This window comes from Panthera tigris, chromosome A1 (assembly GCF_018350195.1).
Source record: "Panthera tigris isolate Pti1 chromosome A1, P.tigris_Pti1_mat1.1, whole genome shotgun sequence".
In the NCBI taxonomy this organism is placed as follows: Eukaryota; Metazoa; Chordata; class Mammalia; order Carnivora; family Felidae; genus Panthera; species Panthera tigris.
The window spans coordinates 221,144,283-221,216,371 of record NC_056660.1 but is presented as its reverse complement, the minus strand read 5'-3'; the positions used below and the strand labels follow the sequence as shown (position 1 = coordinate 221,216,371).

Sequence of the window (72,089 nt, the reverse complement as noted above, 5' to 3'; positions counted from 1 at the left end):
AAATTCGAGCTGCCTCTCACTACGAAGAAGAGAGTTTTATAGTTGAACTGTCCATGTAATTGCCTGCTAAAACAGAACAGAAAATATTAGCACTCTTAGGAAGAATATATCAGAACTCAGATTTTCTACATCATAACATTCAAAATATCCAGGATCCAATTTAAAATTTTAAATATATTAAGAAACAGGACAGGATAACCAATTCTCAAGAGAAAAAAAAATATCAGAAGAGTCAAAACTCTAGATGATACAGAACTTGACATAGGAAGATAAGGATCTCAAAACAACTATTTGAATTATTTATTCTTGTAAAACCTTTGTCTTCTCGCAAAGTCAAGTTCTGAGGCGAGCAGAAGAGTCATGAGAAAGAACCCTACACAATTATATGGGTGTGTTAAAAAGAAGGGGGTAAACCATTGCATCAGCTTGTTGGTCACATCTTCCAGTTGGCTTACAATCAGCCTAAGGCTTACTGATATTCACCCAGTCTTTGTATCTTCAGCAGTAATAAGAATAATTCAAGATTTTTATATGCCGTTTCCTTGAAATTCCAAAAGCCTTACACTGAAGGAAATATTTTCTCCCAGAGCTTATAGAGAATAGCTCAACTGGATCATGTGATGACAAATGTCTGCTAAATGGAATAGTTTCTATAGCCATTCTTCACCTTCAAGGCACTTGGCAAAAACTGCTTACTTTTTCTTGTTTATATTCACAGATTTTACCTTTCAGCTCAACACCTGAGTGGACAACTCATCTCTTGGTAACCTAAGGTATTTCTACCAGTGTGTGTGTTTGGGGGGGGTGGATGTGGGGAGGGGGGCGGTTATGTCTTATAGGTGAGATTTTCAGGCTTTTTGTTTTTTGTTTTTTGGTTTTTTCTTAAACATGCTCAGATCAACTAGTATTTGTTTAATAAGCATGAGCCTTTTTGTAGCATCATTCACAATTTTGAAATTTACTCTCCAGGGGCACCTGGGTAGCTCAGGTCACGATCCCGCAATGTGTGAGTTCGAGCTCCGTGTCAGACTCTGTGCTGACAGCTCAGATCCTGGAGTCGGCTTCAGATTCTGTGTCTCCTTCTCTCTCTCTCTCTCTCTCTCTCTCTCTCCCTCCCTCCCCCACTCATGCTTTATGTCCGTCTCTCAAAATAAATAAATATTAAAAATTGAAAAAAAATAAATCTCCAAAGTTTTGGCCACAGCATGCCTCTACAAAGAAATCCATTTGTTGGGAAGATACAAAATTTCTTCATTCTATAGGAGGTGCTATTTTATAGTTTAGTGTACTTTAAATTTTACTGGAGCCATTGCCACATTTACAAGTCGTTCCCCACAACATTACCCTCCAGACTACTTCCAATAGAATTCAAGAATTTGGATTATCAAAACACACATAAGTCTCATTGATAAAAAGATTTCCCTGGAAAGACGAATTGTGGGGGGATTCCTTGATTACGAGGGTAGCAAAATGACTCATAAGTCTGTAATCCTTCATCAGTAAGCACCTCAGATATGTCTGTAGGCCTAGACACAGAAGCCTCCTGTTTACCTAACATCTGACTTTAAATAAGAAAAACTGTATTGTCAGACATGTCTGCAAAAGACGAACACCCACAGAATGTAAAAAAGAAGGGCACAAAAAATAACAAAATTTTTAAGAGTCTCCAAATATGAAGACTTCCCAATGTAATTCACTTTTGATCAATATAACTCATAGACTTGCAGAGTTTGCTACAATAGCAAACTTGTGGGAGAGTGGCCGGTGAGACAGGAGCCAAAGTTAGAGTGCATAAAAATTCCTTCTTTAAAAACAAAATTGTTCCACAATTTTCCATTACACTAATAAAGTCTCTTTGCCCTTGGAACTCAGTGGAAAGTGCATGGTGGAGGTTGGGAGAGGTAATTTGGGAGGGAGAGACCAATCGGCCTCCTATTCTCCCCTCTCAGCAAAACGACCTTCAGAATCTGAGACTATTTCAACCAAGCAGCACAATCTTACCATAAATTGCCCCCTGAGGATGAAATATCTACAAAACATTACTAATGGGGTTGCTTGGTATCTCTCCATTGTTACTCATATTTTCTAATTTTGTGCCTCCATTCCAGAGATCTATATTGTTTGGGTTTCTGATGTCTCCTCCCGCATTCAGGGTCTTAATTGTTCTAAACTGCCTATCAAAATATGTTCCATAAACACAGTTTCCTTCCTAAGATGAATTCTGATTTAGTTGTGAGAGTGATAACACATTCATCGCCCTACCGTACACAAGTTACATTAACTTCTCTATGCTAAGTGGGGCCTGTCAGGGCACATAACTCTGCAATGTCAGTATGGAGGAGAAGGTTTGCTACTAAAAAAGCCAAAATGTGAAACTTCTTGAACTTAACACATGGACCCAATTTTCAGAGATGTTTCTGTTTTCATAAAACCAAGCCAAGCATTTTTCTCTAAATCACAATGATAGAAATACAGGCTGAAGGCAAGCCAGTGTTTATATAAATATATCACTGGAGATAATATTTGGAATGATGGAAATCAGTATATAAAGGCATGTTAATATGTAATACAAACCACGAACAGCTAAAATCCAGGATAATCTCCCATTTTAAGGTTATCTGATTAGCAAACAATTCTGTGTGCACCCTTAGTTTCATTTTGCCATATAACCTTACATATTCACAAATTATGAAGATAAGGATATGGACATCTTTGGAGGGCTAGCTTTTGGATTGCCACGGCACATATTCTACATTCGGGAGATTAAATCTGTTAGTTTTATCTTGTGGACATTCTAAGAACATAGAGAGGAATCCTTGTACAGGATGTTGAAGTTCATCCTCATTCAAGAAAATATTGCCCTAAACCTACATAATATTAAAAGCTAGAGGGGCGCCTGAGTAACTCAGTTGGCTGAGCATCTGACTCTTAATTTCAGTTCAGGTCATGATCCCAGGGTCGTGAGATGGAGCCCTGCATCAAACTCCATGCTGACTGTGGAGCCTGCTTAAGACTCTCTCTCTCTCTCTCTCTCTCTCTCTCTCTCTCTTTCTCTCTCTTTCTCTCTTTCTCTCTCTCTCTCTCTCCCCCTCTACCTCTCTCCAGCTTGTGCTTTCTCTCTAGAAAAAAAAAGAAAAAAGGAAAAAACAAAACTAGAGATAAATTCATTTTATTGAAAGAATATGTGAATTATAAGAAATATCTCTAAAGCTCATGCCAAGCTTAGTACTGTATGTTTATGAGAAGCACTTGTAAACTGTGAAAAATTATCTTTTTAATTCCTTATTCAAATCCTCAAAGTCATATACAAATATACACATATATTTCCAGACACACATATTTAGCCACACATGCACAAACACGCTTACATATGTATTCATAAACATATTTGTATGTGTTTATATATTCTGTATGTGCATTCATATTCAGCGTGTGCGAATACTCCTACTCTATATAATATGTATTCAACCTTCCTTTTTCCTCAGATTCTAAATTTGGTAGTTTACCTGCTTGCTAAAATTGATTTGTAACCGCCAAGTCAACTACAGGACTTTCATGGTCATTCATGAACATGTGCAGAACAACAAAGAAGTTTGAGGGGTCTGATATGCACGGTCTCAGATGAGGTGGCACAAGGCACCACTTGGCCTTCTTATTTCAGCTTTTGAACTGCAAAGAAGTGTGCCTTCTTTTGCAGCCTATTTAATGCCATATTTTTAACATTTCAATGCTGCTTGTTGTTGATTTCCCTATTTAAAATGGCCCCTAGGGAATACAGCTACTGTGAAAAACAGATGGAGATTCCTCAAAAATTAAAAATAGAATTACCATATGATCCAGTAGCTTCATTACTGGGGATTTACCTGAAGAATATTAAAACAGTTGAAAAAGATACACCTATATTTATTGTAGCATTATTTACAATAGCCAAAATACGGAAGCAACCCAAATATCCATCCATAGATAAATAGATAAAGAAGATGTGATACACGCACACTCATACACACACACACACATACACACACACTGGAATATTACTCAATCATTAAAAGAATAAAATCTTGCCCTTTGCAATAATGTGAATGGATCTAGAGGGTATTAACGCTAAGTGAAATAAGTCGAAGACAAATACCATACGACTTGACTCACATGTGGAATTTAAAAAAACAAAACAAATGAAAAAGTTAAAAAAGGGACAAACCAAAATCAAACTCTTAACTATAGAGAATAAACCAGTGGTTACCAGAGGAGAGGTGGATAGGTGGGGGATGGGTGAAATAGGTGATGAGGATTAAGAAGTACACTTACGTGATGAGCACTGAGTAACGGATAGAATTGTTGAAACACTATATTGTACACTTGAAATTAATATACCGCTGTATGGTCATTCTACTGGAATTAAAAGTAAATAAGTAAAGAAAAGAAAAAATAACATGAAATGACCACCAGATGGAAGATTAAATTACTGTCTGGGGTTCCTTTGGGGCACCTTGGTGGCTCAGTCAGTTGAGTGTCTGACTTCAGCTCAGGTCATGATCTCACATCCGTGAGTTCGAGCCCCCCATCAGGCTCTGTGCTGACAGCTCCGAGCCTGGAGCCTGCTTCAGATTCTGTCTCTCTCTCTCTCTCTCTCTCTGCCCCTCCCCTGCTCATGCTCTGTCTCTCTCTGTCTCAAAAATAAACAAAAACATAAAAAAATTGAAAAAGAAAATTAATGTCTGGGGTTCCTAAATGCAAGAAAGCTGTGATGTACCTTATAGAGAAGATAGGTGTGTAAAATAAGCTTTGTTCACTTACATGTTACAGTTTTCCTGGTAGTGAATTCAGTGTTAATGAATAAACAATATATATTGAATAGGGCGTCATTAAACAGAAACATACATAAAACAAGGTTATGTTTTGATAAGTTAACAAAAATATTGCGACTTAAAGCTCATAGAAACCTCATCCTATATTTCCCCAAAGCAATAGTTTAGTGTTGGCTAATTTAATGTTTACAGTGACTTTATAAAACATAATTATTACAAATAATGTGATATGTGTGTGTATATATATATATACACACACACACACATTTTGTCACATTATGTCTATATCTATATATATATATCCATATCTATATCATCTATATAGAATCTATATTGAATCAATAGAATAATTAAAGACTTAAATTTTTCTAACGTGATTAGTACCCTCGATTTCCTAAGACAATTATAAAATGTAGCTAATCACCATGCATATGGAATAGTGAATGTGCTGGAAATTAAGGATGACACCAGTGAGGATATTGTTGACCCCTTTCCTTGACTTTTTTGCGCCACCTAGAGTGAGGAGTTGTGATGGCAAGAGAAGAATGGGCCAAGAGAGCATATGGCAAAATTTTATATCAAATATAACAGAATAAACATTCCACAATACGTATATCCTAAAAGAATAATCCCAGTTTTCCTGGTTTGAATAAAACTTATTTCTTTAAAAAAATAATCCTATGTAGTCATTGTTAATAATATAAAGAAGGAGGGGCACCTGGGTGGCTCAATCATTTGAACTTCTGACTCTTGATTTCAGCTCAGGTCATGATCTCCCAGTTCATGAGTTCTAGCCCCATGTTAAGCTCTGGGCTGACAGTGTGGATGGAGCCTGCTTGGGATTTTCTCTCTCCCTCTGTCTCTTCGTTTCTCTCTGCCCCTCTCCTGCTCTTTCTCTCTCAAAATAAATAAGTAAATAAAAAAGGAGGAGACAGAATCTTCAAAACTTCATGCCCCCTTTTAATTTCAACAATGACTATTTCCGTGATTTGAACAATATACATTTGACAAGGGAAAGCCACAGAAAAAATAAATGTTAACATGTAATTAATCTTGAATCTGTTTAATTTAACCTCATCACTCTAACAGCAACTGCTAAATATGTTTAGAATTCTTATTTATATTTAAATTGCATTGCCATGGTCTTTTGACCAAAGGTATGTTTTCGCAGTGAAAATTGCCTTATTTTGAGAGGAATTCCCTTCCAGGTATGCCACCACTTAAGAAAAAACAAACAACAAACAAAACAATGCTGATTCTCATTATTGAAGATTTCATAAGAAGTAAAAAGAAGCAAATTAAAGAAATAATGTGGACATAAGTTGTTTCATTTTGTTATTTTCTTCCTTGGGTTGCAAATTCCATTTGGGAGTGAGCTTGATGATTTTATTTTAGAAAAAAGAGCTTAAGAACCAATTAAATATCTAGTTTGGGAACTTACTCCAGCCTGAGGAGATACAGCAATTTAAAGTTAATTCAAGTTACTTCTTTAAAAGCACATATCTATCTCCTTAGGGAAAGAATTCATTGTCTTTTTCCTTGGTTAGATTTAATTTTTCTAAAGATGGGATTCACCAAAATTTTAAAAACTTGCATTAATTATTTTTTTTCATAAAAAAATATTGCTAGAGGGAATAGTATTTCCCAGATTTAAAAGTGTCTATACAGTGATGTGACCACACAAAATCATATGATTCTAACTTGGAGGGTATGTTAGCAACAGGAGTGAGGGGGGGGGCCTTCCCTCCACCTTTTGAATAACAGACTGAAAAAAGAATGAAAGAGTGTGGGGTATACAGTCCTTTAGCTGCACATGGCCATATAGAAATTCTCAGATGTGAGAATAAGTGATTTATTTATGAATAACAATGAGCCTTCCCAAACGAAAGCATGCTAAGTAATGATTTTATCGGCAGGCGATTGATAGTACAGTTGTCCAACGTAAGAAGTGATTAATGGAAATTACACTTACAAATAAACATTGTTCCTGAAAAAAAAAAATGCATTAGATTTGGAGGCCTTGGGAAAAGATTAAAGTGAGTATTTTACATTTAAAGTGATTCAGTCCTTGAGTGGAATAATAACAGCACGACACCTAGAGCTGCATAATGTTTTTTGTCTAATTAATTTACTCAGTCCAGTTTTATTGAACACTTGACTCTCTGTTGACCACTGAAAGGCTCCTAAATTGTGATGACACACACTGAACTCTGGGGTAAAGACGGGCAAACGGAACCAGTGAAGCACAATGGGGTAACGTTGATTGACTTCAGGTTTCAGACATGGCTTCATGGAGGTGATGGCGTCCCTTGTGGCTTGACACATGAGCAGAGACAGACTGCTAAGGAAAGTTGAAAAAGATATTCCAGAGAGGAGGGAAACAGGAACAAGGAGACAAGGACTGAAGGGCAACTATTAATTGTCGTTTATATAAAAAAAAAAAAAAAACATAGCATAAGGATGTAGTCAGAAACACTAAAAAAATTAAGAAATTGTTTTCTAGATGAGAATAGAGGCCTTTCCCCGCCCCCCGCCCCCCCACAACGCTTCTTGGCGCATCAAGATGGTAGGTTCATGACAATCAGATTTTTTTCAAAATATGTGATCTTGATATTTAACACGTTAACGGGTTAACCAAGTGAGGCATAACATAGGAAGAGCTGAGAATTGTAATTTGAGAGAGATGAATCTACAAGATAATTGACATGATGAGATCTAATTAGGACTTTAAGAAAAGGAGAAAATATGAATAAATACATAGATCAGGAGAGTGTAAGAAGCAGCCATTATATGCCTCTTACAAAAGCAGGTAGCATTTGGAACTGACAGATTATTTAAATTGAGTTAAAAATGTGAAATGATGTATTTCATTCAAAAGTACACATACCTAATTAATTTTCAGGTTTCATAAACGTTTCTGTGAACTTCTAACTTAAAATCACTCTCCCTCTCTCTCTGCCCCTCCCGTGTTCATGCTCTGTCTCTCTCTGTCTCAAAAATAAATAAACGTTAAAAAAAATTAAAAAAAAATGGGGCGCCTGGGTGGCTCGGTTGGTTAAGCGTCCGACTTCGGCTCAGGTCATGATCTCACGGTCCGTGAGTTCGAACCCCGCGTCGGGCTCTGTGCTGACAGCTCAGAGCCTGGAGCCTGTTTCTGATTCTGTGTCTCCCTCTCTCTCTGCCCCTCCCCTGTTCATGCTCTGTCTCTCTCTGTCTCAAAAATAAATAAACGTTAAAAAAAAAATTAAACAAAATCACTTATTGCATTTTCTACAAGCCTGGAGTACATTAGGTTTTCCATCCATTTCATCACGTAATTCTCATAAAGGAAATATTCTGAATTAATGCAATGAAATATGTGATTCGGATATATTTGAAAAGCAAAGAATCAGACACATTGTCTTCTAATTCCACTTTAATCCATTCTGTCTACCTAAATATCAGAGAAGTGGTTAGAAATCACAGAGGTCACAGCAATAAAGTAATGAAAAAAGAGAAATGAAAGTAATCGAATCCCAATTTTTGCACAGAACAATTCCTAAAGGTAATTAGTTCCAGCAAATTGCTCTCCTGTTTCTTTACGGTCAATAGTCATAACCTTGATTCTACCAAACCTTAAAATGTATGCAGTATTTTAGAAAAGGTTTTTGATATGCAATTTGTCATCTAATTAAATAAACTGGTCCTGCTCATTGTATTATTTTGAACCATTCTTTGATAATTTGGAAAACATATCATAATCCTCATTTGTATATAACAAATCAGTATTTTCTCAAATACAGCAAAATTGTAAAAAAAAACATTATTTAATGGCAAGGTGTTTTATTTTGTGATACAAATATTGAGGGTGTCACCATTATTGTCTTATATCTATATTTCTTTACCATTTAAAACAATTTTTTTAACGTTTATTTATTTTTGAGACAGAGAGAGACAGAGCAAGACAGAGCATGAACGGGGGAGGGTCGGAGAGAGAAGGAGACACAGAATCCCAAACAGGCTCCAGGCTCTGAGCGGTCAGCAGAGAGCCGGACGCAGGGCTCCAACACATGGACTACGAGATCATGACCTGAGCTGAAGTCGGATGCTCAACCAACTGAGCCACTCAGATGCCCCCCTTTTTTTTAAGGTTTATTTATTTTTGAGACAGAGAGAGACACAACATGAATGGGTGAGGGTCAGAGAGAGAGGGAGACACAGAATCTGAAACAGGCTCCAGGCTCTGAGCTGTCAGCACAGAGCCCAACGCGGGGCTCGAACTAATGGACCCCGAGATCATGACCTGAGCTAAAGTCGGACACTTAACCAACTGAGCCACTCAGGCGCCCCTATATTTCTTTACCTTTTAATTTAATTTGCTCTTGGTTGCATTTCACTTGTTTGGTAAGATTTGACATTTGGAGGCTTTGTGTTTATTTGATTTATTTTTTTAGGGGGACATAAATAATGTCAATACAAATCATATTAATTTACTAAAAACAGACAATTCAGAAGGCATTCCACAATTCTAGTGGCTCTGTATCTTTATTTTTCCACAAATATAACTCATCTAATCAGCAAAAGCCTGTCAACATTCTTACATGTACCATGTTAAATTATATAGTACACATTAAAATCAGCAATCTGTCATTATAATTAAGTTATATTTTATCACATTTTTGAAATAAAATTCTCACATTCTTCAGCTATATCAGGATAGCTACACATATATATTAATATGTAAATATATGTAAATAAATCAGAAAACAAGAGATGTGTGCTTTTGAAACAAAAAATATATGTTTAAAGACTTTTCTGAACCCAAGTATCCTTTTCACTTTATGATCTCATTCACTGAGAAAATCGTTTTTAGTTGTTTTGTTTTCATCCATCCATAATGCTTTAAAGTAAGTGTTACTTTCTTTGAGCACATTTTTTATGCTGTCTTCCAATAATGTGATTTTTATAAAAACTTTCTTTGTTCTTCTGGGGCACCTAAACTAGTATATTCATTTGACATTCTTCAACATCGATGTCTTTATTTGCCTAACAGAAAATCTAGAACAGTTTAGTTGACAGTGAAGTTTTTAGTAATAGATGGATTCAATGCCACTGTATATTCAGTTGTTCAAATTTTGCTCTATAAAGTTATTAGGAAAGAGAACATGGTTAAATAGGTGGATAATACAAAAAGTAATGCACAGAATAATAGGAACTGTGTTAATTAAAATACATAATCAGAATGTGAACCAAAGCAAAAATAGTCTAAGCCTAGCCTGAGTGATTCCAGCAAAATTTATGTCATTAAGAAATAATATCAAATATGGTGTTGTCTGGAAATATACAATGCCAATTTAACATCTTTGGTTACTAATTTGATCAAATTTCAAAAACTCTCCTTAATTTTGGGAAAAAAATACTTTTTACTTAAATTATGAGGAATATGACTCTTAAAACATGGAGCTAAAGGCCAATATTTAGGTCAATTTATGTGTTCCTTTGATTAATACTTTCCTGAGATTGGCCTACTGTTATTTCCTGAACATGCATAGATTGTTTCATATACACACGCGTGTGCGCCCACGTGCATGCATACACCCCCCACCCCCCCACACACAATCTCTTCATTTTCATTTACCTTGATGAAAAGAAATTTATATTTGCACCAAGTTATACTCTGAATCGAATATAAAATAGGCCCTTAGTCTTAGTTTTCTTCTTTCGTGTTATAGATTTAAATAGAGTAAAATAAGAACATTGCTGTCTCAATGTTCATGGTTCTTATAGCTAGTTTTAAGGAAATATTTGTGTTTTTTATTTACAGTACTAGTCTATCTGAAAAAAAACCAAAAGAACTATTATCAGAGATATTTAAAAATACATACAGATGATCGTTGACTTAAATATGTTTTGATTTACAACTTTTCAACTTAATGATGGTGCAAAAGCAATACACCTTCAGTGGAAACAGTACTTTGATTTGGAATCTTTTCCTGGGCTGGGGATATGTGGTCAATGCTCTCTAATGATGCTGGACAAGGGCAGGGAGCCACAGCCCCCAGTCAGTCATGTGACAATGAGGGGAAGTAACCCTAACATTTATAACTATTCTATATGCATACAACCATTCTTTTTTCCATTTTCAGTACAGTATTCAATAAGTTACATGAGATAGTCAAAACTTGATTCCAAAATAGGTTTCATGTTAGAAGATTTTGCCGAACCTAGTCTAGTGTTCTGAGCATGTTTAACGTAAGCTAGGCTAAGCTATAACGTTTGGTTGGTTAGGTATATTAAATGTATTTCTGACTTAGGACATTTTTCATTTACAGCTGATGTATTGGACATAACCCGTTGTAAGTCAAGGAAGATATATACCTTAAAAACTTAATATATATTTCTTACATATAAGACAGGTACATACAGATTTCATAAGCCAATTGTGACCACATTTCTTACATTATCTTTTAAGCAAATATTTTAACGCTAGCTCCATTAGTTTTGTTGAATTTCGCATTATCTCTATAACATAAGATGAATAAAATCTGAATCCTCAATGGGTTAAAATGTTTGCAATGATTTAGCATTTTAGTTTGATTCAAGCTTGTAATAAATAGAGATTGTAATAACTAATGTTTACATCAGAATTTACAGATATTTTATACTGACAATTCAAAGGAAAAAAATGGAAAAACAAAACTTGGGTTTACTGGGATGTCTATGATAAATAGGTTTTATTTTTTTATGTCATCTTCTATGCGAGCCAGATTTTATGACATCCTACTTTTGACTGAAAGATTTTTTCATAAGGATTTACATTAATACAAGTAAAAGTGATTTTTTTTTAAATTTCAGATTATTAGGGTAAAAGGTTTTAGTAAATTACAAGTAACTAAGACTTATACGATACTTTGTACATAGTACTGTTGCATTCACTCTATTTAATCCTCAAAATAATTATTTGAGTTAGGTAATGTCACTACACCATTTTACAGATGGGAAAACTGAGGTCCAGTTAGGATATTTTTCCAAGGTCACAAAACTCACAAGTGATAAGCATAGGATCTCAATCTGGATACTCTGGGCCAAAGATTTTGCTTTTAGTCAGTACATAATGTGGCAAATTTGATGGTAAGATTTTTTTTTTTATACTTCATGGATGTCAACAATCCAAATAAGATATGTGATTAATTAATAATACACTGATGAATATTGTTAATTATAATTGTTTTGAGACTTTTTCACAATCTGTTAAGCACTCATGTACTTTTACTTGATTTTCAGTGATTGTATTTTATTTTTTTCACTTATTAAGCTAGTTCTTTTCATCACAGAGGCAGGTTTTTGTACATTTTCCTTTTTAAGAATGGACTCTATATTTCTGTCATAACCTAGGAACTCTCAAGCACTATTTGCATTGCAGAACATATTCTGACCTTGGTTAAATAGACCTGCGTGGAAATATTTAGTCACAAATGATAATCTTTATGATGTCAAGAGAATCAAGAGTAAATTTTATATGAAACAATGTAAATATTTGTTGTACAATTATCTCTGATTTTAGATCCCCATGGTATCACAATGCTTTTTGTTGGCATTTAGAAACATCTTTTGTTTTCAGTTAAGTGTTTCTTTAAGGACATAGTGTTTTGTTTTGTTTTGTTTTTTAATGGAAACTAAATCTTTATTTATGTCTGGAACATATTGATGGGATATAATATACTGAAAGATGGTTATTTTTACATAGTAAACAAGTAAACAGTCCCTGCAAGTTTAAATAGTAAACTTAATTATGAACTAGACTTACCTACCCAAAAATGGTTTTCTCTTACTATGCAAAATTTTACTAATATTGTCACATATACATTTTAAAAAGAAGGATAAAACAAGCAAAAAGCATTCACTAGATGGCATGCTACTCTTACAATTTTATATTCACTGTCTGTGTAGTAAAGGGAGTGAGGGAGGGATGAAAAGACCATGTAAAACTACAAGTTTTTAAAATTTAGTTTTTATATATATAATACAAATTATATTTATATAAAACATATAACTACACATATAATTTAACAACATACAAGTTAGTAGCAAGTCAATTTATTTACTATAACCAACTGCTTTGTATTTTGTACATATAAACGCAAGCTAAAACATGAAAAGCTGTAGCAAAAAATTAAAAGCAAAATACATTAAAATAACTTAATAAACCTGGATGTCCCTTCCAAACTGAGGCCATAATTAGTTATTACAATGATTATATCACAACCTCAGAGAAATTATTTCAGTGGCCCATATTTTGAGAGAGCTTTAAACATGGAATGGGTTACTAGAAGAAAATGTAAAACATGGCTTAATGATCCGATCATTCAGGAGGAATTGCAGAAACAATTCACAAATGGGGAAAAGGCATATGGGTCTACCAAACAATTTAACGTTTCTTTCAGCCTAGAGTATTTAGAATTTAAAGATAAAATAAGTACTTTGTAAATGATTGTCAGTAAAGTAACATAACATGCAATCCAATTGTATGATAGATCAAAAGTAAAATAAAACCCAACAAGACAAACAAAGATAAATGCCTCGTGTCTCCTTTTTCCCTAGTAAAAATGATTTAAGTTGGATCCATGGTTCTACATAGTACAGGGTTAGACTTTTGAATAAATTCCAGAGATTACGGAACAATACAAACAGAAGTGCCAATCTTAGAGCAATAATTTTCTAAGTGTATGGGAAAGATCCAGAGGGGGTGTTATGGGCTGGGAAAGAGTTGGAAAATTTTCTTTACCATGTTTTCCCTATACCAATACTTCAGAGAATAAAGACTAAAGTAGGTCAAATTCTCTCCTTTCCACCATAGCAATCACACTTGTGATCAAAGGCACAGTCTTTAAATAGAATGGAATTGAAAACATGCAAAATTTTATGTTTTACTGACGTATTATTCAATCCATAAGATGGACATTGACGAATGGTTTTGGTATTCCATCTGTGGTATCATAAATGATTTAATTAATATTTTTGACAGAAAGTAAAGAACATAGAAATGGAAACAGTACTGTCCAACAAGGGCAAATCTAATAGACAAGAAAGCAAAAATTATTACATATGTTAATATGGATTTCTATTGCTTACTATGAAAATCTTTTACTGTCATCAGAGCCATGATAAGCAGTGCTATCAAAATAATGATAATTAAGCTTTGATATTCTGTACGTATGAAGTCAATATGCCGAAGAAGTGCTTCACTTAAGCTTTTCAATTATTTTCTTCTTGAAATTTCTAGACAACTTTTAACATTGGGAATTTGGTTTCACTGAATTGCAATCAGAGTTGAAAGGATAAATTAAAATTATTGAGAATATATGCATTTTGTTTATTTATACAAAACTTTAAGGGGAAAGTGATGCTTGTCAACAAAATTAGACAATAAATATTGTAACCTTGAATCAGACACTGCATTTTTAAAATATTACCTCACAAAAAAATGAAATCCTTTTTCTTGGTTTTTGCAGAGGTATATCTTGTACTTCAAGTTCCACAGAAATAAACCATTTAATGAGTATCCACTATCTAACAAGCACATTTTCTATAAATAGAAATACTAATAATGTGCAAAAAGGTCACTATCTGTTTTTATCCCTTTTTTGGTTTGAGAGGTAGACTTGTAATTAAAAATATAAAAATAAACAATGCTTAGGTTTTCCAGATATAATGTAAAAATGTACATGATGAAGAATTAGGGAGAAGAAAGGAGAGTTTCTAACTCTTCGGAAAATTCAAGTGAGGATTTATTAAAGAGGTGAAACCTACTAAGTGGTTGTTGTAATGTTAGTGTGCTTATTTGAGAAGAAAAGAAAAAGAACTCTCCAGGATATACCAAAGGGAAAGAAAAAGTGTAGGCACAGAGCAGAAAATTGGGATTTATATGAAAAAATAAAGTTATGAAAATCATGAATGAAGAAAAAAAAACTTGCGTATAATATTCAGAAACTTAAGTCATTTTTGGAAGCATTGAATGACATTAAATAGGGGAAAATGGATAGAATAGACAATACATTTTGTAGAAGATTCATTTTGGAGCCAGTGACCTGTAAGGATAAGATTAAAATATAATAAGACATTTTATTTATATCTATATCAAAGATTATATACAATATTGTCTATGTTAAAGATTATATTAAAATCCATGTTAGGACAATATAGATTTACATAAAAGTATTGAGTCTCTTAAAGCTAATGGATTTGGTTGTTTTGTTTGTTTTGCTTTTTCTCAACATTAAATATTTTATTTTGCTTACATGGTTTCTGAGGAGAATTCTTATCATTGTTCATCAATAGGAAAGGTGTTTGTTTTTCCCTCTGAATTCTTTCAAGATTTTTGAACTTTGATCGTAACTTGAAAATAATGTGGCAAGCTGAAGGTTTTATGTTTGTTTGTTTGTTTGTTTGTTTTGACATTTATCCTTCTTGGTGTTCTCTGAGATTCCTGGATTTGTGGTTTGGGGCGTGATATCAATTTGGGGAATTCTTAGGCACGTTGTTTCAAATATGTCTTCTGTTCCTTTCTTCTAATTCAGAAATTCCTATTACATGTATGTTACACCTTTTGTAATTGTCTCACAATTCGTACATATTATGTCGCTTTTTTCTACTCTTTTTTTTCTTTTTGCTCAACAGAGAGAAGCTCAGAGATTTCTTCAGCTGTATCTAGTCTAAAATATTACCATTAAAGACATTCATTTCTATTATAGTGTTTCTGATGTCCTGCATTTATTTTGCTTCTTAGAATTTCCATCTCTCTGCCTATATTGCCCACCTATTCTTGCATGCTGTTTACTTGATCCAATAGAACCCTTAGCACATTCATCTAATTACTGTAAATTCCTGTTTTGGTTATTCCAATATCCCTGTCATATCTGAGTCTGGTTCTGATGATTTCTCTATGCTTTTTGCCTTTAGTATGTCTTGTAATTTTCTCTTGATAGTCTGACATGATGTACGAGGCAAAGGAACTACTGTAAATAATCCTTTAGTAATGTAGTAGTAATATGTGGGGAGTGGGGAAGCATTCTTTACTCCCTATGATTGGAGTAAACTTGTGCCTCTGGATTCTGCACTTCACCAGTGCATCTCGGTATTACTTCCCACCTCCGTCCCCCCCCCCCCCACCACACACACACAAATTATTTGGGACAATAGTGGGCTGGAGTCATTTATTTCTCTTCTTTCACATAGAAAGCCAGAAAAAAGCCAAGGTTGAGCATTTTACTGCCCCTGAGTCAATTAGGTTGTGATACAATGCCAGCAGGTTAAGCTCTGGTGAAATAGTTCCTCCTGAAAGGAACCCTTGTTTTGAACAATACTGTGTCTTATTTCACAATGGTTTCTTTCTCCTACTTCTGCCAGAAGGTGGGTTTGACACCTTCCAAGTTCTCCTCACTCAGCTTGTCCTCTAAACTCCCACTAAGCTCTTAGAGACCTTCACTGTTCTGCATCATGCAGATATCTGCCTACCTTTCTCAACTGCAAAGGGTAGTTTTTGGATTGAATTGTTTCAGAAGGGAAGGAAAGGGAACAATAGAGAGGGAAAGATAAAAGTCAAGATTTTTATGTTGTTGCTGCTTCAAAATGATTCTGACATTTTATTTTTAATTTATTTTTAATTTTTTTAAAATTTTTTTTATGTTTATTTATTTTTGAGAGAGAGGGAGCCAGAGTGTCAGCTGGGGAGGGGCAGAGAGAGATGGAGACACCGAATCCGAAGCAGGCTCCAGACTCTGAGCTGTCAGCACAGAGACCGATGAGAGGTTCAAACCCACGAACTGAGAGACCATGACCTGAGCCGAAGTTGGCCACTTAACCAACTGAGCCCCCGACGCCTCTAACTTACTTTTTTATTTATAAACATCCTGCAGTCATATGTCTGCTTCTGCCCGGTTGAATAATCTTGGCTTCCATTAGGGACTTCCTGCTCTTCTCCACTCCCTGTAAGGAACTAAATTCTAACCAAACTTGCTTCCCTGGCTGTTAATACCCATTGTAGATGGTGCAAGGTCCTCTCCCAGCAACAATGCACCTATATATGAGGAGGGGGCAGGGTCCCTTACTGCTTTCCCAGGAGAACAGGCCTCTGGTATGTTTCAAGATCATATCCCACTCATGACACTGCCGAGCAAGGGCAAACATGTCTCAGAGTACTATATCAATGTTGAGAAATTAAAGAAACCTCCATACAGGAAAAATTTGAGAGCTAAAAACTTTCAGTTAAGAAAAAAAAATGGTTTCTCAATACTTTCAGTAGAACAGAATAATAACCTTTTAAAAGCCCTTCTCAATAAGCTGCTATGCAACATTGCACAAACTCAACCTAGGAAGACTCAGGGTCACTACTTTTGTCTTACCATCTATCTCATCTTTATCACTTTATTGACTTTCTCCTTTCAAATGTCTTAAATATTGAATTCCAATTTCCTCCTTAAAGACGAATTTCTCATAAAGATGTGCAAACAGCTACACAATGGTTGTTTGGGAAGAATTCATTATTGTCCATTATTGAATTCACAATGTGGGTACAAACACTTTGGGATCAGCCAAGAAGGTCTGTTAAGTTGCTGCCATAGTTCCCATGTGGGAAGTTTCTAAATGCAAGGTATATTTCTGGGTAGTGTGTTTTGGTATGATATCATTAAAAGTTTCCCACTATTTTCGAACAATATCTTTGTAGTTTATCATGTGTATATGAACTGTATTTTTTACAGGACACATAATGCTCGCATCAGAAAAACAGGATCGCATGGCTTTGAGTAGGAAAAATGCAAGTAGGTACGTTTTCTTTCAATTTTAAAAAAGTCTGTGTTCAGCTCTATTGAAAAATGCACATTACATAGTGCATGACATTTATGCTGAAATCAGGTCTGAGTAATGTAAGAGCAAAGATTGAGTTTTGACAGAAGATTTTGCATTTATTACCTCTTTCTAAAGAAAAGTAATGAAGCAAGAAATAGTCACAAATAATAAGAAGCAGTTGAATACACAACAATCTCCACTATTCTCTAAACTTTCAACCTCGATAGAGAAATATGCAGTTCTTTCAATTTTGTGTAAATATATGTAAAGCAGTCTCTATTTTTTCGAAGACTCTTTCTTACATGACCTTCAAATGTCAGACATTTTCTATAACTTCAGATAATGAATATAATGTGAGCTTTGACTTAGCACTTGATGTTCATTCAGACTCACCTCTCATAAATGACTTACTCATTTTTAGATTTACCTAAAAATCTAGTTTCTTTAATTCAGAAACTACATTGTAATAAGCTAATGGGAAATTCAATCCCAGTTATGATTAGAACTGTCTGCTTAAGGACTGTACAACCATATTGGATTCTTATAAATATCTCCAAAGTACTTTGGTGTTTCTTTGATCATGGTGATTAGTTCCTATAAATTACCACCAAGAAACACATTGGGCTATCTGGAAAGTTCCCATCAGGTTTCTGGAAATCTTCCATTTGGGGCCAACTCATGGGGCAAGGGAAACTTTGATGATTCTAGGGAACACCTACGGTCCTGTTATCTATATATTCACCATCTGGTAGAAAGACATGCAGATCTCTATCCCCTTCCCAGTCAGGTAAGAAAAAGATCTCATTTCATATTGTCCTGAAAGCCCTTAACACTCTCCCCATCCCTCCATCCCTAGTCAAACCTACTGCATTCTATTTGTTATACTTGAAACTTTTAAAAGGTAGCAGCTGCTAATCTAATCAAGTTTGTTTGCTTTCTATATGGCGAATATCCCTGCAGTGAAGATTATGAAGTCTGGAAACTGCTTAGGATAGAAGTGGAATAATAGGGAGAGAGAAAAACAAGATGCATCACTCAACTAATGAGATTAAATTAATAAAAAATCTGATAGCACGTAGTTCAAAGAATTTTCATTACGTGAACAACAATATCAATGGTTGCTTATGTGAATTTACTACAAAAACAAATAAGACATGATGGTAATTAAAGAAATGCATAATTATGTTATTCTTCACAGAAGAAATTTAAAACTTCATTAATGCTGCAGAAGGCAGTGCATATAATTGCTTCTTATTTATTTTTTTCTTAAATCAGTCCTTAGTGGCAATAATTGGAAGAGTTAAGTGGGGTGGGAAATATACAATCACAAAATATTCATAGCAACGTTCCCATAACAAATGTGATGGAGCATAGCCAAACTTTAGGGGAAAGATAGAAAACAGACATGGTTTCAGTGAACCTAGTTTTATTCATTATTCAATAACTTATTCTGAGGACAATGTTTCAGAAAGTAGAATTAACTGATCTTAAGACAATTTGAAAGGTAAAACTGTACGCCACAAGGGTCTTACCTTCTTGTGGGGGAAGACAGACATTGAAGGCACGGTGGATAAGGCACACTCTGAGTGAAAGGCACATTTCTAAGAAAGGAAAGGGAGCGCCTAGTGATTCCTATAATTGAAGGTGTTTGGGAGACAGGTGTTATTTACCCAGGGTGTCTAGGAAAAGCTGTTTTGAAAGGAAACTTTTGAGCTGTGACCTAATTGATGAGAAGGAGCCATCTATGTAAAGACCTCAGTTAACTTTCAGAATCAAAGTAATAAATGCAAACTACTTGCATAGAAGAAGGTAAGGGTACAATTTCTGAAGGATGCTGTTACAAATTACTATAAACGTAGTCTTTTGAAACAACAGAAATGTATTCTTACACAGTTCTGGGCACTAGGAATCTAAAGTCACTGGGCTAAAATAAAGGTGTCACCTGGGTCGCACTCTCTCCAGGGGCTCTAAGCAAGATCCCATTTATTGGCATTGGCCTTGCCTCTTCCAGCTCTGGTGGCTGCCAGTATTCTTTGGTTTATAGCCACAGCACTCAAGATTCTGTCTCATGGTCATACTACCTTCTCTTCTGTGGTCTAATCTATATCTGCCTCCCTATTGTAAGGACATTTGAGATTGACCTAATGGCTCATTCAGAGAATCCAGAATAATCACCCATCTCAAGATCTTTAATTATTGCTGCAACATCTATTTTCCCTGTAAGGTAACATTCAAAGGTTGTAGGAATTAGGACAAACACAAATTTGGGGTCCATTACTTATATTACCACAGCACGTGTGGCTGAGGCAGAGAAACAGAAAGGACAGGATTGGAAGGTCCAATAAATAGTGATGAATGAGATTATTATGTTTTTTAAGTCAAGGTGAGAAATTTGCATTCTTTTAAATTCTTTTTATTTTTAATATTTACTTTTGAGAGAGAAAGAAGAGAGACAGAGGGTGAGCAGGGGAGGGACAGAGAGGGAGACACAGCAGGCTCTGAGCTGTCAGCACAGAGCCCAACGTGGTCTTGAACTCATGAACAGCAGGATCATGACCTGAGCAGAAGTCGGACTCATAACTGACTGAGCCACCCAGGCATCCCTGAATTGTATTCTGATATCAAACGTAAGCTACTAGAGGATCAGTGATGTCAGTAGATACTAATCAAAGAGTGACATAGTCACATGTGTTATTTGGAAAACTCAATCTCAACTATAAATGACCAGATACAAGTTTACTGTGGCTCAGGCTAGATTTTAGCAGTAGAGATGGTGCCATGTCCTCAGATCTGGAAGGCAATGTAGATGTGCTTAGAGGATTCATTGAATGACTAGACGTTGGGCATGAAGAAACAAAACAAGTAACACAAATCAACGCATTGCATTTCAATTTGTAGTTTGAGCAACCGAGCGGATGGTGAAGCTATCAACTAAATAGAAGACTGGTGAGAAATAGGTGGGTTTGTGGAGGACGATTACAAGTACTGACTGGGTGTTTTAAGTTTGATTTGATTATTATACATCCAGGTAGATATCATAAAAAATACAGTTAAGTGTTCAACTTCCAACCACAGAAGAGGCCACAGGGTGCAGATGTAGCTATGGAAGCATCTATAGGGATACAGAGAGAGGAGACTAAAAAAAAAAAAAAAAAAATGAGTGATAGGGCATAAAAAGAATGGGAAAGGGACATGGGAAAAGAACCTCAAACTTTCTGCCTTGGAACTTGGATTTGGCTACAATTTATTAAAATAGAGCCTATTGGGGCACCTGGGTGGCTCAGTCAGTTGAGCATCCAGCTACATCTCGGATCATAATCTTGCACTTCGTGGGTTTGAGCCTCGCATCAGGCTCTGTGCTGACAGCTCAGAGCCTGGATCCTGCTTCGGATTCTGTGTCTCCCTCTCTCTCTGCGCCTCCGCCCCCCCCCCGCCCCCACCATGCTCTGTCTCACTCTATCTCTCAAAGATGAATAAATGTTTAAAAAATTAAAATTAATTAATAAAAATAGAGACTATTGGGACAGGTCATGAACTGACAGCAAAAACAGAGGCTCACTATGGACAGGTGAGGTTTCGCATGCCTCTGAGATATTTCCAAAAGATAGAGTAAAAATGAGGAAAAACGTCCTTAAAAGTGGAATCAGGGCTGAAAACACATATTTGAAGTTCATTTCTCCATTTTTTCTGCATCATAAATATTTTAAATGGCAAAACAAGAGGCTGGAGAATGATTACATGTGATTAGATATGAATAATTAAATGTGAAGACTGTAGGAAGGAAACATAAAAGAAGATCGTAAGTCCCATTAAGGACACACACTTACTCATTATTAGTCATAAACACATTATATTCTTACATAACAAACCTAGTAAGATCTCGATGAGACATAGAAGAGAATAGAAAAAAAGAAAGTTTTGTGGAAAAATGCTAAGTATTTCCTAAAGCTGTCATAATTCATTCTTATTCAAATATAATTTTCTGATTTTATCAAATTATCCATCATAATTTTAACAGAAATTTTCTTGTCTGCTCCTCCCTATTAGTCTCAGAATTTTCTCTTGTTCTGTCTTTTTGCCTTTTTTTTTCCTTTTCAACTTTTCAGAGCATTGTATTAATAATGTGATATATAATAATTTAATAATTTGAACATATATAGTCAATTTAGTCAATATGCTTCTTTACTAAATCCAGGTATATTTAATCAATGCCAAAGCAAAAGGGAAACAGTATTTCATAAACCATTAAATTTGAGCATTTTTTTAAATCCTAAAATATCTGATATAGTTGATTTAAAGTGATTAAAATATATTTAATACAGGTAAGTGGTAACTATGTTCTAATATAACAGCTTATATTAAGACAAGTTAACACATTTAGACTTCTTATTGAACTAAACGTTGGTTTGTTTCTGAAATCATCGACCCTAACTGTTACTTTAGAGGCCATTTTATTCAATGTACCAAGCAATACATAATCCTTGGCTACTCTAGCAATTTCCTCTACTTTACAATTAACTCACTGTATGCAGTTCTGGTGATTTCATCTAAGATTGATATTCTTTATTTTCTACCTTCTGTCTATAATGTTCTGATTCTAGTGAATGAGGGCGCAGGAGATACTCTGCATCGATTACTTCTTTCACTTTTTAGTGCCGAGTAGACTCTCAGATGACCCTACTGGTCTCTGCATCCTGATATTCATGCCCTTGTGTAATCCCGTATTTGAGCAGGGGTGAGACCTTTCACTTATTACTCCCAGAAATACATGTTAAATGTGATGAGATGCCACTCTATATTTGTTAGGTTATAAAAATGGTAACATGTTTAGCAGAACATGTCTACTGCCTTCTTGGTTTACAAGGTCTCATGAAACAAGCAGCCATCTTGCAGAGAGTCAAGGGCAAGAATCTGAGGTCAGCCTCCTCCCAAAAGGAGGCTAGGGATTAAGAGTGGCCTCCAGCTGAAGGCCCTCGGAAGCTGAAGCCCTCAAGCCAAAAAACCCACAAAGAACGGAATTTAGCCAACAACAGTATGGGCTTAGAAGCAAATTCTTTTCCAGTTGAGCCTCAAATAAGACCCACAGGCAAAACCTTCAATGCAACATTATGAAGACCCGGAAGCAGTGGACCAGGTGAGCTGTTTCCACCCCTGACCCACAGAAACTGAGACAGCTTTTAGCTGCTAACTTTTCTAGAATGTGTTATGCAGCAATAGGTAACTAATGGATTTCAGAACATAGTTTCTGTTCAGACAAATTTTGTAAATAGCCTTGATTTTGTGTTGGTTGTGTATACATAAATCTCCTTAACTCTCTTCTTCAATCCCAGCGCTCGTTCTTTTAGAATTACAGATATGTAAACCTTTAAGACAGCAATCTTATCCCCAAAATTTCTTGACTCCAAGCATATAATTCTTACAAAAAGGCAGTCTTCTTGTATGTTTAATGAGTAACAGGGTCCTCAAATTTTTAAATGTGTGGAACAGGCACTACTGACCTTTGAGTCAAATTTCCTTGTTGTTGGGGCTGTCCTCCACATACACATATGTGCATATATATTTATGTGGAAATAATATATAATGCAGGCATATACAGTGTATATAATACACAATACATACATATATTTGTGTACACACACTTGAGTTGTGTATATATATTTTATACATGAACACATACATATTTATATATACATGTATATATGTATGTTTATATCTAATTCTACCTAGATAAAATTATCCATTCATGATAAATGCATGCTAAAATTATGCTGTATTAAAAATGAAAACCAGGGGCCCCTGGGTGGCTCAGTCAGTTGAGCGTCCGACTTTGGCTCAGGTCATGATCTCACGGTTTGTGAGTTCGAGCTCTGCGTCAGGCTTTGTGCTGACGGCTCGGAGCCTGGAGCCTGCTTCAATTCTGTGTCTCCCTCTCTCTCTCTGCCCCTTCCCCGCTCATGATCTGTCTCTCTCTGTCTCTCAAAAATGAATAAATGTTAAAAAATATTTTTTTAAAAAGTGAAAACCAGAGCCATGATAATTTTCTTAGAATTATTTAGCATTGCAAATGCTAACAAAAGTCACTATTACTGGACATTTTGTCATCCATGCCCAAAAAGAAAATTATGTTTCTATTTTAAGTCTGACATATGGCACTAGCCTTTGTGTGACAATCTTGCTCACATTCAGCATTTGTGACACCAGATTGTCGCTTTCTCTGGAATGTGAGATGACGGGAATAGTAATTTTGAATTAAATATAAGTCAGTGGACTGTCAATCCTGGGTAGGCCTTCTATTCACCTGCTTGAAAGTCCAGATGTCAATGCCATGATGTTTAATCCTTTTTTGTAGACTAGGATGGAAACTATTTTTTTTTATTTTTCTTTTCCCTTCTCTCCTTTTCAAATTTTAATAACTCTATGGAAGCACAGAGGCTGTAATTCATGAGTTTCATGGAGTGTTTCAGCAAAAAGCTCTGTCATTTTCAAGCTTCTAAAATACCTTCTTTCCCCATTAAAGGCTAAAATAGGTATGTGTATGGTTTGGCCCTTCCTTTCTGATTTGAAATATTAAAAGCAAGTAATGTTTGATTGTAATATATGTGGGGTGTGTGTGTGTGCGTGTGAATATTTTTTGTTCAGATTTTAAGTTTGAGAATTTGAGAAAATTAGAAAAGCTCTTTGTTGGAATATTGCAAATATATACTTTATATTTTGACCAAAGATATCAAAACGCAAGATTTTTCAGTAAACATCAGGATGCTCAAAATAACTATCTTAAAAGCACTATGAACAATCAGAAATCTATAAAGCTGGCATGTGTTTCTACAAAGCTTTGGGTGGGAAATTTTCCCCAAAAATTGTAATGGCATTTCCAAAGGTTGAAAACTAATACAATAAGCAACTCATATTGGGGGTGGGGGAGAGGGGAAAGTGGGTGATTGGTACTGAGGAGGGCCTGTGTTGGAATGAGCACTGGGTGTTGTATGGAAGCCAATTTGACAACAAATTATATTTAAAAAATAATAAGCACTCACGTTATCCTCCAGCTACGTTAAAGAATTTTAACAATTTTCTGCATAGTTAATTTTTTTTAATCTACATATCATTTGTTTTGCTATACCATCTGAAAATAAATAATAGCTAGCCAGAGGGGAGGGAGTGGGGGGGATACACAAATGGGTGACAGGGAGTGAAGGATACAAGCTTCCAGTAATGGAATGAACAAGTCACGGAAATAAAAGGTACAGCATAGGGAATAGGGTCAATGGTATTGTAATAGCGTTTCATGGTGACATATGGGAACTCCATCTGTGGTGAGCACAGCATGATGTATAAAGTTGTTGAATCATTATGCTGTATACCTGAAACTAATGTAATATCATGTGCCAACTGGTTTCAAAAAGATAGATATAATAAATAAACTGTACATAACCACAGTTAAAAAAATAAGAGTTTTTCAAAAAATATTTTCGCACATCCTAAATAAAAACAATTTTCCACATAATTTATGAATCTATGTAACACCAATTAAACAAAAATTCCATCATGTCATATCCATATGATATTTGATATCCACAAAATTTCCATATAATATTTAAATTTTACTGGTACGACAAAGAATTTTATTTTTCTCTGCATTAAGATCTAGTTAAGATTTATGCATTATATTTAGTGATTGTGTCCTAACGTAATGAACCAGCTATGAGAAATGTTAACTGCCAGTTCTTCAAACTAACTATCAAAAAACCACTTATTAAAGCAAAGATAATTTGTTAGATTTATTGCAGTAATAAGGCACCTTGATAGATTTTGGTATTGTTTTAAAAAGAGAAAATTAGGGGAAGTTATTTATGGGTTTTTAGGACCTCATTGAAAAATCAAGATATTGGATGGGAGTTTTCCGTTTATGACTTGAATGCTTTATTTTTGATTGAAGAATAATTGACATACGGTATCCTACTAGTTTCAGGTGTACAACATAGTGATGCAATATTTATATACATTAAAAAATGGTCAGCACAATAAATCTAGTTATGTGTCATCCCATAAAATGGTTAGCATATTATTCACTATATTCCATAAACTGTACATTACATCCCCGTGTCTTATTTCTTTTATAACTGAAAGGTTCTGGGGCGCCTGAGTGGCTCAGTCGGTTAAGCGTCTGACTTCAGCTCAGGTCGTGATCTCACGGTCTGTGAGTTTGAGCTCCACGTTGGGCTCTGTGCTGACAGCTCAGAGCCTGGAGCCTGCTTCGGATTCTGTCTCCCTCTTCTCTCTCTCTCCTTCTCCCCCACTCGTGCTCTGTCTCTCTTTCTCTCAAAAATAAATAAATGTAAAAAATATTTTTTTAACTGAACGTTTCTATTTCTTAATCCCCTTCACCTATTTCACCCATCTCCCTACCTGCTTTTCCTTTCGCAACCATCTGTTTGTTCTCTGTATCTGTGACTCTATTTCTGTTGTATTTGTTTTGTTTTGTTTAGATTCCACATATAAGTGAATCGTGTGGTATGTGTCTTTTCCGTCAGGCTTATTCTACTTAGCATGATATTCTCTAAGCCCGTCCATGTTGTCACAAATGGCAAGATTTCATTCTTTTTCATGACTAATGTCTCATTTTATATATGGGGGTGGGGGGAAGCCTGTGTGTGTACACACACACACACACACACACACACACACATGCACATCTTTATCTATTCTTTTGTTGATAGACATTTGGATTGTTTCCAGACTTGGGCTATTATAAATAATTCTGCAATTAACATAGAGATGCATATATATATATATTTTTTTTCAAATTAGTGTTTTTCTTTTCTTCAGTTAAATACCTAGAAATGGCATTGCTGAATTCTGTGGCAGTCCTATTTTTAATATGTTGAGGAATCTTCATATAGTCATATGTTTCCCTCGTGGCTGCACCAATTTATACATCCACCAACAGTGTGCAAATATTCACTTCTCTCCACATCTGCCAGCACGTTTTTATTTCTTATCTTTGTCAATAATAGCCATCCTGACAGGTATAAGGTGATATCTCATTGTGGTTTTGATTTCCATTTCCCGCGACTGGTTAGGTACAATGAGATGAGGGTCTTGAAGTGAACCTTGATGGGGAACTGGATACTCCTAAAAAGTGAGCTGGTTTAGTTTGTTCATAGTCCTGTCTTCCAAGAGCTAGTAGTTGCTAGAGCTGTTTTTCTTTTTCTTTCTGTTGTTATTGACTGGACCTAGAATTCTCTAACATAGACACAGGAAAATGTTTTGGTTTCAATTTTTAGAAGCTGTTGAGAGACCAGAGGACAATGAATCTGGTATGCAAATCAAAAAATTCCTCCTAGAAAGTTTTCACCAAATCTTTTTCATTAGACATATTTTCAAGCATGTAAAAATATGGAATGGTGCAATTATCACTCATTACTCACCATATAAATTCAACATTTTAAATAGTGTTATATTTATATATTTTTACCAACCTCTCCATGTCCTAAGAAAAGCACCTCTCAATATATCACAGTTAATATCAAATCTAAGAAAATCAACATAACCTACAATATCATTCATTATTCAGCATAAATTCACACTTTCTCAATAGTGTAAAAGTGACTCTAAAGCTTTGTCAATATTCTCCCAAAGTAGGATCTGATTTTAGTTCTTACATCTATCAGTGGTTTCACCTTATATTCTTTTATTCTAAAACATTCTGTCAACTTGTATGCACAATTTGCTATAATTGTTACACTGATGAATCATTTGAGCATGCCCTATATACTGATATTTACATGTAATTCTATGTAATATTAATTTCTTCTAAGAATATTTCTGGAATAAGGGTTAAAAATGTATTTTTGAATTCAGGTAGCATTATTGGACACTCTGAAGGGTCATTTGAGACTGCCAAAACCGGAATTTAATCGGTAACAAAAAATAATTAAGATCATGAATACAGAGCTTACATTGCAATTTGTCCTTCTCAGGAGCACATGTTTTACCGAATTTATTCCAACAGTTAATATTTTCTTTAATGGAATTGTATTTCATATCCTAAGTGGCTGTAAAACCACCTAAAAACCGCCTGGCATATATTTAATTTCTTGAGGAATTATACCCATCCAAAATGTTCCACATTATAGTTTGTGTGACTGAAAGAGTTTATAAGGCCATCTCCGTAATTTCCAAGCAAATTTAAATAATTACATCTGTAATACCTAATAGTTGTTTATTGAATGCCTGAGGCAGAAGAGTCACAGCGAAGACAGTAGGGTCAGACAGCAGCAGAAAATCTCTGATGGTCTGGTTTCAGAAGAGTTGTCCTTCCCCTCTCCCCAGAGTAGAGTTTATTTGCTTATTTTTTTTCACTTCCCGTCCACCTGGTCTACTAAGTTTTCACCAGCATCTGGGAACACAGGGTTTACTGGTGTTCACCCAGCAGTCTCTCTTTTTTTTCCCCCTCCTTTCCATCCTCCTCTTCTTCCTCCAACCTCTTTTCCCCCTCTCCTCCTCTTCATCCTCTTCTTCCAACCCTTCCTACCCCTTCTCCTCCTCCTCGTCCTCCTCCTCCTCTTCCTTCTTCTTTTATTTTTCTTCAGTAAAGGAGAAAAGGATCCATGGACTCCGCTCTGGCTCTGCCCTCCGTGTGCATGGGCCACTGGCAGAGGCTTCCTTTGCTTTGAATCTTTCTCAGGCCCAGTGGAAGTCTTCAGAGACCAGCCTGAAAACTGGGTGCAGACTTTTATGTGTGCAGTACCCAGGGCATGTACATCACCACCGTTCTCCACTCAGCTTCTAGGAGTTGTGTGGAAAGCTGCATCCAAGGTAAAATTTCTTACCTCGTTGGATGGTCCACAGGCTCCCTTTCAGACCACGAACCTTGAAGTTGCCCTTTCAATTGGATTTCAGGCTCATTGATGACTGCAAACTCCATTATCTTCTGGGTTCAAGAAAAAGTTATAATTATGGATTGGCCACTTTTTAGTGTTTGTTAGTGTGGAATCTTTTTTTTTTTCTTTCTAGATTTCTATATTCTTGGCAGTAGCTGGAAGCTGTGTTTTAATTGTGCTGTTTGCCTTCTTACTGAGTAATGATAGTCATGTTTGTTTTAATATAGTCTAAATATAAATCATTTATAAGCAGTATGGATTTGAAATACTTTCTAAATTTGATGTCTTAGTTTGTCATTTATCATTTTCCTGAACTGTGTCCTCCAAGGAGCAGAAGTTTTATATTTCGATGGAGTTTTGTTTTTTCAATAGTGCTTGCTTTTTATAACCTAAGAAAACTTTGATTACTTTAAAGTAAACAAAGACTGCATCCTTTTACTTCTAGAATGTTTGTAACTTTACTTTTAATATTTATGTGCATTATCCATTCAAATAATTTTATTTATTGCATGAGGTAAGTATGAGAATTTATATATATTCTGTCATCTCAGCACCATTTGTTGAAATAACCATCACTCCCCATTGAATTCCCTTGATAAGTCAATTTGCCATCGTAGTAGTTTCCTGGGGCTGTGGAAACAGTACCACAAAGTGGATAGCTTAAACAACAGAAATGTATTGCTTCTCAGTTCTGGAGGAAATAAGTCTAAAATCAAGGTTTCAGCAGCACTGGTTCTTTCTAAGTGCTGTGGGAGAGAATCTGTTCCTAGCTTCTGGTAGCCTTAGGCATTCTCCTTGTGTCTTAACCATTGTCTCCCTTCAATATGTGTCCTTGCCTGTGTGTATGTTTCCTGTTTTTAATATTGGGTTAGGACCTGTCATCTTAGCTTGATTATCTTTAAAGAGCATATTTCAAAATAAGATTTCATTCTCAGGTACTGGAGATTAGAACTTTGATATCTTTGGGGAACATACAATTCAATTCATAACAATACATACGTGTTGGTTTATTTTTGGACTCCTTATTCAATTTGATTTATCTATATATTTATCAGCACAATAATTTTATTCCTGTAACTTCTCAATAAGTGCTGATATAGTAGATATACATTTCAGAAAGATGTGGTCAAATACTTCTCATGCATGCATATGCTCACTACTCTGCTGGATAATTTTTATGATTGTATTTAGAGTACAGATAAATTGGGGAGAATTGGTATGTTCATAACATATTTTCCAATCTGTGAGCTTATTGTACCTTTGTATTTATTTGGGTTTTCTTGAATTTCTCTGAAAGTTCTGTATTTTCCAATATATAGGTTGTGGTGGTTTTAACATATGCCCACAAATGATGTAATCTGCTTCCCTTCAAAAGATGAAATCTGAATTTCCTCTTTATGAATTGTGCGGGACTTTGAGACTTGTGTAAATGAAAAGAATGTGGCTAAATGGATGTTACATGACTTCTGAGTTGAGGTCAGAAAAAGAAAATAATAATTTTGTGTGCTTCTCAATCTCTTGGATCACTCATTCTAGAGGCTACCCTGCCATGGCAATAATAGAGAAGCTCATGAGTGGAGGACCTAACGCTTCTTCCTAACACCTTATACCAATTAGTCAATCATGCAACTTATGAATAAACAAATCATCACTGCACTTTATAGTTACTAAGTTTTGAAGGGTTTTGTCCTACAGCAATGTATACCTAATACACACGTCTTACAGATCGTTTCTTCAGTATGGGCCTAAATTTTATTTTAATGTAGGTGAGATTCTGAATTTCAATTTTCATTGTTCATATTTTGTTACGTAGCTTTTTGTCTGTGTATATGAGGAGTATTTTTTGATAAGTCTCTTTTTTACCCTTTATTACAACACACACTGAATTTGGTTTAATGTAACAAATTTTTTTAAATTTTTTAATGTTTATTTCTGACACAGAGAGAGACAGAACATGAATGGGGGAAGGGCAGAGAGAGAGGGAGACACAGAATCAGAAGCAGGCTCCAGGCTCTGAGCCATCAGCACAGAGCCCAACATGGAGCTCGAACTCACAAACCATGAGATCATGACCTGAATCGAGGTCGGTCGCTCAACCGACTGAGCCACCCAGGCGCCCCTAATGTAACAGAAAATTTAACAGAAATATTACTCTATAATGCATAAAATAATTACATTTATACAATGGAACGATATTTTATTTTTTGAAATCACAATGAAATCTTATTTTTATAAAAACAGCAATATAGATAGAATATACTAATACAGTGTACTAGGTACTCTCTACTTATATTACTTCACTGATTTTTCTCAAACACCCCATTCTTAAATATTTAAAAATATAGAGGAAATAGGAAATATTATACCATTTTATTAATAAGAAAAAAACAGCACAGAAAGTCTATGACGTTTCCCCCAATGTCACAGGACTAGAAATTGTACAAACAAGACTTCTCTGCAGATTTAGCTAACTCTGGAATCCACATCTTTAATACGTTACACTGCATTATCTATTTCATAAGAAAGGAAGATTCAAAAATAAAAATCATCAATATCTTTGTGTCTTGTGATATGGGAGTTAACAGGGAACTATTTCTTTGACACCTTTTTTATAATATATCAACTTAGAAGCAACAATGTTATGGCATTAGGTATTTTAAATCTGGAAACAGATTTTAGCTGAATCTGGAAACATGCTTTTCTTTCTTTCTATCTTCAACTGAGTATCAGTTCCTTTAAATAACTTCATTAGTAGAAAGAAAATGGTAGGCTATGCTCATATGACCACAAGCACTTATATTTAGTCTTTTCTATCCTCCAAACTCATTTTACGTCATTTATTCTTTTTACGTCATTATTCTTTTACGCCATTCATTTCATTTATTCTTCAGGCTCTTATGTGAGGTTGAAATATTTTATGTTAGGCTTCCTAACAGATGAGTCACACACACGAATGTAAGTTTTGACTTCACCAAATGTACTTAAAACGAGATTCTTCAGACAGAGGAAGTCTACCAGATGCAACTACAGAAAGGATCTTTCAGGAAGAGGGAAACGATATCAGGTACAGTTATATGTTGGCTGAAGCTGCCGTCATCTGATGGTTTCACTGGACTGGCAGTTGATGTTCACTGCCTATCGGACAGGAGCCTAGATGGAGCTATTGGCCAGTTGCTTCTCCAGCGTGGTGATCTTAGGGTGATTGTGGCTGACTCCCCTAATTGCAAACATCCCAAAATAATCAAGAGGAAGCTTCATGGCCTGTCACTCTAGCCTCAAAAGTCACACAATGTCATGTGGGCTGCATTCTATTGATTGTAAGCAAGTTACTAATGCCAGTACCCACAGACCAAATTTCTTGAAGACAGGATTATCAAATAATTTGTATACTTTGGAAACCACCATATAACTAATTACTGAAAGAGAAGGATTTTATAAACCAAATTAATACAAGTTAATGACACCAAGAAAAGTAAGATTTAAACAATCCAAAAGAAGGCAGGAAAGTAAAAGAATGGTGGGGGGGAGGCAATGAGAACAGGTCTTAATAAAAGACAGCATATAAATCATAAATAGTAAATCAAATGGACTAAGTGACCTAATGTAAAATGGAATTTGAAAATGCAGAAGAAGGGGTACCTGGGTGGCTCAGTAGGTTGAGCATCCGACTCTTGATTTCGGCTCACAACATGATCTCATGGTTTGTGATGATCTCAAGCCCCAAGCTGGGCTCTGTGCTGACAGCGTGGAGCCTACTTGGGATTCTCTCTCTCTCTCTCTCTCTCTCTCTGTGTCTCTCTTTCTCTCTCTACCCCTCCCCCACCCGTGCACATGCATACTTTCTCTCTCAATTAAATAAACATTAAAAAAAGGAAATTGAAAAAGGAAAATCATGACCAAGAATATGTAGTTTATAAGAGAGACATCTAAATATACTTATACAGAAAGATTTAAAATGTAAAAGATATTGAAATAATTAGAGCATACAACAGAAAATAAAATAAAGCTGTGAAAATTATAGCTACTATTGGTCAAAGGAATCTCAAAGACAGAAAGTATTATTATAGGTAAGAAAATCTCAGTGAAAAAAGATTTAACTCACAAATAAGTCTATATAAGGCAGATTAAAATGCAAAAACTAGTTTATAAAATCAACAGTATAAAGAAGAAAAGATATATATGATCACAACAATAAATACAGAAAAAGCATTTGGTAAAAACCAAACTATTCAGGATAAAAACTCTCAGCAACCTACAAGTGGAGAAGAATTTCGTCAATTTGATTAAAAAAACATCATCAGAAAATGTTCAGCTAGCATCATCTTTAATCATGAGAAACTAGATGCTTTTCTTCTAATACTAGGAACAATGTTACATTTTCCCTCTTTACTACTCCTATTGAACATTATACTAAAAGACCTAGCAAATGCAGCATGAAAAGCAAAACAATTAAAAAGTACATAGATTGGGGAAGAAGAATTAAAGTTGTTTTTGTTCACAGATGCTGTAATTGTTCATGTAGAAAATTCAAAAAATCAATAAAACCTTATGGAACAAATAAATTATTACAGAAAGTTTGCGGGATCCAAATTTAGTGTACAAGTCAATTGATTTCTTATGTGCCAACAATCAACAATTGGAATTTTCAATTATAAAATGAGCACCATTTGCATTAACAACAAAGACAAAATCAAAATCAAATACATTTATGGCTAACAAATTATGTACAAAATCTACATGTCAAAATCTACAAAACTGATGGAAGAAATTAGATAAAATCTAAATACATTTTTTTTAAATTCCATGTTTATGGATAGGAGCAGTTAATTTGAATGTCATTTCTTTCTTTTTATTTTATAGATTTTGTGTAATCCTGAACTAAGTCCCAGGAAGTTATTTTATGGATATAGATAACTGACACTAAAGTTTATGTGAAATAGCAAAAGACTCAAAATAGCCAGTACGATACCGAAAAACAAAGTTGGAGGACTGTCATCACCTGACTTCAAGATTTTGTTTAATCAAGACAGTTCTATACTGGCAAGATAATAGCCAAATAAATCAATGGAAATGGACATAGAACCCCAAAATAGACCCACACAAACATGGTCCGGTGATTTTTTTTACAAAGAAGCAAAGTCAATTCAATGGATAAAGATAGTATTTTCAAGTGTCAAGCTGGAGCTACCAGACATCTACATTTTAAAGAATGAATTTGGATGCCAACCTTACCCTGTTTAAAAAAATAAATTATTCAAATTGGATCATAAGCCTAAATGTAAAATGCAAATCTGTAAACCTTCTGGAATCTAGCATCGGAGAAAATCTAAGGGCTTTGGGGTTTGATGATAAGTTTTTAGGTATAACACCAAAAGCACAATCTATGAAAGAAAAAAAAACATAACTTAGGACTAATTAAAATTAAACTTGTCTACTCTGCAAAAAGATACTGCTAATGAAATTAAAAGAGAAGTCACATACTGAGAGAAAATATTTGTAAAACATGTATCTGGTAAAAGATTGGTATCCAAAATATATAAAGAATATTTATAATTCAACAACAAGAAAACAAAAAAAAAACAACTAAAAATGGACAAATGTTATAAATAGATATCGCACCAAAAAAGATATACAGATGATAAATAAACAATCAAAAATAGAATCAACATTCTATGTCATTAAGGAATTACAAATTGAAACAACAATGAGCTACCACTGTGCATGAAACAGAGTGACTAAAATATATAAAACTAATAATACCAAAATGCTGGTGAAGCTGTGGGGCATCTACTGGAAGCAGTCAAGGTGTCTTTTAATAAGTGAATGGTTAACCTGTGGCACATTCAGATAATGAAATATTATTCAGTGATAAAATTAAATGAGCTATCAAGCCACAAAAAGATGTGAGCGGATATTGAAGACATATTGCAAAGAAACTAGTCTAAATGTTATATACAGTATGATTCCAACCATATCATGTTCTTGAAAAGGCAAAAGTATAGAGACAAAAAGAACATCGGTTGCTAAGTATTCGGAAGAGAGGTAGAGAAGGATGAATATGTGAAGCTCAGAGGATCTTTAATGCTGTGAAACTACTCTGCACAGTTCCTTCATGTGGATACATGGTGCACATTTGTGAAAACCCATAGAGCTATACAACAAAAAGAGTAAACCCTAATGTAAACTATGGGTTTCAGGTAATTATAATGCATCAGTATCGGTTTATCAGTTATAACAAATATACCACACTAATGCAAAATATTAAAAATAGGTTAACTGTATTTAGGTGGAAGTTGCAGATGGCGTATATGGGAACTCTCTGTACTATCTGTTGAAGTTTTCTGTAAACCTGCTCTAAAAAATAGTCTGCTCATTTTTTTTTTAATTCGAATCAACTGTCCATTTGAACACATTCCTAGGGCCTCTCCCAAGACTTTGAAAGAAGCAGTTCTGTGAAGTCCAATACATGTAGAAAATCTCCCTCTGACTCTGCCTCCTAAGTCCTCATAGCATTCATGACACTTCCAAGAGAGTAGTGGCAAAGACATTACGGTTCCATTTTGTCCCTCGTAGCTGGCAAGAACTCCAGACATATAAGCCAAAGAGATGATTGAAAGAATAGATGACCAGTTAAATGAATGAAAAAAATCAAATATTGGGGGAATTTACTTTTTCTTTCCTTTGTGGCCACCATAATCTTGTTTCAATGCCACAGTCATACCAAATTACTTACCATTTCCTATTCTCATCCTTATTACTTTTCTGACGTTCCCACCTCAGTCCTGTTGTCTAGGCTGTATACGTTCTCAGCTCACCTCAAATAGCCACATTGTCACTTGTTCCCTGTTCCAATGCTTCCATAGTCATAATTGTTCCAAGTTCCATTACATCCTTTCAGCAGGGTAATGTAATTATGTTATTGTCTCTGTCTCCTATGGAATTGTGAGCTGATCAAGACGTATACAAAATCTTATTTATGATGGTTTACATGTTTTCATAGTGTCTGATTGAGTTTTAAATTAATTCTTGGCACTGTGAATAAACTGATGAATGTTGCTGCTTTTGCATGAATCATATCGTAGAAAATCTCTGCCTACCCACTTTAATAAAAGTGGTCAATTGAGGAAAAACTTAAGACAATAGGCAGACTTTGCAGTGAAGTAAACAAGATATAATTGTCAAAAGGCAAAATCATGTAATTGTGCACAGGTTTTATATATTTTTTTTTTAAATATCACTTTGGTTGCATGCTTATTTACTTTATGACCTTGGAAAGTGAATATAATCACTCTCTGTTTTCCCTGTAAAGGAGAATAATATATTTTCCACTTAGTTGTTGTGAGAGTAAGTGAGGTAACCAAATGTAAAAGACTGAACAATGCCTGGTTCACAGGAAGTATTCAAAAGATGTCAGATCTCTTCAACTTTTTTTTCTAAGGCTTAGAAACAAAGGGCCTAATCTTGGCTCCGCCATTTGCAAATGGTTGATCTTGAATGATTTATAATATTTCTGATCCTTAGTTTTTGTCATCTACAAAAGAATCCTAATGTCAACATATGGATGCTATGAGTATTAAATTAAATAGCATATGTAAAGTGCTTAACAGAATTCCTATAATATATAATGGTCAACAAACTTTAACCAGTTTAATATAAAAAGATGTTAACAAAATGTAGTTGGGCTGTGGTCCTAAAGAGAGCAATTAAGTAGAAACTGTAGTGCTGAACCAGTGATCAGTGGGCTTTGTAAAGTTGCCATGGTTAGCATTCGTCCATCTTTCAAAACTCTATACAAGAGTTCTGGTTGAAGATAATGAGGAGCAGAGGAATTTATTGCAGAGATTTTCAGTGTATTTGCAATTCTCTCCAGGTTTTGGAGGCGAGAAAGACAAGAACGGATCCCAAGATTGCACTTTAATTCAGTGGAGAGGCACTCAAAGAAAGTATTTGGAGAAGCCGACATGGGTGTCCTAGAGATTGATGGATGTGGGAAAGCCATACCTGACTTCTCATCCAGTAAATCTAAGGATAGAATTCCTTCTTCCCTGGGGCAAGTAAAGCGGAGGTTTCCCTAGGAGTCGGCTGTGCTGCCACTGATGGAGAAACAAATGTCTGTTCCTTTGGAAACCAGTATATATGGAGAGAAAGGTTAATAAAGTGGGAGAGAAAGGACTGTGTCCCAGAAGACAGCCTGAAGACAGGATGAGACCCCAACTGTCAGAGGGGACTACAAGAACCATGACAAGGCACTAGCCTGAAGCAATGCTAGAACCAAAATAACTGCGACAAATGACCACCTTGCATGTATTGTCCAAGGAGTTTGTTTAAGTGCCAACACTGGCAGCTCGGATGATAAGAAAACCAGTCACATTAAATTGTAGCTTTTTTTATGTTCCTGCTCTTCCCCCAAGCTTAAAAAATTGAGTCAGGGCTAAATTGGATGAGAGTTTAAAATATTCAGTATTTACCCTGGACTAAACTGGACTTATTTCAGGCTAGTATTGACTTCTTTAAAACCCAAACAAATAGAACATTTATGTAATCATTGTAAATAACTGACAAAGCTCAGGAGCCCATTTTTTTTTATGTCATGCAGAAGTATAAAAAGAACAAATTGTCAAAGCAGAAATAATAAAATTGGTTATTAAATTCACACACTGTTGCATCCATGTTATTCAATGAACCCATTATTTGTGTTAGCGATACATCGTAGGTATTATAAGAGATGTACAAAACAATAGATGCTTCTTTTGAGTTATACTCTTATAGAGAGAATATTTAAATCAATAAATATGCTTAATTCTAAATGTCTCACTATGTTTCCATTTTACTTTTCTTGTAGAAATCTTACTAAGGTTGGATGAGTTATGCAACGATTGGAATCATAAATCATATGGCAACGAAGATAGAGTCCATCAATCCTGAAATGGCTAGATCTACAACAAGAAGGTGGTCATTACACTGAAATGTTTATTTGAGAATCCTATTTTGGTTTAATTAAAAAGAAAAGGAGACAGAGATATAAAGATGGGGAGAGGAGGAAGTCAATATAAACATAGGTGGTTTGGCCAAAATTCAGATCCTAGATAACATAAACTACAAATGGCTTTACTGTTCTTAGAGCCTCAATGCCCTTTCAATCTTGTTTTCTGGTCACCAGCTTTCTCAAAGAATTGTGTGTTCATTGAGGGTGTGTGTATGTGTATGTCTGTGTGTGTGTGTGTGTGTGTGTGTGTGTGTGTTAGAGAGAGAGACAATAAATACACATGTGTGTATGTATGTGTGAATATGTGTGTTCTTGGTGGAAGTCGGGGTGTTGGTGGTAGTGGCATTGTGTGTGTATTTGTGTTTGAGCTGAATTTGGACTTTTTTTGGGGGGTTATTATGAAAGGAAGTATCCATCCCCTTGAGAGTTACTGACATACAAATTATGTGGGGTCTTCTCATAGCGTAAGTTTAACCGAACAGCATCTGGTCCTAGTGGCTATTTGGGAAAGTTCATCTGCTGCATAGGAAAAGAGGCATTCATTTGAAAACATGAGTCATGTAGCTGTTCCTCATCCTTTTATGTGCTTCTGCCATCCAAACCACTGCCGGGACACGTCTCAGAAAAAGAATCATCACTGCCTATAATTACACATTTAATATACTGACTCATGAGAAGTTTTTGGACATTCAAGGCATCAGTGAGTCAATTATATTTCTAATCTTTATAACTCTACAAAAGCAGTGCTGCTGAGCGTCATTACTTTTGATTAATAGCAAAGCATAATTATTAGAAGAAAACGCCTGTATTTCTCTTTGATTTTTAACTGCATGCACATATGCCAATTGCCGGAGAGAGTTTATTCAGCTGGACATTTGGGACATGTGAGCTGCCTTTTTGCAGCTGTTCCAGACTGAAAAATCTCAATGTCTGTATTTTCAACATACGTAGCCAGGCAACAAAGATGACGATTTACCGCTGGCAGCCCTCCTGAACTTTCCTTCTTTCCTTGTGCCTTAATGAAATGATAGATCTTAGTATACTCTATAAGTACCAGGAGTTGCAGTTCCCATAACTAAGCCTTTTGGAAGGAAAGTGTTTTTATTTTAATTTCAAGTTGCACATTTTCTGTACCCAGAAATTTGCCAAAATAAACTTGGGGGGAAATTGTGACTCTCTACCATATTGTCTCCATCCCCCAAACCGATGACATTTAGTTTCTATGGCATCATCCAATTCTCATTTGTATTGAAATGATCTACTACTGACTTTGTAATGGCAAATGAGGCTTGCAGAAAACTCCAACCAGAGAGTCATGTTCTTCTGTAAATGCAATAATTGCCCCCATTTGACTACTGATTCATTTGGCCTTCATATGGGTAATTAAGAATCACAGAACTGTGGTAATCACCTAACCGCATGGTATGCTGAACATTTGCAACATCCTGTTTAAAGCACACCAATTAAATACGTTCTGCAAAGCCTTTTTCTTTTTTTTTTAAATCAAAAGGTAATTTCTTTTTTTTTTATATTTACGCTTGAAGGATGAAGGCAGCTACTATATTGTTCCTTGATCAAATATTTTAATCAGTCATAATGTGGTGCCATGTTAATTAATATTGAGTTGTGCCACATTTTACTATAATGTATGTGGAAACTTCCTCTAGTTGCTTATGTAGAAAATACAGAATTCCAGATATCGATCTTCATTTTGATACAGTACAAAGAAGATTTTACTTTATATTAGATGATTGTTTTACAAGACTGCCTGAAGAAAAAGAAAAGGATAAAGGATGTTCATAGAGGATAAAATGATTAAAGAATTCAATTGTGTAGGCAACACTACTTTCCTAAGAGATTCTATTTGATTAGTTGGTTAAATTGATTTTGATACTGTTTCAGTTTTCATTTATGTTAGAATAATTTAACATAACCTAAAGTTGAATTATATGAATGCTTTGCATTTGCATGAAACGATATTTGCAGACTTCAGCATTTCGCTCTATTCATACATTAATAATATTGCATTTATTCCAAAAACCTAAATCTGCATTTTAAGAAGGCAAATAAATGGGGAGGGGGGAGAAGCAAAGGGTGATTTGATAAACACTCTTCAATCTCTTAACTTCCTGCCAAAGTATCTGTGATTTTCTTTCCTCTTTTCACATATGCAGAGAGCAACAATGAGTTCAGGAATGATGGTTTTCTCCAACAGCTCCAGGGAATAAATTCTGATGGCTTTCAGAGTTTAATTCCACTCGCCTTTATCTGTTATTAGTTTAGGGTGATAAAATGGCCAAATTCTAGCCACGGAGACATCAAAAGATACCTTATATGGGGCTTCTGGGAAAGATTGTAATAACTTAATTAAAACAAACATAGATAAACATAAATATTAAGACCGCCTTGGGACAGGGGATGCTGTCTTATGAAGACAGGAGCAGAAGCAGCTTTATTGGAACAATGTTAACTCTGGAGAGTTAACCCAAGAAAACTGCAAGAATTTAAACTCCTTCATTGTTGAGCAATTGAAGTGAATACACTGGAACTACCTTCCACCAGAACTTGTATGCAATGGGAAAATCAACATCTTTAATGATGATCATATTTTAGGTGAGTATGTTATTCTTTGTAGACAAAAGTAATAAGCAAAAAGTCAGAGATATCATGGAAATGTAGGACATAGTCTCTGGATTATAGAGAATTTTCACTGATTCTGCCCCTAGCCTCTCTCTGCATCTCAGAGCGGGTAGTGATTTATCTAATTCATATACCCGGCGGGGGGGGGGGACCTATAAATGACCAATTCATTTCCACATTTTTCCTATTGGGAAGAAGGTACCACATAAGGGGAATTTGCCTGTTCATCCTGCCATTGGGTGGGTGAAGCTGTCTTGTCCTGAGGTCCAGATTCCGGAAGTGCTTTTGGGCTCTCATACTCCAATGACATACTGCTCTATTTATTGTTGGATGTTTTGACCTCATCTACCCTTCCTTTTTTTATCTGTCAATTAGTTTAGAACCTGGGTAGGGAACCAGGGGGTTTTTATTGGTGCTTTGTCAGTAGCAACAATAGGTGAGGTCAGCGATTACAAATAAAATAAGATGCCTTCGGTGTAATTTTTGCAATCTACTTGGAACATACATATGGATTTCTTAAGTGATGACATTGAAGAAACAGTTTCTCCCCAATATCCAATACTCCACCCAAGTTCTATGAGAACAGAGATTTTTCTCACTTATCTGGCTTGGTTTTTCAGATTCATTTTTTTCTTTTCCCTCATTGTCATCCTCTTATATATCACAAAACCTGTCTCTTTTATCTTAAAATGTTCTTTGAGGATTTTCTTCTCCTTTTTCACCTCAAGTGCTGTTTTCTAGTTTTATCATGTAAACTACTGCAGCCCACTCCTGTATCCATTCAAATAAATAAGAAATCTTGGAAGTAAATTCCTAAGGAGTGACTACTAATCTTTATTTACCAATAGCTAGTTGTATGACTTTCATGTTTAAGCCCATGATTTCTTCTGACTCAGATATCAGCCTCCTTTCCTAACCCTAGCTTATATTTTTCTCCAAGAGTACCCTGTGTAGACTTCTTTAATATTACCCTCTACATTTAAATGGAATTTTGTTCTCATTATATTTAAGACTCTTAAGGATGTGGATCACATATTATTTGACTTTGTATTTCTAGCATCTGTTGCAGTGTTTAACCTGTGATGTGTTCAACAATTAGTTCCTAAACTGGTACATACAATTTGAATCTTTATGAATCTCCTATATCTTTAATTAAAAGGAATATAAATATCTATTCTATATCCTGTTATCACTACATTTCCAATGATATAACTCAATGCTAAAATAGACAATAAAGACAAAATTTGGCCTCAGCATAAGGGGAATCATATCCAATATGAGAAAGAAAGAGATTATATATATATATATATATAAACGTACACAGAAATAAGTTCTTTATTGGTCATTGTTCTTAAGTAGATTGCCAAATGGCAAGTATTTGACAGAGTACTTCAAATAAGTTTTTCACAAATTTGTCATTAGTTCTTAAAGATCGGGTGAGGCTGAAAGTTTGCATTTATTTTTGTATACAGAGTTGTGCCATATTTCAAAATTTCTTATAGAATTGCTTAGGGTAGGGATCATGGATATCAATATTTTTTATGTTCCCATGGAGATTCTGATGTGCAGGAATGTTCTGGCACCACTCTTCCCATCAAATGAATACTCATATTTTTATATTGGTACATTTCAGGTAAATAGGAAATGACAGTGCTTCAAATCCAATTTCATTAAAAATATATCATCCTTTAGAACTGTCAGTGGTGGTAGGTGGGAGAATTGGAATCAAAAAGTCAGAATCCCAATTAAGGCTTTTTCATTGTCACGATTCCCATATATCCAACAGAATTGCTATGAGGATCACCTAAGATAACTTGACAGTACTTTTAAAATTCTGAACTTTTATTGCTAGTTTGTTTTTTTTTTTAATATTTCAAAGTAATGCTGCCAGCGTTAGGGTATTTCGTTATTTAATCCCTTACCCCCAGCAATGATAGCATAGAGCTAAATGCTAAAACAGTTGTTGTCAGAAGGACCCAACACTCAGGAACCTTTACTGTTTCCCGATCTAGGACCTAAGAAAGAAATTTTATCTCAGTGACTTTCAACTGTCTTATCCACAGAAGAACTATGAAACCAATCACAGGGCTATCATTATGAGATGGCATCATATGTTTAAACTATTTGACTATTTTCCTGATAGGCAATGAATGCTTGTAATTAGTAGATAATATTCTTTAAAGCTGATATTGTTGATAAATCTTTTCGTACATGTTTGAAAATCCTCAAATCCACTTTATCTTCCTCTTTTGTGCTGTTCTCAATTTTTTTTTAAGAGAGAGAGCTCACAAGCAGAGAAGAGGGGCAAAGGGAGAAGGAGAGAGAAAGAGAAAGACAGAGAGAGGGAGAAAATCTTCAGCAGGCTCCACTCTCAGCACAGAGCCCCACACGGGGCTCAATTCCACAACCAGAGGATGACCTGAGCCAAAATCAAGAGTCGCTTGTTCAACCCACTGAACCACCCAGGCACCCCATTCTCAGCCTATTGATAATCATTTTTATAGCGAGAACTGTCCTTGTGGCTTTGTCTTTAAAACATAACTGTAAGGTATTGAGAATCAGCTGTTCTTTTATTATTTATTTATTTTTAAGTAATCTCAACACCCAACATAGAGCTTAAACTCACTATCCCAGATCAAGAGTCACATGCTCTACCAACTCAGTCAACCAGGCACCTGCCCTTCTTGTGGTTCTTATTATGATTGCAAGATACCCTCAGCAATAACCATCAGGAAACTGAAAGAAAAAAAAAAGGTTTATTACTTACAAATCCTGGAATTTATACCCGGGGTCATACAGGATCACAGGTAAACACAAAGAGAAAAAGAAGTAAAGACTTGGAATTCTGACTTTATGGGGTTTGAGGATTTTATTGCCAGGTTTCTTGGCAGGGATTTAAAGCATGGGAGGTAAAACAACAACAACAACAAGAACAGCAACAACAGCAAAATCACAAATGGCCCAAAGGGTCAGTTATCAAAATTAACCAGGATCTCTAAAACAAAGGAAGCTCAGTGGACAGAGGTGGCCTGACCTTTTATCTAGGCAGTGGTGGGCCATATGTTTATTCAGATAGCCATCTTTGAAAACTTAAGTCATCATTTGCATTACAAAAAAGAAAAAAAAAAGAAGAAACACCGTCAGAACTTACACTACTTTATCTAAACCCATCTGCTAAACATTTCCAACAGGAATCTTAAGTTTTAGTCCATTAAATTTCACAATTATTCATTTGGATCTTAATCTCTTTAGTGTTTTTTGTTTTTGTTTTTGTTTTTAAAGTTGCTTTTTTCCCACTACATCTATTAACAACCAAATGCCTTAGAAACCCACCTGCTCAATGTGTAATCAGTCCGTGCCTTCTTAAATTTATTTATCAAATATTTATTGACTATGTATTATGTACCAACCTTTCTGTGATAAGCACTGGTATTAAAGCAGTTAGTAAAACAGAAGTGGTAGTTATACTCACTTAAATATGGGAGAAAAATGATGGCACAAAATTGCAAACACAGAAAAAAGCAGGTCAAGAGTGGAGAATATTATGTTGGGGGAATGAGGGCATGGAGGGTGGCAATCCTGATATGTGCTTCTGGAATGGGCACTCTGAAAACTGAATGCAGAGGGGGAATCAACCATGTAGAGTAAAGAAAATAGTCCTTGCAGTAAAGGGAAACGAAGAGGGAAAGGCAAGCTTACAGAATCACTTTGTGACTGAGTGAATACCTCAAGTAAGAGGGCCACTTGGGCCGGCAGAAAGTGGGGCCTCAAGAATGAGCAGGTTAGTAGCTAGATCATGTTGAGGTTATTACTTGTGAAGAATGTCACAGTATCTTTATAAGTTAAATGATAAGGCACTGATAAGTGTAAATATTGAAGAGACAAGTCTGGAGGCTGTCTTGTAATTCCCAATGAGCGATGGACATGGAAGGAAATGAAAAATACATAGATATCCAGATATAGATATATTGCTACCTCTGGCGCTCTGAACTCTGACCCTCTGGATTTTTCCTGTAACAAATTTGAAACAACCGTTGTCCAAAATTCACAATGTCTGTTGAAAACATGCTATAATGAATTAGAATTTTCAAGTTTTATGGACTGAATGTTTGTTTTCCCCAAAAATGTATGGGTTGAGGACCCAACCGTAAAGTCAACTCAGGGATCATCAGGACTACCAATTCCACCACAGACCCAGGGCCAGTGGGTCTGAGGCTATTTCCTCCTCAGTATCCAGGGCTGGGGCCACCTGTTTCCGTGGCCTGGGAAGATCCAGTCCAGTATCACAGAGAAAGGCTGCCTTCACAGGCCACTGCATGAGCAGGACCCTCACGGACCGCGGAAGTGTCACAGAAATGCTGCGGAGCTGAGAGAGTGACATTACTCCTCCAGTCGGTTTGCCTAGAGTGCTAATGGCCAAACCAAAGAGGATTATTCTCCAGCCTTAAAATCTAATGGAATTTGCCTTACTCATGTTTGGATTTGTGGGAGACAGGTCACCTTTGTTTTCTTTCCAGTTTCTCCCTGTTGAAATGGGAATGCCCATGCTTTTCTCGTCCTACTATTGTATCATAGAAGCTCACAACTTCTCTGGTTTCACAGCTATATAGGAATTTTGCCTCAGGTGAATCAGATCATGAGTCTCTTGCATATCTCATTTAGATGACATTTTTTAGATGAGACTTCAGAGTGTAAAATTTAGAGTTGACGTGGAGCATGTGGGTGGCTCAGTCAGTTGAGCATCTGAATTCAGCTGAAGTCATGACCTCGTGGTTCATGGGTTGGAGCCCCACGTTCAGCTCTGTGCTGAAAGCTCAGAGCCTAGAGTTTGCTTCGCATTCTGTGTCTCCCTCTCTCTCTGCCCCTCCCCTGCTCACGCACTCTCCACCTCTCTCTCTCAAAGATAAATAAATATATATATTTTTTAAATTAGAGTTGATGCTGGAATGAGTTAACACTTTGGAGCTGTTGGGACAAGAATAATGCATTTTGCATGTGAGGGTATGAATTTTGGTGAGCCAGGAGAGAAATGTCCTGGACAAAATGTTTGTGTCTCGCAAAGTTCATATGCTGCAGCTCTAACCCGCAGTGTGACTATACTTGAGGATAGGGTCTTTGTGGAGATAATAAGGTTAAATGAGGTCATAAGGGTGGAACCATAATCCCATAGGACTGGAGATTATGAGAAGAGGAATAGAGATCAGGACTAACTGTCTTTCCATGTGCACACAAGGTGTGTGAGGACACAATGAGAAGGTGGTCATCTATAAGCCAGGATGAAGGCTTTCACCAGAAACCAAGCCCACTGGAACTGTGATCTCAGATTTCAAGTCTTTATCTATGAAAGAATAAATTTCTGTTGTTCAAACTACCCGGTTTATGGTCATCAAAACATCTAGTTGTGTACATGTTTGGGGGAAACTATGTAGACAGCTCTGCACACAGAGTGCTACTATCCTCCCCATTAGAATCAATCTCATCTTTAGTTCTTAAAATAGTTTGTTCATTGTGGCTATATAATCTTTCCTACATTAATAAACTGTAAAAATACCTTCTTTTTTTTTTAATTTTTTTTAACATTTATTTATTTTTGAGACAGGGAGAGACAGCATGAATGGGAGAGGGTCAGAGAGAGAGGGAGACACAGAATCTGAAACAGGCTCCAGGCTCTAAGCTGTCAGCACAGAGCCTGACGCGGTGCTCGAACTCACAGACCGCGAGATCATGACCTGAGCCGAAGTCGGATGCTTAACCGACTGAGCCACTCAGGCGCCCCGATATCTTCTAAGCACTTGCAAGTATCAGTAATGAAAGTAACTGAGTTGGGATGCCTGGGTGGCTCATTCGGTGAAGCATCTGACTCTTGATTTTGGGTCAGGTCATGATCTCGTGGTTCGTGGGTTCAAGCCCCATGTCAGGCTCTGTGCTGACAGGGTGGAGCCTGCTTGGGATTCTCTCTCTCCCCCTCTCTCTGCCCCTTCACTTTCTTTCCCTCTCAAAATAAATGAATAAACTTAGAAAGAAAGAAAGAAAGAAAGAAAGAAAGAAAGAAAGAAAAGAAAAAGCAACTGAGTCTGAGAGACATAGAAAGTCTCACACATTAGAAATAGGTTTGATAGGATAAAATACATTGAAAGAGATTAAACCTAAAAGTCTAAGGCTGGGAGTACATAAATACCAACTACCAGAGGTGCGATGTTTCCAGAATAATGGTTATATGGATATTTTAGGGTCTTTTGCTAGCAAAATTGGTTGGGGTTTTTGAATAGGTTGGGATGACAATTATTATCCCCTTCTTTTAAAAGGACAGAATGGAATAGAAGCCCTCATGACACAGCATTTAACTATTCCACTTTGTGCTTCAAGGGTGCTGTTGACCCATATAATGAGAGAAAACTGTATTTTGTAAATAGAATATGAAAATCTTTCTGATGGATTACATGAGGAGTTATTAATGAGAATATTTAAGAGAAAAATTTTGTAGATTTTTCTCATTTGTGTGCTTGCTTAATTTTCTACTGAGATTGAACAAACAGATGGTTCTCTGTACTGAAAACTGAGCTTTCTGAGGAAAAAATAAGTATCACTTCCTTGGGTATCACATATAATGTTTCTCTTCTTCCCCTTTGCCACTTCCATTGTTTAGGGACTTACTATATTTTATAGCTATACACTACTACTTTGGTCACAACTGAGATGCCTAAATCCTAAGCTTTAATTCCTATATTACAGTTTTTGTGTCAGAATGATATTTGAATTCCAGGTCTAAAACTTCATAGCTCTATGAATTGAGAAAGCCATGTAACTCCACTGAAATTTAACTTCCTTGCATGAAATGGAATAATAATGAGCACCTTGCAGAGTTGTTAGAAGAGGATATATATAAATGCACCAATTTTAATACCTGGTGTATATTTGCAGAATTGGTTTCCACAGGAAATATATATATATATATATTTTTCATTCACCTATATGAATCCTGACTGCACATATTTTCCAATTTTATCTTCTTCTTAAGATAAACCTTAAGTACTCTAATTTGTAACAATTTATGCTTTTTACAGAGTATCTAGTATTTACTATCTAAATGATTCAATTTGGCTTTTAGGCATATGCTTTCTCTAGATATTTATTTCATTGGAACACAAAATTGCATACCTATATTAGTCTACAGTTCAGTCAAAAACTAGTATTTCCCCATCACACACATATACACTATAAACAGCTTTTCTTAAACGAATATTTATAATCTCAAACGACCAAAAGAGATGCATCATTTTATTTTCCTTTATATACACAGAAAGACAATTGTGGACTTCAATAAAATTGTTTCCAGTCCCAAAAGGACAGCTGAGGTTAGCTATTGTGATTTCTTCAGAGATTCAAATCTTAGGCACTTGTTAAGCATGGATAACACATGTCTGTCTATGAATTATGGACCAAATCCCATGGTAAACACCAAAGACAATGCAAAATCAACACCATCATCATCATCATCATCATCATCGATGTGTAGGACCAAAAAGATGACATAATTGGCGAGAACTGGGGAAAGTAAAGTGTTGGCATTTCCCTCTTACTACTGTGTAGATCAGAGTAAATTTTTTTTAATGTTTATTTATTTTTCAGAGAGAGAGAGAGAGAGAGAGAGAGAGAGCGCCGGAGTACACAGGGGAGAGATAGAGAGAAAGGGAGAGAGAGAATCCCAAGCAGGCTTCAAGCTGTGAGCACAGAGCCTGATGCAGGGGTTCAAACTCATGAACTGTGAGGCCATGGCCTGAGTTGAAATTAAAAGTCGTGCGTTCGACCAAGTAAACCATCCAGATGCCACTCTTCTAATGCTCTATTTTTAATATTTGAACTAACACTGCTAATTTTTAAAGGGTTCTATTTTTTTAAATGGATGTTATGTAAAATTGGTTGATTAATGATGACATTATCAACCATGCAGTTCTTTTTTTTTTTTTTCAAGTTTATTTATTTTGAGAGAGAAAGAGCAAGAGCGAGCCGAGGAGGGGCAGAGAGAGAGGGAGAGAGATTGAATCCCAGGCAGGCTCTGCACTGTCAACACAGAGCCCCAGGCAGCACTGGAACTCACAAACCCTGAGACCACAACCTGAGCCAAAATCAAGAGTCTGATGCTTAACCGACTGAGCCGCCCAGGCGAATTTTAACCTCCGTTCATCTCAGTCTTCAAGAAACATAGTTTAGGTGAAGAAACAGAAGTGGCACACGGTGAAAAATAAACAAAGGGCCCTACAAACATCAAGTTTTCAGTATCTCATGGGAAGGAGGCCAGCAATTCTTCCTCAGTAGCTTCTTATCGTTATCCATAATGGAAAATAATAAACAAGCAAACAAACCAATAAAAACCCCAGAACCACCTTCTGATGTCTTACTACAATATATCACTGGTAGGTTTTCTTTTCATCAGAACCTGTTCCGAAACAGGAAACAAAAAACTTGGGAGGAAGAAACGCTTCTTTTACTTCTAAACTTGGTCATAATTATTTTCCTGTAACAATTATTATTTCTCCTAGCAGGAGGCAACCAGCATACACACTATTTTTATGTGTTTTCATCCAGGCTTTTTTTTTCCCCAAGCATATAGTTTATTTTTATTTTGAAACGCTACATGTATGCTTTTACATTTTCCAGGTTTCTTGTGCAATTTTAATTAAATTTCTTTCTATGTGTTCCTTTTATTTTGTAAACATTATATAAGTAATTCATAATAAAATACAAAGCACATTATACAATAAAATTATAAAAAACTCTGGGAATTTCAGAATATTTTTTGAAATATCTCTTTACAAGTGGAAGGAAAGGTTACATTCATTGTTTAACAGTTTTTCTTACATATTCTCCCAAATTATATTTTGCTAAATGCTTTATAACAACTTAGACTCCATACAAAGTATAATAGAGCATCTGTTATTGTATTTTTAATATATTTACTAATCCCATAAGTGAGATATAATATTTTATTGAGTACTAGCAAACATAAAAATATTCCTTTTTTTTACATTTTATTTTATTTTGTATTTTGTTTTATGTGATTTTATTTTATTTTATTATTACTTTAAAGTTTATCTTGAGAGAGAGAGAGAGAGCATAAGCAGGGGAGGGGCAGAGAGAGATGGAGAGAAAGAATCCCAAACAGGCTCCCCCACTGTTAGTGCAGAAGAGCTCGGCACTGGGCTGAAACTCACAAACTGTGAGATCAAGACCTGAGCGGAAATCAAGAGTCGGAAACTTAACCCACTGAGCCGCCAAGCGCCCCTCTGTATTTAAATCAATTATGTTTCTATGAGCTCTTCCTTGCTTTTCTTTTGGTATCATCATGCTTTTCTTAACCACGAAAGGGCATGATTTAATCTTAGTCACATTTCTCATTTGTTGACATGCCGTTATATTCTTACAGTTGACATAGATATTTTAAGTTATACATCTAAGTGCCTTACTCTTTCTTTTTATATTTATTGTATTTTAAAAACGTCATCTATATATTCTTTTTTTGTTGTTCTATTTTTTTTTTTTTTTCCAGGGGAAAGCGCGAACGCAGTTCCCCACTACCACAAATTATGCAGTCGAGTTTCCCACATTTGGGGAAATCTCAGGGGTCAGCACATCCGGAGTGCAATGGATAAGCCTCGCCCTGGGAAAACCACCTTCGTGATCATGGTATCTCCCCTGCCAGGTAAGTATTTTTTTGTTCTATTTTTTAATCCACCCAACAACAAGCTGTCTTTAAAATACCTAAAACAATCATATAAACTACTAACCCGGGTGTTTAATTTATAAAAGGTTTTGTGAAAGCATATGTGAACATGTGTGTATGTGTGTGTACTCGTAGTATAATTCAAGTGGCATTTTGACATAGTGCATATAATATGCTTTGAAACAAAAATAAATAAGTAAAGATTCTAAGTAAAATACTCTATTATTAAATTTATCTTGGAATAAAATTATTATAACATGTTCAAATAGCAGTGTGGTTATTGAAAAGAAATAATATGCATATTATTTGATCAATATTTACCACTTCTAAGAATTTACTTGAGAAAATAATATAATAATTGTTCAAAACTCTTCATCTTTATAATTCATAAATGACTGAACATGTTTGCAACCATTTTCAATATAACAACAAAAAATACATACCAATATACAAGTAATTAAATAAAGTAACATATGACCATATTAATAAATACTAGGCGTGCCTAGTTAGCTCAGTTGGTTAAGCATCCGACTTTTGGTTTCGGTGCAGGTCATGATCTCACAGTTCATAGGTTCAAACCCTGTGTTGGGCTCCCCACTGCTGGTGTGGAGCCTGCTTGGGATTCTCTCTCTCTGTCTCTCTCTGCCCCTCTCCCACTCACACTCTTTCTCTCAAAATAAAGAAATAATAAAACTTGAAAAAAAAGAAACACTACTCAACTATTAAAACATATTTAGATAAATTTATATTCATGTAATAATCATAATAATAATACCTAATATTTATATGATACTTACTATACAATAGTCATGGTTCTAAGGACTTTACTTACTATAGCTTGTTTAATCCTAACAACAGTAAAAAGTAAGACTATTTTATCACCAAGATTATACTGCTTCTAGAATCCAGGATTCTAATCCAAGGTCTTTGATTCCAGAGTCCAGGGTCTTAACCCCTTTAATGCACTGAGAAAAATCAAGTTAAATTAAAATACCTGTGTTGTAGTTATATTTTTGCTTTGGAAAAAATAAGTAAGAAAATAGCATACACAACCCAAATTAGACTATGTATATATAGTATAGAGAGAAGAAGAAGAAGAAGAAGAAGAAGAAGAAGGAGAAGGAGAGGAAAGGGAAAGAAGAGGAGGAGGAGGAAGAGAAGAAGGGGAGGAGGAGGAGGAGGAGGAGAAGGATAAGGAGAAGAAGAAGAAGAAGAAGAAGAAGAAGAAGAAGAAGGAGAAGGAGAGGAAAGGGAAGGAAGAGGAGGAGGAGGAGGAAGAGAAGAAGGGGAGGAGGAGGAGGAGGAGGAGAAGGATGAGAAGAAGAAGAAGAAGAAGAAGAAGAAGAAGAAGAAGAAGGAGGAGGGAGGAGGAGGGGGAGGAGGAGGGAGAGGAGGAGGGAGAGGAGGAGAAGGGCAAGGAGGAGGAGGGAGAAGGAGGGGAGTAAAAGGGGGAAGGGTAGGAGGGGGAAAGAGAGGAATTCATGAGGAAATTAAAAGAAAATAATAATGTTTTTTTTTGAGTGGGGGGAGGAGCAGAGAGAGGGGGGAACACAGAATACAAAGCAGACTCCAGTCTCCAAGCTGTCAACGCAGAGTCCGATGCGGGGCTCAAACTCATGAGCCATGAGATCTTGACCTGAACCGAAGTTGGACCCTTAACTAACTGAGCCACTAGGTGCCCCATGAGCAAAGTGTTATTAAAGTCTTAAAAAATGTTCACCAAAAATTAATGGTAGAGACATATGGATGGTGGAATTTATACTGATTTTTTTCTTTATATTTATCTGTCCTAATGAAATTGTGGACAACTATCCCATTAAGTGCAGCTGGACCAATTTAAAACCCACAAATATATCATGTGGATAGGAATAGTTCCAGACACTCAGAAAAGAAAGGAAGGATTCTCCAAGAGGAAATTTAGCCACAGGATTCAGAAACACTGACTGCAAGCTTGTGATAATGTTTTTCAAACACTAGATAGTGGCCGAGATAGAATTTCAAGTTCCTCCGAGGATAAGGCTAAGACAGCCTAAAGTTTGTATGAAAAGTTTTATAAGTTTCTACTTCATGTGATTTGTTTTACTTCACTGTTGTGAGCTGAGTTGTGTCCCTGACAAATTCGTATGTGGAAGTCCCAATACCCAACACTTCCAAATATAATTGTGATGGTTAATTTTATGTGTCACTTGACTGGCCTAAAGGATGCCCAAACAGGTAGTAAAACATTACTCTTGGGCGTGTCTGTGAAGGTGTTTCTAGAAGAGATTAGCATTTGAGTCAGTAGACTAAGTAAAGAAAATCTCCCTCACCAAAGCACTAAGGCATCATCCAATCTATTGAGGTCTGAATAGAACAAAAAGGCAGACAAAAAGTGAATTTGCTCTTTGAGCTGTGACATCCATCTTCCCCTGCCCTTGAGCATCAGCTCCCCTGGTTCTTTTGCCTTAGATCTTGGACTAAATTACACCATCAGCTTTCCCGAGTTTCAAGCTTGCAGCTGGCAGATCATGTGACTTCTCAGCCTCCATAATCACTTTCTATAAAGTCCTTCATGATATCTCTCTCTTTCTCTCCCTCCCTCTCTTTATCCCCTTAGTTCTGTTTCTCTGGAGAACCCTGACTAATATAGTGACCATAACTATATTTAGAGATAAGGTCTTTAAATATGTGACTAAGTGAAAATGAAGGCATTATGGTGGAGCCCAAGGCCTTTACGACCGGTATCCTTATAAAAAGAGGAAGACATTGGTATTAGAGTGGCAGTCGGTTAGTTTCTAACAGGACACCTGGAGGTCAACAACAAGGAGGATGTTATGACCAGCTATCTGGAAAGTCAGCGGTCTGTCCTGCCAACACTCTACAAAAAGCCAAATCAAATTATACAGGCCCCAAATGGTGGGTGCCATGACAGGAAATCCCTGACCAAATAAGGAAGAAAAAGCATGAAACTTTGCATCTCCACTTCAAGTAATAAATATTCCACCTTCTAGTTAACAACTGTCAATAGAAGTTAGGAACTCAACTCCTGTGGTGCACAGATCGCTCTCTCACTCGCTCTCTGTGTCTCACGTTCGCTCACTCCCAAATCTCTAGAGTATTCTTTTGCTTTAATAAACTTTCACACTTGCCTTCCCTCCACCCCCCATCTCTCTCTCTCTCTCTCTCTGTCTCTGTCTCTTTTTCTACCTCACCTGCTTGCGAGCTCTTGGTCTCTCCCTCAAAAATAAAAATAAATAAAAATAAATAAATGAATAAATGAACTAAAATAAACTATCCCACTTGTTTCACTAGTCCACTGTGTTGCACATCTGTCTTTGAATGTTTTCTTGTGATAAGACCAAGAACCTTCAGCAACACCTTTGGGATGCTCTGGATGGAGGCCCCAGGGCAACACAGGGAGATGCTCCCACAGGGAAGACCGTGTAAAGAGGCCTCATGAAGGCTGCTATCTTTGAGCCAAGGAGAGAGACCTCAGAAGAACGCAACCCTACTGGCACCTTGATCTTCAACTTCCTGCCTCTGAACTGTTAAAAAATAAATTTTTGTTGGGGCGCCTGGGTGGCTCAGTTGGTTAGGTATCTGACTTCAGCTCAGGTCATAATTTCATGGTTTGTGAGTTCAAGCCCCACATCGGACTCTGCTGTCAGTACGGACTCCACTTCAGATCCCCTGTACTCCTCTCTCTCTGCCCCATCCCCCAGCATGTTCTCTTTCTCAAAGTAAATATATAAACTTAAACAAAATGAAAACTAAAAATTTTTGTCGTTTGAGTCACTCTGTGTGTGATCTTTTGTTATAACAGCCATAGCAAATTAATACACCCATGAAGGGAGTTCATGTTACTTGAGGGAACTTCTTCTCAGAAGCGCCATAGAACGTGATATTGGATTAAGAACATACTACAAATATGAGTTGATTGACTTTAGTTCTAGAGGAATAGTTCTCAGTTACAGTCTCCAGAACAGCATCGTCAGTCTCATCTGGAAACTTTTTAGAAATGCATATTTTTGAGCCTCAAGACACTATAGAATCAGAAACTCTGGGAATGGGCTGGAACATCTGTTCGACAAGCCTTCTGGGTGATATGAGACACTTTAGAGTTTGAGAACAAGTGTGTCAAATGTTCCAAACTAGGGACCAGGCATGTGACATCCATGAGTGATGCAGCCCAGGTGTAAGTCAGCAGGAAAAGTCTGGCATCTGTTATCTTAGCACACTAGTGACGCACACGTCTCCACTGAGGTCATGGCCAGATATTCCAACGAGCTAAGATGAAATGGTCTTTATTTTTCTAAGGTATACAAGCAAAATAGATGTGTAGATGGATACTTCATGATTTTTCAACAGTGGTGGCCAATTCTAATAACTGCTGCCTGAGCAAACAAAACAGGCTTATAGGACCTTTCCATCCTGTGGTAACCTTTCATTAAAGTCAAGGGGTTTGGAGGAGGGGAGGGTGAGAAAACATTTGTTTCCGTTTCGCCTATAAGATTTTCTTCCTACTGGATTCAAAGAGAGGAAGAAGAAATTGAAAAAAAAATAGCTTTTTGTTTCCGTTAATGATTTTTATGTGTGTTGTAGTCGAGATTTAAATATACTGGGTGCATATAAGCCCTCACTCTGCAGATACACACTTAGAGTTTGCACTGGTTTTTGTCCAGTGCTCTGATTATCCCAGGGCAGAGCCTGGCTTTGGCTCCTTTCCAATCGAGGCAGGCATGTCTTTAGCAGCGTGTCTCAGGTGGGCTGAGGTCTGTTTTCAGAGCCCATGACCCACAGAGTGACACTCCCCCTGCCATCTGTGACTTGTACATAGGGATTTAAAGATGGAGATGTGCTGACTGAGGCAGTGTCGGCTCCGCTGACCATCTGCTACAGGTGCTGGAAGCAGCGCCGGTCATATTCAATCTTCGAGTGAAAGTCTGAATTAGCTGGCATGAGTTTCCTACTGAATAGCTGGGCCCCTGTTTGAATACCGCTTTCTAGTGCAGGACCAAACCTGGTTTTCTGGACGCCGTTGTTTGCTTGCTGGAAGGAATTTTTTTGGCACCTTTTCAAAATGAATGCAGAGAGGGAAGAATGAAAGTGTTGTGTTATTAAGTTCTTAAAGCTCACAAAGTAGGAACATTTCCAGGTATCCTAAACAACTTGTCTCTGCCCCGATCTGCACCCAGAGCTATAGCTGAGGGCTTGAAGATGATGTTTTCTGCTAAAAACACTACTATCATCATTGGTTACTGGAAGAACATAACGTGAAGTCACTTTAAGGAAATGATATTGGGACGCCTGGGTGGTTCAGTCGGTTGGGCGTCGGACTTCAGCTCAGGTCATGATCTCACGGTTCGTGGGTTCGAGCCCCGCGTCGGGCTCTGTGCTGACAGCTCGGAGCCTAGAGCCTGGAGCCTGCTTCTGCTTCTGTGTCCCCCTCTCTCCACCCCACCCCTGCTTGTGTTCTGTCTCTCTCTGTCTTTCAAAAATGAATAAACATAAAAAAAAAAAGGAAATGATAAAAAGTGAGGTTTTTCTGAGTAAATCTATAAAAATAATTACATAATGCCTAAATACCTAAACTATTATGGTCAAATATGACAGTTTATTTACATCAGTGAAATCATATCTTCAGTACTTCATTTTGGATAAATTTTACTTTGTATTTTATTTTTTTAATGTTTTAATGTTATTTATTTTTGAGACAGAGAGACAGAGCACAAATGGGGGAAGGGCAGAGAGAGAGAGGGAGGCACAGAATTAAAAGCAGACTCCAGGCTCTGAGCTGCACTGAGCCTGTGCAGTCAGCACAGAGTCCAATGCGGGGCTCAAACCCAGGAACCATGAGTTCATGACCTGAGACAAAGCTGGACGCTTCACCGACTGAGCCGCCCAGGTGCCCCTGGATAAAATTTTATTTTATAATCGAAGTTATTCATTATATTCAGAAACAGTCATTAATTAATTAGACACTTGGAAATTATTACCTTTAGGATAAAAGGTAAAATATTAGCTTAGAGGGATAAGCCACAGATCAAAAGTATGAAAGACTTGGGGGTCACCTGGATGGCTCCATCCTGATACCAGCTCAGGTCATCATTAAAGGGTCTTCCTCTCTCAGTCATGAGATCAAGCCCCACACGAGGTACCACGCTGAGCATGGAACTGGCTTGGGAATCTCTCTCCTTCTCTCTCTGCCCCTCCCTTGCTTGTGCTGGCTCCCTTTCAAAATAAATTAAAAAAAAATTCTAAAAATATTATAGACTTGGAATTCAAACTCTATCCTGTCTTAATCCAAACAATAAAAATGGTAGTGTTTTTCTCCACAATTAAGTCATAACGTTCCTAAACACACAAATCCCACAAGAGTCACATAATTTTATATGGCCTATAACTTACTTTATTAACTCGTTTCCAAATTCATCAGTAGACTCATCTCTAAAAAGGCTGTTCTAAACACCCCTCGTCTGATTAGAAGGGAAATCACCCCTCTTCCAAATTCCAAAAGCGTTTGCTAACTATAGTACCTTCCCCTGGTTTTCTTTATAGACTTCAGACTCGGATTAGTTACTCTGTTTAATTTTCAGCAGATTTACTATTGTGTAAAAGGAGAAACGTGAGATTAACATCTTGAGCATGTAGTAGATGAGAAAGAAAACAGCTCCTCAATAGCATATTTTCTGTGGATTTCTATCCTATAAGAAATTGTCTCTTTCTGTGACATTTGTGGCATTTCTGAAGTTTCTGTTTCTCTCTCAACTACTGTTAACCTGAAATCAGCATGTGCCAAACTCAAAAAGAAGAGCAAGTTGAGTTGAGTTCCTAAAATAACTGAAATTGAATGTGCCAGGACTCGCCATTGTTGAGATGGAAAGATTCTGAGGAGGAACTCTGTCTCTCTAATCATCGGGACCACATGATACAACCTAAACTTTTACATCTCAGGCAATAAAACGTTTCTTTTTATTTCACTTTTCCAAAGATAGTGGTGACTGAATAGATCTTCAATATTTAATTTCCAAGGGAAAAAAACAAAACAAAACAAAACAGTACTTTGTGTATCATATGGGTTTTTCTGTATAAAACCTGACCTTCAAATGTAAGTTTCCAGTATCCTTTTAAGCAGTCTTTTTGAAGTTTGCCAATTTATGACTATGACTTCTTTCCTCTCCTTCAGGTCATGATGTTTCATTTTTCTAAATTAAGGGTCGCCTGAGCACACTCAAAGCTCTTGGATAGGGTTTAGGGTTTACTCATGTAGAAAATAAGTACTTAGATCTTGATATTTTAAGAAGTTGTGTGGCAGATTGAGTCTCTGGCTTCTCTCAATGGAATTATTATAAAACGCAAATTCAATATTATAAATTGTGAGCCTTAGTCTTTTTGTCACCATAAGTCTCTGTGTTTACTTCTCTTTCAGGAGAATGGGATGAGAGTTCTAGGAACTTCTCCTTCATGATATATCTCATACAGTCTTTTCTCCAAGTCTTAGTTTATGCAAGTCAATAATAGTGCCTACCTCTGAAGGTTATAATAAAAATTATATATGATTTTATGTACAAAATCCCTACTTAAACAAAATAAGAGATCAAAAAATAGTAATTATTTTTACTGTTATTATCATTTATCAGATGTAGCACAATCTGGTCCTGCAGAATAAGACTATATTATATTAATCTATGGCTATATAATGTCTTACCCCAAAGAAAAACCATTTCAGTTCCTTATGATTTTTTTTTTTAGATTAGGAAATTCAGATAAGCCAGGGCAGCAATGACTATGTCCTCTCTGTAGTATCTGAGATCTTGGCTGGGATAGCTGGAGTGGTTGTGGTCAGCTGAGATTACTCAACTTAGGTCTAAGTCAGAGTCTCAGTTGCACTGCCGTCCAGATTCCTCAGTTCTGTTCCATGTTGCATCTCTGAGTAGCTTGATTGGGCTTCCTTCCAATGCGGTAGCCTTGGGAAAGCAGGATTTGCTATATGGTGCGTGTCTTTCCCCAGAAACTGCTGAACTTCTTACACTTCAACTACCAGACCTGAAATAACATGAAGGGTGCAAACTTGCAACTGGTAGATAAATAAATCTCCTGGAATAAATCCTGGAGATTAAGTGAATATAAACAACAATATCGTATTATAGTAATCAAACGTCATAAGAGACTAGATCCTAATTGTTCTTACCGCAAGAAAAGAAATGATAATTACAGGATGTGATATAGGTGCTAATTCTTGCTACAATGGCGATCGTATTACAATATATAAACAGACCAAGCTAGCATGTCGTACACCTTAAACTTACACAGCACTATATGTCAAATACACGTCAATTGTAAATAACTGAATAAGTAAGTAACCAGATCTGATATGTGGACAGCATCAGTGACTCACATTATGTTAACGAAAGCAAGTAACAAGCCAGCCCAGGTTAAGGGTAGGTGAAACAGACTCTAGGTTTTGATTGAATATAATTGCCTGCATACATGGGGTGGGAAGGATTGAATAGTGGTTGTCTTGAGAGGATGTCTGCCACAGATTTCTAAACTTACTCATTTGGTGAACAACTAATGAAAAGCAAAATCCTTTATATTAAAAATTTGATTTGAATATCACACTGTTACTATCATAGAAATTATAAAAGATGTAACTAGTTTTTTTTTTTTTTTTTTCAAAAAAAGATAGTAGTGATGAGCAGATAAAATATATTTTACGGGCTGCCTGCGTGGTTCAGTCAGTTAAGCATCTGACTTTGACTCAGGTCATGATCTCATGGTTCCTGAGTTCGAGCCCATGTAGGGTTATGTCCTGACAGCTCAGAGGCTGGACCCTGCTTCAGATTCTGTATCTCCCTCTCTCTGCCCCTCTCCAGCTCTCTCTCTCTCTCTCTCAAAAATATATAAACATTAAAAAATCAAAAAAAAAATTGCCTCCTGTGGCAGGTATTGAAAAATCATATAACACGGTCAGAAGACATTCTACAGATTCATTTTAACTCGAAAGAAAATTTTTGAACAAAATATATGCTGCATTTGATTTAGAAATATATTCTTAGTTGCCAACTCAGTTGGTCAAAGAGTCTCTTTACCTTTTCTAACTTCATATAAAAATCAGCACTATGTCAGAATGATGCAATTTTTTTTTATTTTTATAAAAACTCGTACACACATTAACCTAAACTACACTGATTAATAGTATTTTCAGCATTTTTGTTAAGAACCATATCAATAGTTATCTCTTTGTAAATAGAACAAATATTTTATAACGGAGTCTTATTTTGTATACATATTTAACGTAGAGAAATTGAAATAGAAGTCACTCAGCCAAAATGAAAAAAAAAAAGGAAGGAAAGATGAAATATAAATAATAAATTCCTATCCTTGGCCCCTCTCACAAAAGAACATAAACTAGATGAGAAGGGAAACTTATATCTGAAGCTCACTCGGTTTGTCTAAAATCCACCGTGGCTTTCGTAATATGAGCATCTGATCTGAGTGTGATTCTTTTGTAAGGGGCACATATTTTTAGTGGAGTTCTGACTCTAAGTAAAACAACTGCTCAGTTGTTTCTTATCTAAAGAAAAAACATTCTAACATAAGAGGAAATAATAGTAGACATATTAAGAACAGTATAGAAATTTCCTATTAGAGATTTTAAGAATGATTTTGACAACTCTGTGGGGCACTTGGGTGGCTCAGTCAGTTAAGTGTCCAATTCCTGGTTTTAGCTCTGGTCATGATCTCACAGTTTGTGGGTCTGGGCTCTGTGTTGGGCTCTGCACTGACAGCAAGGAGCCTGCTTGGGACTCTCTCTCCTTTTCTCTCTGCCCCTCCTGCATGTGCGCTCTCTCTCTCACACACACAAAATAAATAAATAAAATTTAAAAATGACAAAGAAATTTGATTTTCTTATTTTTTAAAAAACATCAACATACAAAATTAGGCTATTTGGATTTTAATTTCAATTTTCATTTTAATAACAGGTTAGGATATGGAATTATAAGGATGGCTTTATATCTGAATTCACGGAACGTTAGCCAAGTAGAAGATAATTTAAGTTTAAACATCTTTTAGGAAATTATAAAGATGCAGGATAAACATCTTCAAGTGTTAAGACAACATTTAGCAACATAGGAAAGATTTCTTTGCACTTGGCAAGGATCTCTTAAGTGTTACTGAAGAAATACAAAAATACAAAAAGGCCTTTATGCTGGATTTTTGTATGTCAGTTGAATAACAATCATCCCCACAGGATTTAAAACTTATCTGCTCAAAAGCACAAAGCTTGTTGAGAATATAATAAATTTGATTATAACAAATTGAAGCAAACATTTTTTTCAGGGAAATCATTTTACCATAGCAACCATATAATTGTGTGTATGTGTGTGTGTGAGTGTGTGTGTGCACGCACACACATATGCCTGTGTGTTTGAAGACGGAATGTGTAAAGTTACAAAAGCAACATTTATAATTTTACCTTCTGAAACATAATTAGCACTAAGTAATGACAAGCACATTAACTAAATGACAGCATTTATTTTACAAGATGATATTCCTGTCTATATATGTATCTCTGTATCTAAAATGCTACTTGATTCTCCGAGAATTTTAGAATTATGAATATTCATAATTTTAATTTTAATCAGGCCTAAAGTCAACATCTGTGACTGTAACTTAGTAATAGTACATCAATTTCTCTACTTAGTTTAGAATTGATCCCTGAAATCACATCTACAAAGGCAATGAGAATTTCATACTGCATGTTCAAGCTCAAGGGGATACTGGTAAGGTATGCAGAGTTAAAATGCACCTATTCCCCAAAGGAAATCACACTGTTATCTTGGAGTAGTAAGGATATGAACACTCCAAATTAACACCTGCTCTTGTAATGTATTCACTCAAAGTAGATCAACATAAAAGATGCCAAAACACATTCAAGATAAAGGACACTGATCCAGCAATTACACTATTAGTTATTAGTTACACTGAAGAATACAAAAATGCTAATTCAAAGGGATACATGCACCCCAACATTTATAGCAGCATTATCAAGAATAGCCAAATTATGGAAGCAGTCCAAATGTCCATCAACTGAATGCATTAAGAAGATGTGGTACGTATATACAATGCAAAACTACTCGACCACGAAAAGGAATGAAACCTTCCCATTTGTAATGACATGGAAGGAGCTAGAGAGTATTATGCTGAGTGAAATAAGTCGGTCAGAGGACGACAAATACCGTACGATTTCACTCGTATGTGGAATTTAAGAAACAAGGCAAACAATCATAGGATGAAAGAGAGAGAGAGGAAAACCAAGAAACACACTCTTAATTATATAGAACAAAGTAATACTGACCAGAGGGGAAGTAGGTGTAAATAGGGCAAGATGGGGATTAAAGAGTACACTTGTGATGAGCACCAGGTATTGTACAGAAGTGTTGAATCACTATACGGTGCACCTGCGACTAATATTACATTGTATGTTACCTACCTGCAATTTAAATAAAAACTTAAAAAAGGAAAAAAAAAAGATAAGGGATAAAATTAATATTCCTGTTTTAAAAGGTGACTGTTATGACAGGTTTAGTGTAGTGTAATAATGCACTCTTTATGGTATACCATTTACTCTTACCTGATACCCAAGAGTGCCAAATCTACACAAATTATGAAAAAAAAAAAGAAGGTCTGTAAATATGACTCAGGTTAGAGGAGACCTGTACTGTAAGGAAGAATTAGAACTCTGATAGGTGTGTTCTTAGGTTTCCCATCAAGGGAAATACATCTTGTGAGGTTAAGGATAAATTGATTTCTGTGATGAGGAACACCAAAATGTTAGATTCGAAAATAATTTCAAGAAATCCAACTCAGTTATTTAAAACAGACAAAAACATGGGGCGCCTGGGTGGCTCAGTCGGTTAAGCGTCCGACTTCAGCTCAGGTCACGATCTCACGGTCTGTGAGTCCCTGAGTTCGAGCCCCGCGTCGGGCTCTGGGCTGATGGCTCAGAGCCTGGAGCCTGCTTCCGATTCTGTGTCTCCCTCTCTCTCTGCCCCTCCCCCGTTCATGCTCTGTCTCTCTCTGTCTCAAAAATAAATAAACGTTAAAAAATAAATAAATAAATAAATAAATAAATAAATAAATAAAACAGACAAAAACAGGCTCAAAGAAAGGAGGCAGAGAGCTGTCTGAATTTTCCAAGCTCTTTTCTATTATACTATTTTGTATAATAGGGAAGAACTCGTTTTTATCTATTATTATAATGAAATAAATTTCAAAAATATTACCTTTTAATATTGAGCCCCATCCCTTTGAGACATATTGTCAGAATATATAAATTAATAATATGATACATATGTTTATATAAATACAAAGTATTCTTCTAGTCTTCACAAATTAGCAATGTTTAATATTTTTTAAATTATGAAGTGTCAATTACATAACAACCAAATATCTGAAGTAAATGGTTAAACAAGGTGATGGGGGCGCCTGCGTGGCTCAGTGGGTTAAGCGTCCAACTCTTGGTTTGGGCTCAGGTTGTGATTTCATGGTTCACGAGTTCAAGCCCAGCATCCAGCTCTGTGCTGGCAGTGCAGAGCCTGCTTGAGATTCTCTGTCTCCCTCGGTCTCATAAATAAATAAACATTAAAAAAAAAAAGGTGAGAGAATCAGGATTCAAGTCAGGTACTATTTATACTCAAAGTCGCTGCTCTTGTACCAACACCACATTGCTGTCTCCACAATCTACTGCGTCGAAGTTTTGTCCCATGGCAGTATAGTAGCCAATGAGGGTTACCCAGGGCACAATTACCACTAATTAAAAACTAATGCATTGATACAACAGTAATACTAATCGAGATACAATTTCGCCCTTCCTGAAAAGGACAGTCTATCCTTCCAGACAGCTATATTAAATAAAAGCAAACACAGGAAGACCATGATACTTTCAAATGCTCTCAGTCAATTTGGTAATTGTTAGAAACGTAGAACTATTGACAATGCTTTTCAGTTTTTGTTTAAAACGACACTTAAACTCTCCTGCAAGGAGATAACTTCTATCAAGAAAATAGAAAAGTCTACAATGTCAGCTCAGACTACTTTCAGAGTTTTTCCACTGGAAAGACCAGAAAGAGGACACTTCACAATAAAAGAATGGTCCATTTAACCATTTATGAAAGCAAGTGAAGTTTCAGAGAGAAAGGGCCCTCTGAAAAAAAGATGTCAGGCAGATGGTATCTTCAGAGATGATACTTGGTGACCCCTGGATTCTTATCCCTGCTTTTCCAAAGGCTGGTCCTCATGACCTAACAGTCTTTCTACTGACCCATTATGGAGTGTGACGGAGGAGAGGTCTAGGATCCATCAACACGCCAAACTCTGTCACTATCCCCAGGAAACACACAAGCTGGTGACGCTGCTCTGAAGGGGTACAAAGTTTCTTCACAACGCTCAGGGGCAAACTGCCATGCTCGCTTAATTTTCTAAACAAAGTTAAATGTGCCTCTGCCCCTACTGAAATTAATTTGTGAAAAAAATTAAACACCTGCTATTTTAAAGGCCCCTTTCCCCTCCTTCAGTGTTACGAAAACCCTGCAAGCTGTGGAATTCAGAGACACAGAGGAAGGGCCTTTGGTTTCTGGGCAATTCCTGCCATCCCTAAAATCTCCACCACTCGTACCTTTGTGAGCCTTTCAAAGGCAAAGAGCTCCAGAGTTCATGCCATTGCAGTTTTTCTACGAAAAGTTTACCGATTAGGTTGATTCGTTTTAGTGTTTGCCAGCCATAGATCGATACTGTGGACACTGAGACAATTCAAAATTTAAATTTTCTGTTGCCGTATAGTTTGTGCTTTTCTTTCTTTTGACTTATTAATTTCATTATTATTTGTTAAAAACTTGAACAAAAGCATAAACACGTGGCAGATTTTGAAGTACAATTATTTAAAAAGCGTTTTTGGCGGCGCCTGGGTGGCTTGGTCAGTTAAGCAAGCAGCCGACTTCGGCTGGGATCATGATCTCGCGGTCGGAGAGTTCTAGCCCCGCGTCAGGCTCTGTGCTGACAGCTCAGAGCCTGCAGCCTGCTTCAGATTCTGGGATTCTGTGTCTCCCTGTCTGTCTGCCTCTCCTCTGCTTGTGCTCTGTCTCTCAAAAATAAATAAAAACATTAAAAAAAGATTTTTAAAGTATTTTTGGAAAAATTAATTTCTTAATAAGTATTTACCTGTAAATTCACGTCCTCATAGATGAATCTTGCTTTTTGCTAGAATGTGACTGGGTCATCGTTATATCTATTCCTATATTCTCGTTTTTACACATTTAAGCACTGAGAAATCCCATTCTCAGAAATAAGTAGATGGGAGCAGAGGGGCTTTGTTAGGTCAATGCCACTCAGTTCTGTGAACTCCTTCAAAGAATTATAACAAAAATTACAGAGTGGTTTACCATATAAACCAGTTTATAAGCAAGGGCCAATGATAACTCAATTAGTCATTTCTTCAAGATTTTAAAAGAATTTAATGTAAAAACCTGAAAAAAAAATCATTGGTAAAAGGTTTTGCTCCCTGGTCATTAGAATTATCTGGTTTTTGTTTTGTTTTGTTTCATTTCGTTTCATTTTTGTTTGTTTGTTTGTTTGTTTTTAATGAAGATGAATGTTTTGAGTCTCTCCTTTCTTTTGCATCCTGGAAATTTCCACACCAAGGGGCAAAGCTACAAAGAAAGGTTCAAGAATTTGAGATATATTTCTTTTTTGAAAAACAACAACAACATAAAACCCTTGTGTGCGAAAGATTCTTTGAGAGGAAGAATGGAAAAAGGAACCGAAAGAGTTAGGGCACAGTTACTCAGATTTGACACTTGAAAACTGGTTAGAGTTACCTGCCCGGCCAGAATCCTTTTCCCTTCATCTCAGGGGACAGCAGGCCTCAGATGAAATTAGGAATATAAATGGCAAATCAACCAAATCCGTTTTCTTTTCTGTCCAGTAAAATCGCCAAATTTCTTTTAAAATTCAATTGACTCTGTTTTGAAGTGTTCCTATAACTACAATCTCAATACTGAATTCTAATACTAAGATAGCTATGTGGATAGTCACATGAAGGGATTGTTACATCAGTCTCTGTCTACATTTTAGACACTAAACACAGTGCTGAAGAACTGGTTATAGGTCACCAAGAAATGACTTCATGAGGGAAAAGGAAAACCTGCGGGGAAAAAGAAGCAAATAGGTGAAACACCTTTGACCAAGGAAGATGAAATTTTTCTGAAAGGTCAGGTAACATCTGTTTGGACACATGATTTAATTTCTCTACCTTTTCTATATTTTCAGGCTATGAGGATAATCACGCTTCGGAGAACATGACCACCTTGAAAATCTTTGATGGGATTTGCTTATGAAAAGAGTTTTTCCATCACTTGGTAAAGCTTGTAGGGATCGAAAATTTCCTCCTCCTTCCCTTTTGGTTCTTTGGTTGGTCATTTACAAATCATGTAAGGATATATTGATATCCTTAGGATTAAGGTGTTTGTACGATGTTCATTTATCAGTGTTGAAAAGGGCCTGTGATGCTGGTTTAAAGTTTTCCCTCAGCCTTCCAGTCTTACTAGAGCTGGGTCAGTGATCGCATTGGCAATAAGGCACTCTTGTGCCTCTCCACACACACGTCTTCCATTGATATTTTAGTAACATTGATTCCAAGCAATTTTTAGTATTTTAGTTATATCCATGTAGTACAGTTGCTAAAGTTCTTTATATGAATTTAGGCATCATCAGTTGGCTATGATTGAGCCATCATATAAATCTTAATAGGTAAATAATTTTAGAATACCGTCTAACGCTTTATAAGTTGATAAGAATACGTGGATTGTTACAATCCTTTCAGGTAAGTAACTTTACAAAAGGAGAAGAAACTCGGGAATCAGTCTACAAAAGGCAGCATTTCCTGTGGGAAATATACCAGAGAATTCACCTTAGATTCTATTTCTACTTCACTAGTGTGTTTTTAACTTAATAGCATAATTCCTAAAGAATCAAGTACATTCTTACTATTTAAAAATTTTTCTTTACCTGCAGCTATAGAGCAGAAAATGAAGAGCCTACATCACAAAATCAACAACTCCTAATATTTATCTATATACTAATACTGTCTTAATACTAACTGTATATAAGTGTCTATCTCTGTCCCTCTCTCTGTCTCTCTTGCTCTGTGTGTCTGTCTCTCTCTCTCTCTCCCTCTCTCTCCCACTCTCTCTCTTTCTCCTGCCTCAGGCTAGGTTGCATGTTCCAATTACATGAAATAATTCAACTATCCAGGTGACGGAGTGTTCAGAAGTAATAGCATATCCAAAATAAGGTTACCTTATTATTTTTTTTCTCCCCTAAGGTAGAGACTGTCAACAGATAATATGAGATCAGGATTGATTAAAGGAATGCCATTTAAGTCAACTCTGTCGGACAAGATGAGAGTTTAAATATCTATCAGGGAAATATGTGGTTACAATTCATCTTGGAGGCAGAAAAGGATATCAGGTTAAAAGCAAAGCATTTTTTGCTGATAATATGACATGCCGATCACAAAAGAATCTCGTAAGTAGTAGTAACATGAGTTTAAATACACTGTGCTAGTTTGGAGAATAATGTTGCTATCATATAGGGAATCAAGAAGACAGTGCACAAATGAGAAAAGGAAAATAAGGGAGGAAGGTGGAGGCTTCCACTAATTTAGCAGCGATCCCAAGGTTTCAAGTCAAAGAGAGCCTTCTTTGGTAACATGAACCAAAATGATGTTTATTTAGGTAAAAAGTAAAGGCTTGCATAGTTAGGTGCATTTAGCATAAAGGCTGTTGCATTCTCCTTAATAGTGTGAAAATAACCCAAAACTTCCCAAGTGAGAACAAGCAAAGGATATTTATCAGAGCCTGAGACAGCCAGAGAATCAGCAACCATTACTTGCATTTGGCAGGGACTAAAAAGCAAGCAGGGGATGGGGGAAAGATTTGTCGTGGAAAAATCGAAAGGTTCTTTTACACCCTGATAGGAGATTGTTGGTACGGGGAGACAGAAGATTGGACTACCTAGAAGTGAGGCATTCTGTGTGAGCATTTAGGAAGGATAATTGGCTTTTTGTCATCGATTCCAAGTTGGGTCTAGAAGGCAAAAATTAGGGAAGCTGTTAGTCCTCAAGCAATCCCTTCCCATCCGGGGCCAAATGCTACAGGGGCTGTGATCCAAAGTGGTTGCTGCAGTTGTGGGTCCGTGTTCTATTTTTACATATAGGATGGCCACCGCCTATTTGTATATTCAGTTTCTCATTCTAGAAGGACAGAAACTGCCTCAGACTTCTAGGTAATAAGGATTTTAGTCGCATCACAAATACTTAATCTCTGCTTTCTGGATGTGGTGATTGGTCCAAAGAAACATTCTTCATTCAAGTTGCATCAGTCATATTATCCCAACTCCCACAGAACTATTAGGTCCAGGAGGCTAAACCAGGAACCAGAGGTCTTCAGTAATATAGCTGTGGCAGAGGCCAGTCTGACAGATAAGACAGAGGTCCAGGGGGAGCAGAGATTGGAAATCGGTAGAAAAAGTGTGTAAAAATGAGAAGTCACTGTCTCTGTGAAAAATAAAGCCAAGCAATGCCCCTGCCTTTCTTAAGATTTTGAAAAACAACAACAACAACAACAACAACAACAACAACAAAAACTAGTCAATCCCTCTTGTTTGCCAAACTGTTTTTGTGTCTACTTCTTGCAGTCAAATGAATCTCGATTATTCCTTAAATATTTTTATGAAATTCCTGTTGTGTTTCAGCCACTATAACACATAGTACTGCTGTTCCCTGCTATTTGAGACTTCCATCCCCCATCTGCCTTGTAGTTGGGCAGTCATGTGACTTGTACTGGGCAATGGCATATGAGTAGAAGTGACATGTGTCCCTTCGGAGCTGAGACATTTAAATGCTGAAGCAATGATCTCATCTCTTCCTGTATTCTCCCGCTAAATATTGTGGAGGAGGCCTCATGTCACCTTAGTGACAGTGGGCGATGATCAGTAATGAAGCTAAAAGGTCACCGAACACTGGTAAGTGAAGACAGATTAAAGTTTGGACTTTATCCTGGGGGCCTTCAATATTCAGCAGATTATTTTTGAATCTGTATTCTGTTCAAAACAATTGCTCGTGACAATTCAAAGTGATTACATTCCTCTAAGCAGGGGGTTGACATGTTCGGGTGTGTGTTTGGGGAGTAGTACACTGGCTGCCTTGTGGAAAGTAGAGAAGAGAGAATTTGTGTGACCGAGAGGCCAGACAGAGCCTGTTCGCTGTGAGAGACAGAAAAAGGGGCCATCTTTCCCTTAACTGCCTTTCCATGCACCACAACAAGGGCCCTCTGGGTTCTTGTAGCTGGGTGACTGAGAGAGAGAGAACACAGTTCCCTAAAAATAGTTATGTGCTAACCTGCTTAGAATTTCATTTTCATGACTCAGAGTGCCTTCCATAAGCACATTCTGGCAAACCATAAAGCGAATAAATTGAAATTGAGTAAAACCTATTGGACACTAGAATTGTAACACCAGATTAAACACATTACCACAAAACATAAATACACAGTTTTATATCTACAAGTACATTAAGCTGAAAGAAACTTTAACTGAATTTAGGTAAATTAATCAATAAAACATGTTTTTGTAAACAGCCATTGTTTAGCATACTGAATATTCTTCCTCTTTAAAGCTCATGAATATAATACCTCAGGAAAAATCTGTTCTCTACACATTTACTTTTAAAATGCAGACGAAATAATAAAAAGTGAGGATGTCTTCCTCCTCAGCATGATATTTTGGAATACATAAATAAACCTCTTTGTGCATGAAACAAAAGTTGTAGAACCAAAGTATCTGATTTTTACAGTGGTGTATTTTCTTTCTTTCTTCTTCTGTTTCTTTTCATTTTAAATAGCAATGAATTGCTATTTGAATGATTGAAGGGAAGAGACGTTTAGTAGAAATAATTATCTTCTACCAGGCAGCGTGCAAAAACTAAAACAAATAGCAATAATGTAAAAAAAAAGTTGTTTTGACATTCTCCTAAAGGAAAGTGTAAGATGAATAGGAATATATTAAAGGTGCATGTCTATTTGAGGCCTGTGAAAATTGCTGATTACAAAGGAGAGAGTTAATGATCTCTAATTGTGTTGTAATTTGAATGCGGTCTAATAGTAATGAAGAGAACAGATTTGTGTGTTAACATAAGAAATATTAGAGGAGTGGGCGTCCAATGTTTGGGTTAATTAATTCTATCCCCCACTCCCTACAGACATATGCATGTGTAAAATGAATTAGATTCTAAAGAGAACCCAAAGAGCCAAAATTAGACTCTGAACAAGCTTGCTATCATACGGGAGCTTAAATTACTATTTTTGATGTTCTTTGTAACTATCTCATTTAGTTTCTATTGTGTTTGCTTTTATGTTCTAAGGTGGTTTTTAATGGATTGAATAATGCATAAAAATCTGCAGAGCTGTGCAGAAAGTTCGGATGCAGTGCCATTTACAGCTTTTATTCCACAGCAAATCCTCCTACTTCTCTGGCAGTATGTTTGTTGTTGTTGTTGTTGTTGTTGTTGTTGTTGTTGTTTAGAGCTCTGAGTATGTGTGCATGTGTGTGCAAGCATGTGTGTGTGTGTGTGTGTCTGTTAATTTTACTCTTTCAATGACAAGGAAAAAAATAAACAATTAACGTAGCAAAGATATTTCAACTCATGTCAACCACCTTCTATTTAAACTAAAAAAATTCAGTTTGTGGGAGTGGTAGCAGCATATTGTTTAAGAACAGTCTACCAAGAAATGGACAAAGGGATTCAAACATCGTACAAAGCAGTAGCAATTTCATCATTTTATTACTCAGTACCCGCATTACATACTTCAGTGTTCTGCAAAATTACTGTGCATGGATAGCTTTAGCAACCAGTAAACTCTCACTACACCACTGTAATTATCATAGCATTTCAGGGAGTTCTAAGAAACCAAACTGAACAAAAGCTTACTTGCAAAAGGACTTTAAGTTTCATTTGCTTTTCATGCAAGGCACAGCAATCTATCTCTGCTTGTGCGTGTCCTTTGTTCTTACTAACATCAATAGTACGTTCAAATTTATAGGAAGACCAGAGTGCCTTCCATAAGCACATGAGTGGGCAAATCACCTGGGAAAATCAAATAAAACCTAGCTACTAAAACTTACAGAAGGAGGGGTGCCTGGGTGACTCAGTCGGTTAAGCATCCATCTTTGGCTCAGGTCATGTTCTCGCCATTTCCAAATTCGAGCCCCCTGCCTCGGGCTCTGGGCTGACAGCTCAGAACCTGGAGCCTGTTTCAGATTCTGTGTCTCCCTCTCTCTTTCTCTCTCTACCCCTCCCCTGCTCACACTCTGTCTCTCTCTCTGTGTATTTCTCTCTCTCTCTCTCAAAAATAAACATTAAAAAAGCATAAGAAAAAACATTAATACTTACAGAAGAAAGAGAGTGCATTCAAATTCATGACAAACCAATGAACATGCCTAAAACGGCAGGGTACCCAGAGCCCCCAGTGCAGATCATAACTTCTGAAGAAGTGAAGGTTACCTCACAACGCAGGAAGCTCCACACTTTGACAACAAAGTGCACGTTGACAACAAAGTGCGCCTTGACACTCACACCTTAAGCCATTCTTCTCTAAGTCTTGTCTAGGCATGTGTCAGGGACTAGCTTATCTAAGGCTGGTGCATTTCATTTATCACAATTATACCAGATGCAATTTGACTAACAGATACAGCATGGGTCAGTGAGTGTAGGTATAACAGCAGGCCTTATGAATGATCCCAGCCCCTGTAGGCTCTGTAATCCTCCTTGAAGTGTATATGTGTGCTCAGAACTAAAACTGAACTTCAGAACTAGAGTGAGGATCACTTACCCCTATGTCTCTAGAAGCCCACGAGATCAAGTCTGAATGCTAAACCACACCCCTTGAAATAGCTTTATCCACAAATGAGGGAACATTTTACCACTGTCTGTTTTACTTCCATACCTATACCTCAGTTCAATCTGAATTTGAAGAGGGAAAAATGGAGAGTTATTTATTAGTCTCCTGTAAATGCCTGGGTAACATTAAATGTTTTGACAATTCTCAAGGTTAAAGTAGATTAATTGTTAAAATTTATTTCTCACTGGCAACATTCAAATGAAAACATTCCTGGTCAGTGGTTGACTTTCTCTACCCAGTAATTCAGGAAAGTGGCCTACTCCTTTCTTCCAGCTGGAGCCGCCCATAGGGTTGTGGAGTTCTCCATTTTGAACTGACAAATGTGGAAAGAACAGGAGGATCAGGGAGGGGGTTTGTGGTCCAGCCCTGGAAGTGGTGCATATTAACTAGGACTCAGTTGTGTGGAAATTTTAGCAAGCTGTTTACACAGGAAGAAGGGAAGAATATTTTGGTGAAGAGCTCTCAGACTGCCTCAGCTTTTCAAAATCCAACTTTGTGGAACACAGAACTGCAAGGAGACTTTGTGGACCTTATATTATGTAAGGGTTCTCATGACACGTTTTGTTGTTGTTGTTGTCATTGTTAACATACCTGACTATGCCTATCACAATGCCCCATATCCTTATAGGTGTTTCAGACTCATGGCCTTTATATATACACAAATATATATATAGTATGTAAAGACATACTAACGGGCCTTGGGACCCATACAAAATGCTTTCTACAATCTCTCTCTTCATCTACATTTCCTGTCTTCACAGGCCCATTTCGCTCTATATGCATTTCTTTTATAACATAGTATGTGTTCTTGTACACAAAGAAGTAGAATGAAATATTTCCAATTCTTTAACAGGAATTATAGAACCTGTAGAATATCTACATGTGCCATTTCATATCACATTAGTGGTATTTTTGCTTTAAAGGTTAATCGTATGATTTTATCTCTATGTATCGAATGAGTCAGCGTTAATTTTATTTTTTCCCATTTATTTGTCATCTTCCCTTGACCATTGGTTACCATGTTTATCATATTTTCTGGTGGCTACTGTTCACTTTCCCAGTGAACTCTACTATTTAGAGACTCTACTAATATAGACTCTACTATTTAACATCACTCCATGATTTTATTAAAAATCATTTCTCTAAATTAAGACCCTATAATTATAATGAGTTCATTGCTGCTTGTAACAGCTAAAGTGTAATGCATAAACATAGACGTTTAGATGATCA

General features: G+C 36.3%; 1 non-coding gene across 1 annotated transcript; it reads right to left on the bottom strand.

Annotated features, from left to right (window-relative positions):
* Positions 1-49,686: 49,686 nt before the first annotated feature.
* On the bottom strand, positions 49,687-49,850 carry LOC122232407. Its single transcript, XR_006209755.1, has one exon. It is a non-coding gene; the product is annotated as a U1 spliceosomal RNA (small nuclear RNA).
* Positions 49,851-72,089: the final 22,239 nt, after the last annotated feature.